At 28.9% G+C, this 71,646-nt stretch overlaps 2 protein-coding genes and 1 pseudogene across 2 annotated transcripts; all 3 read right to left on the reverse strand.

Moving 5' to 3' along the window:
* Positions 1 to 5,830: 5,830 nt before the first annotated feature.
* On the reverse strand, positions 5,831 to 25,025 carry LOC136983370 (QRFP-like peptide receptor). The gene is made up of 7 exons (XM_067280085.1): positions 24,602 to 25,025; positions 19,078 to 19,265; positions 18,404 to 18,661; positions 6,677 to 6,775; positions 6,372 to 6,534; positions 6,193 to 6,298; positions 5,831 to 5,891 (listed from the first exon to the last, which is right to left on the reverse strand). Coding segments are annotated over exons 1-7 (1,155 nt in total). The 5' UTR covers positions 24,942 to 25,025; the 3' UTR covers positions 5,831 to 5,890.
* A 9,011-nt stretch (positions 25,026 to 34,036) lies between these two features.
* Positions 34,037 to 48,610, reverse strand: LOC136983369 (QRFP-like peptide receptor). The gene is made up of 6 exons (XM_067280084.1): positions 48,220 to 48,610; positions 43,281 to 43,468; positions 42,915 to 43,172; positions 35,332 to 35,433; positions 34,462 to 34,624; positions 34,037 to 34,237 (listed from the first exon to the last, which is right to left on the reverse strand). The coding sequence occupies exons 1-6, from the start codon at positions 48,563 to 48,565 to the stop codon at positions 34,077 to 34,079; spliced, it is 1,218 nt and encodes a 405-aa protein (XP_067136185.1). The 5' UTR covers positions 48,566 to 48,610; the 3' UTR covers positions 34,037 to 34,076.
* Positions 48,611 to 70,308: 21,698 nt separating this feature from the next.
* The window catches only part of LOC136983427 (QRFP-like peptide receptor), a 17,616-nt pseudogene continuing 16,278 nt past the window's right edge, over positions 70,309 to 71,646 (reverse strand).

Genomic DNA, 71,646 nt, shown 5'->3' on the forward strand with positions numbered 1-71,646 from the left:
TTAATGTTACCTATGGTTCCAAAATGGCGGCTCGTCTCTGATTCAAGGAAACAGAAGAAAGAAAACAGTGGGGATGCACGTTTTAACCTAACCTAACCTATTCTAATAAATTACCATAATTATTACCAACCAAATTATTAGAATAGGTTAGGTTAGGTTAGAACGTGCATCCCCACTGTTTTCTTTCTTCTGTTTCCTTGAATCAGAGATGAGCCGCCATTTTGTAACCATAGGTAACATTAACCAAATAAACAGTTGAAAATACAAAGATTATTTTATAAGTGAGAACATGGTGCATTCTCCAGAACGTAATTCTATACGAACCCGAGTTAACGACTTCGACTTTACATATTTACTTATTTATTCTAGGTTATAATACATTCCTACGGGAGGTCATACAGCGTAAACAGAATTCTAAACAAATTATATTAACTTTTAACTTTTGTATTATCTTATCACGTAATTTATTTTTTAGGTTTAAACTTTATGACTCTTTTAGTTTTTAATTTAAATAACCAAGAAGATCAATTCTCTGGACAACACACATTTTTTACACTAACGAACACTATAAGATCTCACGTGTCTTGCATTTATATAAATGACTTTTATTTTATCAGGACGTAAAAGTAGCTTAAGTGTTACATATATCTCTCTTATCAGATACACGAGAAACATTTGTTTCTCCTTTACAGCTACGTAATCATTGAATAAGTATGTAAACGACGTTTAGAAGAAACACAAGCTAAAGAGGACGTCATGCATTAGACAAAGAAATCGATTGTGCAGCAGTAAACTATTTTTTATTATATTTCGAGGCTTAATAATGCTCTAAAAATCAGTTATAATTAGTTTTTAAGTTTTCGAATAAGTTTCTTTTATATTTTCAAGCGATTCCGATGTTAATTTAAGAAGAATAATTAATTAAACTAGCTTATTTTCTCGGAAGTTATATTGTTTTCTAGATTTTTACGCACATTTTTGGATTCTATACGACTCACTTAGTAAAATTTATTGGCGAATCTAATGGTTCTCGTAGCAAGTTAATTGAAATACTAAATTAATTACCATTATTCAGTCGAATCTAATAGAAATACAAAAGTTTAACGAGAGATAATTTCTAGGTAATTTTCTTCTTTCAAACAGTAATTAGATACTTAATCTCATTCTCCTTCTCAATTCTCTACAAAATAGATAAAGAAGAGATAAAGTTGTTTCTTTCGCATTAAAAAAACAAGAGATTTATATCGTTTTTATCAATCTTCAACATCAACACTTACCTTAAATCTTATTTTCTTTTACATTTACCTACTTCTTTCGAGACAATTTACCTATAATATAAAAAAAATATATTTGCTTCAAGTATAATATAATTATCATGAGGGACACTCAAATTTTTTTTTTAAAAAAACTAATTAGTTGTAAATTGTCTGCAATACAACCAATTCCTGCAAAAATCTCCAGCCCCACAACTATAAAATTTGAATCTATAAGCAATATAGTTAAAGAAGAAGATATAGAAACTAATTTTAATTAATTAGTTAATTAATTAAGCTTTTAAATGAGTCTAATCTAGAGTCATTTCCCAACTTTCATTAGTATCAGAATATTTGTAGATAAACACATATTTAAATGAAGAAATGAATTTTCTTTTTAATAAAAGATAAATTTAGACTATTTAATACATTAATGAGAAATATTTTTCTTTAATTACAGTAAAAAAAGCAACTAAAACGTTTGTAAGTTATCTGTAAATTAAAATTCTATAACGTTCGAGATAGCTTCTCCTTACATTAAACAGAGAGAGGATATCAAAAGGAATACTTTTTAGAAAATCAAATCAGTGTTTTGGTATTTAAATCATTTTATATAAATAATTCTACACAATTCTTTTCTTTCGTCGTTTCTTAATATAATTCAATTTACTTAAAGATATTTTATATCTTTAAACGTAAGAAAGGAATTTTTCTCTTTGAAGAAATACAAATTTAATGGTAAAATTTATTTAAATTAATAAAAATATTTTACAAAGGTGGCATTTAAGCATTTAGTTAATCGATATATCTGTTATTTATTTACGAATTAAATTCTATAATGGTTAGAGGAAGTGAAAAAATTTCAATATTAAGAAGTTCTGATCATTTAGAAATGGAGAAAATTTAATTCGTAAGTTGTATAAAGTGACATAATTTAAAATCTACGAGACTAATTTGATAATAATGACAATGATATATAAATAAACAATATAATTCCATCGACAGTAAGTTATATAAATCAGTTTTGAGAATTGTCTTCTATCAATAAAAATGAAATGCTTTCTGGTTTCCTTCGTGCTTAAAGAGAAGTTGATAAACTGAATTTGGACAACTTTTGCACTTAACCACGTCTACAAAAAAACGAATAAAATATGAAATTTTATATTAAGAAACTTTTTGAAAGATTTCCAATAAGAAATTCTACATTTTTCATTACATTTTTGCACATCTTGAAAGGTACGTAACATTAGACGATGCTTTTCAAGCAACTAAAATTTGTCGTAACTAAACGAAGAGTCGTATATGAAGTAGAGAAATTCAATATTCATCTTCGACTTCTGTGTCGGGATCAAAAGAAGACGAAATTTTAGTCCAACAATAATTGACAAATTCTGTTCGAATTTCGTAAAAATCAAACACCTTTCGACGTTTGTAGAATAGTAAATTTTTTGCTTGGTAAGCATTAAGTGGTTCCTAAAAATAATTTAAACGTTTTGAAATTTCATCCGGAATAACGATACGATAGAGATATTTCTCTTGGATCATAATCTCGATGTATTGTCCCGTATATATTGTATATCATAAACACTTGATTTATGTTTTTTTATTGAAGGAAGGCAACTCCCAATAGTAATAAAAATATTTTTATGGTTTTAGAGCTTTTTTTCTATATAAAATCTTTGGTAATTCACTTCTAAAGTAAAGATTTCTGTCGAATATTAGGAGAAGGTATGAATCTCGTTTAATTCTTTCAGAATTATTTTAGATATTTATGTAAAAAAAGGCTTTTATCATAATAAAAATGCTATGCTTTTAATACCTTGAATTGTTCATTATAATAACTATTCTAAACGTTAAAATTTGGCAGATTTTGATTTAAAAAATATTAATATATTAAAGACGTTATACACTTTATATTTTTCCCATATTTCCTAGACATTTAGGATTATATCTGTATAATTTACGTTGTTCTTCGACATCGTAAAATTTTCTAATTAACTTATAATTCAGTGAAAAAGCTATGAAACTTTGCAATAAATATATATTGTAAGAGTTTAAAGCTACAGCCTACAAAAAAAGTTATAAGAAAATGTATATTGCTATACCGCTACGAAAAGACATTGTCTTAAAATACTGATGTATGGATAGCAAAACTTGACACAGTTTTTATTTTTCAATCAAGAACAATAGAGATTAATTTTAGAAATCACTAAGCTGATTAAATTCTCGTCACGGTTTGCCTGTTCTATTATCTATAATTAAGAATAACTTGATGCATTTATAAATAGATAAAAATCTATTTATGTAGTCGATGCATCAAAATGTCTTTAGATAATTTAGAATAACACGCTGGTTCTATTCTATTTTACTGCCTTTGTCTGTCTGACTTTATAACATTGTACAGTGTCCATTGGTAGCCTATACTTTGCGGAATAAACTTAATTCCTTACCGAATTTAGCTTGTATAATACTACAAAACTCTTGACTTGAACTATTTAATTATTTCTAGTGTTAAATAATAACAAGTCACGTTTACGTTTTAGAGGATTCAGGATACTTTAGTAATAAAATTAATTAATTAATGTGTTTAAAGATCTGATTCTTTATAAATGATAGAAGATAAATTTGGCTGAACTGGCGACTTTAAAAGTGTTTTGATTGCTTTAAACTTTGAAATAATCAAAATAAAGTTATGTATTCTTTATTCATTCGTGCGACATTGTAGCGGCATAAACTCCTTTAACGAAATCATTTCTTTCCCTCTTATCATCACGGTTCAAGTGAGGAAAACACGAATTATCGTTTCTACTGCCCCTAACACTTAACTCTTTCATAGAAAATTAGCATTGTTTGTTAATTAATGAAGATTTTTGCTTGATTATACAAAATTCTAAATGAAAAAGCTGGGATTTGCAGTAATATTTATTCGAAAAGTAAAGTTTTATTATGAATAATCGCGTTTAAAAATTTATAACTTTTTATTTAAATAAATAATGGAAATAATTTCCCTTCAAGTTCAAACCTCATTGATTAGTGACTGAATTTTCATGCAATTTTATAAATTTCGTTAAACAGTTTTGCATTTATAAATAATTTTTTAATAGTAAATTTATTTTATACAGAAATAAATTGATAAAATTGATTATTTAACAGGTTTAATCGATTTTATACTTATAAAATGACAATTTAATCGATTAACTTAATTAAAATCATAAGATCGATTATGATTAGTCGATTAATTTTTTCCCATTCTATTCGTGTATATATATATATATATATATAATTGGTATTTCTGCTAAATTACTTTTTTTTATATTTGATTGCATATGAGTAAAGAATGAAAACAAACGATTTCCGTTTATTTTAATAAAATTTATTTGTACTAAAAATACAATTGTACAAGGTTTTCATATCGTTAAAAATATGACAATTGAAAAATATACACGGTATAAGTATTAGAACGGTGTTTTTACAAAAATTTATTAATTAATATCGATGATCGACCAGGTGTTACAGATCGATCTAGTGAAAATAAGTTTGATAAAATAAATCTTCAAATTGCTGAAGTATATGCGTCAAAATAATAATTGTTTAGTATATAATCGGCTTGCTATATGGTATTGCAATGTGAATCCGTCTCTGTAAACCATATAATCTGGTAGACGTATCTCACAGCAAATTCTGGTTAGCAAATTGTTTTTATTTACGATAGACTTACATATGCATTTGGGGTTGGTATAATGTGACCAACTTGAAAATAATAAGAATCAATGGAGAAAGAATTGAAGTCATTTAAAGAGATGATAACAGTAGCGTGGATGCCTTGAATTCTCCAAATGAAAGGCCAATGATACTTGATAACTTACATATAAAATAAGATTTCTAAGATAAAAAAAACTAAAATGATCTAATGATAAACAATGCCGGGCTGCAATTTTTAATCATATTTTTTAAAATAATTTAATTTAAAATATATGCTCTCCACCTCAAATTAGTAGTGTCTTGCCCCTGTACATCATACTTTTCCTTTAACAAAACAGTCGTGCAGGTCATCTAGCTAACGCTTTTTAAGGGGAATATTTTGATACAGTTATAAGTTTATCTTATATGTAAAATATATTAGAACATGGCAACGTTTTATACATGTTTTATACGAACTAGCACTGAAGAGGGATTGCGATCACATTATACCAACCCGAAATGCATATGTAAGTCTATCGTAAATAAAAACAATTTGCTAACCAGAATTTGCTGTGAGATACGTCTACCAGATTATATGGTTTACAGAGACGGATTCACATTATTATAATTGTTGTTTAAGAACGAATAAAGAAATGTTTGCTTTACATCAGGTTTAAAATGATATTATATAAACTCTGATTTTGTCTATCGAGATCAACCATACAGACAATTGTATTCATTCGTGACTCACAATGCTGACCCGAACTGATTTTCTGTAATTTTTAATGTAAATTTTATGACAACAAACGATGAGAGAGATGCAGAATTCTAGAAATTTTCACATTCTTAACTAGAAAATATAAGAAATTTTTCTTTTATATAGAAGCCACCACGACGTTTCTTTGAATCCACCAGTCAGTTCGTTTCATTCGTGAGAATTGCAACGTGCCGAATCATCTAGAGGGGAAAAATATGTATTAATTAAATCTTAACCATGTATTTATTCTATACGTTGCCTTCTCACCCAACTAAACCGTCACTAATTGCAAGTTTTCTGGGTGAAGAAAAGCAATATCTTTTACACGATTTCTAATTTATTCTGCGTGCAACTTCGTACTGTTTCATTTAATAAAAAAACATAAATGATAAGCGGTGAGTCTGGTGCGAAAGCAACGTAATAAGAGAGTTTCTGCTCCACCCTTTATTAGTGTTAAATACAAATAATACTAAAAATATAAAATTGAAAAAAGCATAAAACCATTTATTGATGGCGTTTTGAGTCGCTAGAGGAAAAGTTGGCGTAGTTTTCTTCCTGGAAGACCTCCAGAAAAGTAAGTAAGTGGTTGATCTCAGAGCGGATAATCCTATTAAAAAAATAGAAAAAATATTTAAAAAATTCTTATATATCATAAATGATAAGAAGGAGAAGAAACTCACGGCGGCGATTGAATCTGTTTCTACCGTATCCACACTTCAATAATCTGAGGAATGCCTTTCGGAATTTCTTGTTGCAAACTCCGTAGATGATCGGATTGAGAGCGCTATTGGAATAGGCGATGAATGTAGTTATGTGGTTCATCTTGAGGAACCATGCTGGCTGCTGTAAACAAATTAAACAGAATTTAAAAGATCCAAAAAACTAAAATTCTAAACGAATCTTGAAATTTCTGGATTTAAATAATTATTAAAAGCATCTATAAATCACATAAATGTTCTTTTGAAAAGACGAGAAAAAGATTTACCGCATCGTTGTATCCAAATTGCGAATAGAGGACGATGACCTGGAGAGGCATCCAACACAATACAAAGACTAAAAGAACCGCACACACCATCTTGATCACCTGAAACACATTTAAAAATAAAAAATCAAGCTGTCCCACGAGGATTTTAAGTAGTAACATCAGAGTAACAATGCGATTAAAAGTAGTAAAATATACAGAATTATGTATAGAAGGTGATATTTAGATATCATTGATCATCGCTGTTATTACTTAATCTTAATCACAGATTATTAACATTTTATTCTAGATTTGCCTGTTAAACAAAGATAACTCTTATTTTATCTTAAATATTCTATATTATTTCAATAGATATTATTTACTTTAAAAATTTAAGATTACGTTTATTGTTATAATTAAAAACTAAATATTTAATATTTATTAAATTTAAGAACATAATCGCTATACAGTAAAAGAAAAACTACTAAAACTCGTAATAAAGAAATTTGCTGTTGGAATTGTTTTTTAAATTGCCATTAATTGAAAAGAGAAGATTGTAATTGCATTATTTTCTACTTTGAGTTCTCCAAAATTAACTTATCTACAAAAATAGACAAACCTTGTATTGTTTCAACGCAAGTTTAAATGTTAAAGTCATTTAAACTTGAAATCGTTGTTCTTTTTAGAACAACGATTTTTAGTTTAAATACAGCTAAATTATTGTCAATCGTTTAAGTTTTCCTCCTATTCAGGTTGAAGACATTTAGTTACATTTATTCATTAGATAAGTATATATGTGACACGATATTTTTACATTATAATATATTTTCCGAAGTTTTGGTTGTTTTAACACAAAAAAAGAGTAACTGCAAATGGAATAATGTTAATTCATGAAGAGAAACGACGAATTTCAGATAGGACTATTATGAAAGTAATAAGATTCAATGGAGAAAGAATTGAAGTCATTTAAAGAGATGATAACAGTAGCGTGGATGCTGTTAATTATCCAAATAAAAGGCCAATGATACTTGATAACTTACATTTCTGGGATTCGATTCTATATAAGATAAGATTTCTAAGATAAAAAAAAACTAAAATGATCTAATGATAAACAATGCCAAACTGCAATTTTTAATCATATTTTTTAAAATAATTTAATTTAAAATATATGCTCTTCACCTCAAATTAGTAGTGTCTTGCCCCTGTACATCATACTTTTCCTTTAACAAAACAGTCGTGCAGGTCATCTAGTTAACGCTTTTTAAGGGGGATATTTTGATACAGTTATAAGTTTATCTTATATGTAAAATGTTACGTGACTGCATCGACAGATCATGTCTTACTTAACACTAGAAATATCGGAGTGTTAAGTAAAAGTAAGGATAAAAACTAGTTTTTCCATTCGAAATTTTAGTTTATTTATAAAAATTCTCTGATAGAATAGCACTTTTAAGATAAAAATTAAGATTATTAACATATTTTTCGTTTGTTCAATATTAGGAACGTCTTTTTATTATCCTTAAATACAAAGGAAAGAAAACTATAAATCATTCTGAAACTTTCTAAACTTATAATTTTGTCATTTATTTTCATCAATGAAAGTTGCAGACAAATTTATCACGGAGGAATTCAACAAAAACGAATAAAGAAAGTGATAAAATATTAGTTACGAGAGAATTCAGGTTTTATATGGATAAGACAATGCATTAAATACATTATATACAAGCTGTATTCATATTCATAATCGTTTATGTTAAAACAAGAATAGACAGAGTGTATAATTTGAATTTAGATATAAAGAAAGTAAGCAGACCTACAAATTATAGAAAACATCTCAGATAAAACTTTTAACTTTATTCCAGATTTTAAAATTAACAGTTAAGATTCAGAAAGAGAAAAACCAATATTGAAATCTCGTTAAAAATAATCAAATTTTTAAGAATTTTGCCAAGTTTTTTTTAAAAAAAAATTATTTATAAATGTATAAAACAGGGAAAAAGGTTAAAAAAAATTGAAAAGCCAAATTGTCTTTTCTATTGTTGATTGAATAAAGCTACAGTTTTGATGATATTCGTTGCCATTCTGTAAAGATTTATAAGATTTATCGAGCATCTTATATAGAATTTTCAACTTTCTAAATCCGTTTTTCAATGTTTTTATTTTCTGTATCTTTACGTAAATATAAAACTCTATAATCGAATTTAAATCATAAAATTCAGAAAACAAAAAAAAAGTTAGTATTTTATAGAGAAAATTTTCGATTTAAATCTAATTTTAAGATGATTTTATAAACTTGTAAGAAGCTTCATTAAAGTCATTCATATTTTAGACACGTTGGTGATGTTTTAGAAATAACAAGACAATTAAACAGTTTCGCTAACGTGAATACATTTCGTCTTCTTTACACTAGAAGGAACATTTTAACGAACTCTGACATTTCGAGTTGTCAATTTTATGAATAGAACAATGCCTCTGTTTACGCATTTTAAACATTGTTAAGATTAAAACATTTCACGTGGACAATATTTGCTTTAAATCGTAATTAAGGAATTAAGAGTCGAGAGCATTCTATCGTTAGTAATTTAGTTTGAGTTACGAAGCGTACGATTGGACAGATTCGGAAATGTACACATACTTAGTATTTAGAACTATGCGAAGACTTCATATTTTTACTCATTTTTAGAAAATTATAGAGTTAAATTACAGAGATGAAGCTGGTTCAAAGCTTTCATGTCAACATCTGTTGGAATTACCATTAATTATAAGATAACTTTACGATTAAATAGTTGTCGAAGCAAACAATGCTAAAATCACTTACAAGACGAATAGGAAATCAACAAATACAGGTGTTTCAAAAACTGTTAACACATGTGGAGAAGTTGCGAGTCTCTGCAGCAAGTGAGAAATTCACAATTGTATCGTTATTTCGCTTATATAATAGAGAACTAATACCACTAAATATTTGGCATAACAAAGTTACTTCCATATTAGTGTTAAATTCGTCTGTATACAATACGTTTGAGAACTTTGCAAACGAAATGATTTCATCGTAAAAATAATTAATTATTCGAGTTTATAACAATTAATACTTTGTATAATTTTGACCCTGTCGTGTAATTTCGTTTCACCAATAAACAGGCATAAAAATTATTATATTAAAATGAATAATTTTGTGTGAAGTAAAGGATATATTTGAAACGTTTTAAATTTGATCTCATCTACGTGTAAAAATATATATTAAATCTAAGTTATTCCTTATAAGGTTATTTTGAAATTCACTAATTTAGTTTTCTATTTTTGTCAAGTCGTGAATTTATATTGGGAATTGGCAAAAAGGAGAGATTTAGAAAACCATCTGATTTTAATTTCTATGATTAAAATAATACGTTTTTTATTTTACTTAATTTTCTGTATGTCTTAAATTTCTTGGAGGAGTTCCCGTATTTGTCAAAGGTTACTATTTACTTTTATCTTCTTGCTATATCCTAAAGTTTTGTTGATCTTGTTGGGTTTCCAAATTGACTTCTATCAAATATTGCTATCAGTAAAATCTTACTCCCTCTAATTATCTCTAATCGAAAAACTTTGTTCTAAGAGATACTTCATTAGCCTATTTATAAAAGAAAACAACTAAAAGTTGCTACAAAAGAATTTAAATTGTCGTGGTGCCATTATTATATTTTATTTAAAAACATTTTTTATATTATTATTATGAAAAATGGGAAAATGTTTAATTTAGATGGTAGAGATGAGTTTTATGAAAGTTTGTAAATGATGATAATGAGTAAAATATTCATTAAGCCCGATCCTTCTCGAGATATGACACACGACCCACATCTGTCTCCCCATCCTTTCGACCTCCAACCATCGAAATTTAGAAGAATCAACACCCCCAAATTTTCGAAAAAAGTACAGGTGTTATTAAGTTTTAAAGAGGGTGAACAAAACCGTGTCTTCTCCCCACACACACTGACATACGTACACAGAAAAAACCCAGAATTTTTTTGCATTTCTCGACATTTTAAGCTTCTCTGAATATAAAAATATAAAAATCTTGTGGTCATTTCAATCGATCGTCGTACCTTTCCTCTATTATATATATATATATAATAGAAAAAAGGTAAAATTATGTAAATATCTTAAAAGAATAGAAAATGATTCTATGATAATTTTACGTCCTTATTAAATAATTATTCCTGCCAGAACAGCTCAGTCATTTGTATCATATTTCATATCAAATTATGGTTAATTAAATTTAAATGCTTTAATAATCAAGTGAATAATAAATATAACCATATTTAAATCAATTTATATCAAATGGAAACGGTTTCAAATGAATTGTAAGAGAATGAAACGTTTCTAAAATCAGAAATAAATGAATGATTTATCTCGAGTTGATAAACTATCAGAACTTTTGAAATTATTCTTTCTAGCAGAAATTACCAGAAGAGTAAGTTTAAATATATCGAACTGTAGTTCTTAAAACAATTGCATAATTTAAGGAAGAAAAAACATTAAAGAGTAAATTTAAAATGACTTTTTGTGTATAATGAGTTGCATTACATAAAACGGTTATTATTATAAGGAGCATCCATTATCTGAAGATGAAGCTTTCTTTTTATTATCTTTAATGCGAACAATTATTCAAATATTTAAATATTATTCCCTTCGTTATGATTTAAGTTATTAGTATTAAAATGTCTTTTCATTATTGAGAGTGGCATCGACAACTTCCATCTGGGATTTCGAATTTTAAACATTACCTAACTGTTGACACTTCAATTACGAGATAATTACTTTTCGTGTTTTTTTCTATTATACTAATTTTTAAAAGTATTTTATTTATTCATTTGTGTAGACGTTTTGTGTAGAAAAGTCATCCATCTTACTTAACTCGCAGGGTTTTTATTAAAACAATAATTTCTTTCGTGTCTTATTGTTTGTTAAGGAGTCTTATTTTTGGTTGAATTCAAGAATACTTCAGAGAATATTCAAACAATTTTTCTATTCTTCTATCGAAGATTACTCTGGTGAATTTCGAAAATTCTGCATTAATGAATGGAAATCATTATCTACTGAGTACTGGAATTATGTCAGCAATTTGGCTGCTAACAACACAAACGTAAGATTTAGCAAATAAAATTTATTATATATTCTACTTAATGATAAAATGATAACTGTGTTTTCCTATTTCCCACATACATTACACTTCTTTATATTGCTGTACACTTTTTTGAAATTCTGAACACCAGTTTACGTGAACAGACTTTTGCCAAAACGTTGAAATATCAATAAATAACTCAAGTCAACTTGGGTTTAGAATACTTGTTGCGTTGCCAATTGATGATTTAAGTTATCTTTAACGATATGTTTGAAGGTAATTTGTTTACATTAGTGAAACGTTATATTTAAAATTCTCTCTTCTATCATCTTAAATTTACTAATGATATGTAATTTATAGAAAGCTTTATTATCCTGTACTTTACTTCTTTATGTAATATTTTAACTCATCCTTATGAAGAAATTCGCAACATACCCGTAATTTCGCCTATAAAAAGAGATATTTTTTGTGTTATTCTTTAATTCTGTTCAATAAATTTTATAGAAAGAAACTTCAAGGATAATTTTCTTTTGTTAATTCAAGAAACAATTAGGGTTTTCGATAAAAATAAAACTGTAATTAGTTTAGTGTAATAAAACACGAGAAACCCATTTCAATTGTTTTCTTTGGTTAGAAATTTATGGAAGAATGAAAACCACTTTTTTTTAACTCTCTAACAAAGTTATTTGCTATTCATTTGTCATCATTAAATCAAGAATGGTGTCTTATTAATTGTTTTCAGAAACTTTCAACAGAACTTTCTGTACTTGGGAATTTTTATAACAGAGGGAAAGTATGACGATCGGTCAGAAAATGACCTCCCCTCCCAAGATTTTTTACATTTTTGGACTCAGGACACCTTGAAACATCGAGAAATGCAAAAAAATTCGGTAGTTTTTTCATTATGTATGGATAATAATGCGTGAGGGAACACGATTTTGTTCACCCTCTTTGAAAGCTTAATAACTCCTGTACTTTCATTACAAAATACGTCGTCACAATGCCATTTATTTTTATTTTTTGATTATATTCGAAACACGTATTACTTGTTGGTTGTTTATCAATTATCTTTTCTATTATTTTGCTATTATTCTAGAGAAGCAAAATCTATCAGCATTCGGTTGGCTTGATTCTGTATCGAATCTCTTATTTCTGCTCTCGTTAAGAGGATTGATCATATCGAATTTAATTTCTTTGTTAAATCTATTGTCGTTGATTTTCGAACATAACTTTCTTTTTTCTTAACCTATTCAAATATAATATCTCATAATAAATCCGTCCAAATATATAAAGTTCAGTCGAGCAAACTTTCTACATATTTCTGAGTTTTAAACTTCGAAAGGTTCGTTGAAGCATTGCATATAAATGACCGAATTTATGTTATACAATGTAGATTTGTAATTGAAATACAATCCTATAATTTATGGAAAGAAGAAAAACGAAAAATTAAACAAATAGTGCATTTTTTCAAATGGAAAATAGGAAAATGTACTCGAGAAAAGATAAATGCTTAACACGCAAATTGAAAAATAATATATTGTTAAATTAATTATATGAAACGAGTATTCATTCGAATGTAAATCTAGAATTTACATAAGAACAAAGACGAGGGAAATCGTAAAATAATTCATCCGTACTTAATCCTTGTTAAAGCTTCCGTGACAAAATTAATAATTACATATATTTCCAAATTTAAAAAGGGAGAACGTATAGAAGAGGAAATAAACGAGAATTCATTAAAGAAAAATTAATTTTCCTCCTTTAAACTTTAATTGCGAAGCGGAAGAAGAGTAAAATAAATCATCGAAGGTTATCACTTTACAGTAAATATCATTTACAGAACAAGTTTCACTTGACATTTCTGTATCAAAGTTTTATGAAATTTTATCGTTTAATTTCTTTAATAATATCTATCAAAATATTATACAAATTGTTATATGATTTATCTTCCTTTATATTTTTAATCATTTAAAATTTAAAATCCATTGTTTTCACCATAGCGAACAAACACATCCTTGACTACAGTATAAATTAGAAGACGTCATTCCTACAAATTGGAAAAATATGAAAAATAATTATTGAATTATTATCTGCAATGATTATTTCCGTATAAAAATATGTTAATGATTGTAAAATATAAGATAAAATATGCTTTTTATCACAAGTGATGCAGTTTCGACATTTGGGAGGAGGAATTACAAATGGAAGAGTAAATTGGAATATTTTTTACCGTAGAAAAATATTTCCGCAGAATGAATCGAGCAGAAAATGCTCATCCCAAATCTGTATTCATGAAATTTCCGGAGGAACAATTTTTCCTTCTTATCCGTCGATAGCCAATGATCTTTCCGAATTAAAATCGAAAATGCCTCCTCAAAAGGATAAACGTTGCCAAGAAACATCCTTTCCGATAGTTACTCATTCGTTAATAATACTAAAACAGAAGGGTGGCGGATAAACTTCTTTTATTTTTTATACATAATTTCTAAATATGCACAAGTCATGCCCCGAGATACAAAACAGCAATGATTGTTCTTTTTAATTCCTTGATTAAGCTCGGTCCACGTCTGAAAGCTATAACAACTTGTAAGTTTAAGTCATTCTATTGTGATAATTATAAATATCATTGTCATATGATGATAATAATAATAATTAATTATTAAAAGAAAAATACTCCTCTCTCCTATTCTTAATTTTATATATTTTCAGTTGGCAATGATTTAAAATATCTGTATTTATTAATGATAGCTTCTAATTATTTTGCTTCAGGAAATTAAAGTTTAAGTAAATTTACTTTATTCATTTTTTTATTCTCTCGTGTGTTAAAATTTTAATACAATTTCAATTTAGTTATATTTTCTCTATTGAAAATTCAAACAATTTTAATGAAAAATAAACAATGTTATTTAATTAAGATTATTGAAAGAATAGATTATATTCGTTTCTATTATTCTAGAAAGACATAATTGTGTTTATCGAATAAACAGAATTTTGGTTATAATTACATTCGATTTTTCATTTACAAACAGAAAACTTCTTCAAATATTCAATTAAAAATGAATAACTTATTTAAATTCAGTTTTGGAAAGGTAAACATTACAACATAATTAATTATTTTGCGTTACAAGAAAAAAATTATATAATGAACATGCAAATAACGAGTAACCAGATATTTCAATTTAATTTCAATTATGTAAACATTATACGTACAAATCTGTAATTAATCTATGTATCTTAGAAAACAAATGCTTTCGAATTATTCTTCCATTTGATTATAAATAACAAGTCTCCAAAGGAAAATTAATTAATTAAATTCGCACTTTAAGTCTAAATATTTGGCACTTAATTCAAGTAAAACTAAAATAATTATTTTTCGGAACAACAGTAAAATATCTGCTAATGAAACAAAAATTTATCATAAAATTATCCTGCTACAAAATGTCAATGAGATAACTTTGACATTTATCTAGGAATTAACTTTGATTGAAATTTAACATTTAAATCGCATATTTCTAAACTCAACAATAAAGTTAAACAAGCAACTGACAATCTTTTGTTCTTATGCAGCAGATTGAAAACTTCTGATCTAAGAATACATATGAAACTTTATAACTTAATTATTAATCCTATGATATTTTACGCCAGTCCCATTTGGAGCTTGGATTATCTCTATAAATTTGAACTATTTCATATATACTACCTACGCAGGTTATTTCAGTTAGAACGGACAATACCTGGATATGCAATACGCCATGAAACTAATCGTATATGGTCTTTCCCGTTTATATTAAAACGCATTATTAAATTTTATTACAGACTCAAATTCAATAGTGACAGCAAGTTGATTGCTCTATACCATGAAAATATCAAGCAAAGTAAACTTCAAAAAAATGAACAGCTATGGCATAATAAATTAAAAACTATCTTCAACTCTTTTGGAATATCAGAATTACTATTTCAAGATACTATTCGAGATTGGAAAACAGGTTACTCACTTCTTTTAAACTCAGCTATGGCACAATCCATCAATAAAGATCAATTCTCCCTATACAGCAGTAAATATCGTCCGTGGTACTGTACTTAGACATATTTCAAATACCATCAGTTCAATCATATATGTTGTATTCAGTAAATTTGAATGTAAAACGCCTTATAGTACAACTCCGTTTAAATAAATATTCGCTTTATGTTAACAACACTTATATAAGTTTATCAACAAAATGTTTTTTATGTAACGCTGACGACTTAGCACCTTATTATTTAATATTAAAATGTCCAAAATTAAACGATATTCGTGAACACTATGACATGGCTCGAATTTGTAAAAGCAACTCGCTAATAGAATTGTTAAACGACTTCAATAAAATGACTAAAAAGGACTTATATAAAATTTACAACTATTTTAGTAAAATAATCGATATTTATAATAAAAAAAACAAATGAACACTAACGAAGTATTAAAATATGCCATTATTATTGTAATATGACAAAAAAATTGTAAGAATCAAATTAAAAATGTATGGAATGTATCTGTGGAAAATAGGTGTAAATTAATGAAATTACGAAGTGATGTAAAGTAAAAACAAGTAAATAATGTAAATGTTACCCCCCTTGTAATAGGGAAGAAATTCCCAATGGACAATAATAAATGATTATGATTATAAATAACAAGTATATAAAGGTAGTTTTTTATATACTTGAACGGGTCTTTTAAAGAACTACCGATAGACCCAAAAGAAGTTATTTACGTTGAACTCAAGAAACGAATAAATAAGCAAGTTAAATTAAATTAAACAATATAAAGAATAAAGAAAAATAGTATAGTAACAAACCAAAATATCAGAACCCCTAAGTTAAACATACAACTAAAAACACATAAACCAGGCGAACAAATAAGACCCATTGTCCACTTCAAATAGAATTCGTATATAGGAGTAATTATTTTGAAGTTAACAATAAGCCCTACACGCAAAAAACAGGCATAAGCATGGGATCACTCGTACGCCCGAAACTAGCAGAACTTGTTATGGTAGATATAGATCAAACAAGGAAATTACAAGCATAAAGTTTTATAAACGATATGTGAATGAAATAATTATTTTACATGACCAAGAAATAATAAAATTAGAAGAAATAGAGGAAAAAATAAATATTAAATTTAAAGTTGAGAAGGAGACAAACACAGAAATAAATTACCTAGACATTAAATTAACCAGAAAAGCAGAGAGAATTGAATTCGAGTCATATACTAAACCATGCGAGATAAGGAAGGTGATAAGCTACAAACATCCCACAGTACATAAAAGAAAACATATTCAACATGGAGTATAAAAAAATCGTGAACAGAACAAGCTCTAACGAACTATGAACTAAATTTCTATAAACGGCTACCCACAACGAATAATAATTAACTGGGAAAGTAAAATCTATAATATAAGACTAGAAAATAAACAAAACAAAGATAAAAGCAGGTTAAGATACATATCCTTCCCCTACATTCGTGGCTTTTTCGAACATATAAATAAAAGTTTCGATAAAAATAAACAACCAGATAAACACAATACTACTGACGTCGTTTACAAAACACCTCGCACATGTGAACCACCAAAAGCAAACATTGGAGAAACAAGAGGATTGGAAACAAGATTAAAAGAACACATCGCGGATTTAAAATAGAATAAACTCTGTTTTTTACGAACATTACACAACTCATAATTGCAGCTATGCTGCAATTATGAGCTGATGTTAAAATAGTACACAGAGAAAAAACTTGGTACAAAAGAAAATTTAAAGAAAGCTACGAAATTACTACAGACAAAAATAATATTAACAAGAACCTGAGCATAGAAATTTGTAAAAGCTGGTTACAACTATTAAATAGAATAACTTAAAAGGTATATTTATACAGTTGTAGGCGTAGCTGTATGCAGCATTCTGGGAGGGAGAACATACACGCTGTGAGACATGCGGGGAAGCAGTCAAGTTAGCAGGGAGGAAAAAGTAAGTGGGAAGATACTGGACAGATGCCCACCAGATACAGCATATGTATATTACGTAACAGACTGAAGAGAGGCGCTACGTAACAGAACGAAGAAGTCCTACTTAATGTGACGATATTTAACTGCTACGAACAATAATTGTCGTTGTTAAAGAATAAGCTTAAGAAATCGCCCATTAAATGTGTATATTATATTTAAATACACACGTATATAAAAGACACCATTAAACACGATAATTTTAATAGACTAATTTGAATAATAAAGATCGAGTTAATACAATTGGTTTGTCAGCCTAATTTTTAAAACACTTAAAACATACCAGCGAATAGAAGAATCTAAAAGAGAAAGTTAAAAATAATTTCACGTAAATAGTGAGAGAAGTTTTAAAAATGATCAGTCTTCACTTGTACTTTCAGAAATTCAATAGGAGAGAAAAGGACTTCATATGTCACACTATTGTCGTGTAAATATAGTGTAAAACTGTGAATTGCTCTTTCAACTGATTACAAGATTGAATGGAAGAGGTGCCAACTTTAACCTCTTTTTACTTCTTTAATAAATCATTAAGGAAATTATGTTTTCTTTCCTCAACTTTAACTAGAAAGTTCTAACATTTCTATATACTACACGTAAAAATTGGTTAGTTCTTACTTTTTTCTTGGCTCTGTATTGTGCATTGATATTAGCTATATTCTTCTCTCCCGGGAGTTCGTTCATCCATAACTTCCAGATAACGAGAAAATACGAAGTGCACATAATGATGATTGGTAAGAAGAACAGAGCCACCGTAACGAAGCTGTAGTAGATCTTCTTTCCCTTGACTATTTTAACGCATTTTCTCAAATATTCCGAGTAAACATCTTCGTGAGGCCAAACGTCTGTACATTGAATTTCCAAGAAATCTCTCCACTGAAATAAGAGACATTCAATTTTGTAAAAAATCTGATTACACAATAACGATTTCAAACAATCTCGCGATATTGAAGTGTTGAAATACACACACGCGATCCCCTTTATCTCCCCACCCGCTCGACCTTTAGTCACCAAAATTTAATAGCATCAATCCCCTAACCTACAAAATTTCAGTAATTTTGGACAAAAAACACGGGAGTTATTAAGCTTCAAACACCACACACACACATAACGTCCATAAATACAGGAAAACTCTGCGAATTTTTTTGCATTTCTCGAGGTGCCCTGAGTCCAAAAATGTAAAAATCTTAAGGGGGATCATTTCCTGATACTTTCCCTCCGTTATATATAAGTAAAAATGAGTCAAAATTCGAATTTCAGCGTATTCATAAACTCGAACATATTCCTTTCACCTGTCTTTCTGTATGAGTTCTGTAGAGGGGGAAAGGGATGGAAGCCATCATGGAGACGATCCAGATGACTGCGATGACGGCTCCTGTCTTCTGTTTGGTGATCCTGACGTGAAGGGGGAACATGACAGCGACGAATCGATCGCAAGATATAGCAGAAAGAGTCAAGACACTCGCCGTCAGACACGTCACTGCAAACAGAAAAGACTCGTATAGAAAGTTGTTCTAGAATAATTTCCGTTTATTCCGATCAAATATTATCGTAGATAATTATAACTCTCTAGAATATTTTAATTATTAAACAGATAATAGAAAAGTGTACAATTTGATGTAAATTACTCATTTAAATAATCCGTTTATTAAATTTAAAAAGTAAAATTGTTTAAAGCGGAAAATTCCGAATAAACAAACAAAAGTTGAATAGCAATTTTTTAAGAAATTTCGAAAATAGAAAATTTAATCAGAGAAACAATTTCTAACTCGTCTTGCTTAAATTCCAAATCAGCAGATGCGGGTGCAGTTATTAAATTACTTTGGAGAAGTCAAGTTTAGAGAAAAATTTAAAGAACGAAACAACATCACTCGAAAAATTCCTTCTTTTTTTCTTTTTATACGGCCAATTGTGACAGGAAAAGTAGAATTGCCGACATCAAAATTATCCTCACGAGTAGAAAATGCCATTGGGTTCGTCTAAATTTCGTAGAAATTACAATTTTCTCTTCATCCTCTGAGGAATATTTTACTTTTTTTCGGTTGTTGCCTAATTTATTTAGATTCCAATTTATATTGTTAAATTTTTGAGCGTGTAATTGTCCGAAATGGGGGCTAAATGGCGTTAAGACAGATAAACTGTAATTAAAAACTTCGCTTTATCTAATCAAGTTACTCCAACGAGATTCTTAAATTAAACTCGTATACGTTAATCTTGTTTCGTCATAAAATACAGTAATTTACTTCTAAAAAGTCATTTAAACCTTCTTTCTTAAAAAAATGTAGTTAAAATGATAGTTAAAGCACTCTTAACAGTACTTAAGTTACATATTTAAACAAAATATATCATAATACGCTTGGGGTTATCAGAGTTATATACATGTTCGAAGGAATTTATCACCACTTTAAAGACTTTCAGATAATATTTTTGAGAATTTTTTATTATTATTTTGTATTTATTCAGTTATTAAATTAATTTTATCGTTTATTATTTTTGTTTTTTTATGTGTAAAAAGGTAGAAAAGCAGTGTATTCAACGCACAGAAGTGTATTGTTTATTTTATTCATTTGGGTTCGTGGTTTTGAAAATTTCAATTCTACATTCATTTTCTGCTTATATTCATGTTTAAAAAACAAAACAAATACAGAAGCACAAACTAACAATGACGTATTTATTCTGTCTTTGGCATACACGACATATTTCCACTTTACCGGAGAGAGAGGGGAAAAAGGAATAAGAACAACAAAAATAAATAAATAATAAATATTCTACTGCATCTTTTAATGTTTTAAATAATTTAAAATACAATTTACGGTTATTTCAATATCATAAAATAGTACTACAGTTTCGGATAATGTAATAATCCACTATATATTTGCAGGCTTTCAAGTCCAAGATTCGTGTTTATATTGGAATGATCTGAATAATTTTCCATTACATATTTACAGAAAATAAGATTACCATATGCTTATGAACTATTCTTAGCATCTAACGTCACTCTGAACTTTACAATCTGGAAAGAAAAATATTAGAAGTGGAATCGATATACATACAATATATTCGAAAGTATATATTTAGGTTTATAACTCTCCTTCTGATTTTAAAATCTTATAATCTTTAACTTTATATGGGTCACAATTACGTCCATTAAAAGTGGATACGATCCTCAATTGAGTGGGTGACCAGCAATGATAAAGGATGGAATCCAGATCCCTACAATGGTAAGCTTACAATTCATAGTTTATAACTCCTCGAAAATTGTTAAAAGGTTTTGAGATTAGAGAAATCTTCATGAACTTTAATAACGTGTAATGAATTCAGATATAAACTAAATTCCCTATTTAGTTTCTAAGCTTAGTTTCGATTTTATCTTTTGTTTTAGCTATACATTCCGCCATATAGACGATTAACACTACTGTAGTGTTTTGTTTCATCTATTATTATCTGTATACTTGAATATTTTATTACTTCTATGTTATTTCTATGATTCATATGCATTAATTAATTTTACTTTTCTGTTAGAGAAGATTTTGTTGAATCTTTACGTGTAAGTTATTCATTACAAAAAAAAATATCTTTATTTATTAAATTTCAATCGACGAATCATAACAAGATGTTCGATAATGTAATTAAATTCGAATTACGTGCCATAACTAAAAATAATCGTTCTTATCTTCGAATAATACTCTGATTTACTTTGTATTTCTCATTCCAAATGTGTTAATTAACTACCAAATTAATTAGGTATGGAATATGAATTGTAAATTAATTACAGAAAAGTTCTTTCTGTTAAGATCTTAACACGAAGATGTATTTGTCTCTCAAGAAATCCCTTAATTTAAAAAAGAATATCAGTTTAAGGAAGAAGGTAAACGGTTGTAATTTGTTAAAATATCTTGAAAATACAAATAAAAAATAAAACGAATTATAACTGAAGCACTTTACAATAGAAATAAACGACGAAAGAGATAAGAAATAAAAGCAAGATTAAGATCCAATTGCATTTAAGCAAAATGGAAAAGTGATAAAAGTATCGACGACGATAATCCGATAAATCTTTCTATTAATAAACAACAGATTTACGACATTTTTTTTATATAAAAACTTTCAAAACTTGTTTCCCGTTTACAGCATTTAAGATTTCAGCTGTTTGATCTTCAATTATAGACTTAATTCTTGTGTGCTGAGAAAAAGAATTAATACGGTACTTTAGAACTGTCGAGAATAAAAATAACCAAAAACTTTGTTTATTACGTTGAGAGCAATTCTAACAATTACGAAAATTCATAAATTTTATCAGAATCTATGTGTTATATCTCAATTAAAATACAGAAGAAACTCTTTCGGCTTACCTAATGATATAACATTCTATTGGGAATACGAACGTAAGAATTACAGTAAACTATTTGTAAAATTATCATTTTTATACCGATAAAGAAGATTCTCTCGAGATTTTATAAAGATTAATAGAAAAAGTGTAGTATTAATCACTTGTAAGCATAGATTCTAACAAAAGGTAGAGAGACTTCTATTCTTTTTTTGAATTCATTTTAGCATTAAATAGGTAAAGTATTCTTCCTAAGATGGGGGTGAACATATTTATACAGTTCAAAAATTCTTTATTTTCTAGAAATTAAAAAGTATTTATCCAAAAGAACTTTAATTTTAATTAGTTTGTTAATGTTTCAATTGTTGGATTCATCTAATCATCACTCCTGCTACAACACGAGACAATGTAAACTGAAGTATTTCATTGTTAAAAATTCGAATTATAAATAAAAAAAAACTATTCAGTTTCGTACATTATTCACTAACAAGAAAGTTTGATATGGAAAGGGAATATAAGAATAAATTCCACAATAAAAAATAAATATATTCTAGATTTATATAATAGATAATGAATCTAAGATGTTTCGGCATTCTTGGATTTCGAGATTCGAATGAGAAAATATAGAAAGACATTGACCGATATAAACTGGAAAACCAATTTTAAAGCGGGATAGAGAGAAATCGTCGAGGCAGAACTCGATATGAAAAGAAACTTTGGAAATCGCATTACCGAATGGAAAGGTCTTCTTACATGATATTTATATAAGAATAAGATGAAAAAATTGAGTAGTATAAAGTCGGACAATGGCACTTCTATATCCAACAACGTGCGTGATTGGTTGACTTTACCTCAATAAGAAAATATATCCGTTGGGTTATATGCATTGTCGCAACTCTCGTGACAAAGAAAAGAAAATATTCTTATTCCTGCTCATTAATCTGAAAAGTCCCACGAGAAATCCCAACCGAAATGCAGTTTGAGATGGTTCTAGGAACAAAACAAGTACTGTATGTAGTGTTTCATGTAAAAGTACTTTACCAATATATACGTAGAAGAAAACTAAAATCGTCTTCACATATGGAACCAAACAATCTTGCTTCACGGAGACGACCCTTTTATTAGAGATCATGCCTCTGCAATCGTCTGACATTTTTAATTGAAACAATGTGTATATTTATTAATTATTGGGCTTATCGCCGGTGAAAGTTTTTAATTATATTTGCTTAATTTTACAGAGTCGTAGCCTCTAATATAAGGTCGTCTCTGAAGCAACAGGGTTTGGTTCCCGGTTGGATATGTTTTTTTAGTTTCCTTCTACGTATGGTTTCACATAATAATTTTAAGGAATATTGAAAAAGAAAAATCCTTTATCGAGAAAAAGTATAATTTTATTAAGTTGATTTGCGTTTTTCTTTATTAAAATAATGATTTTTACTGACTAAAAAGAAACTTTTATAGCTCTACATTTACATTTTTCATAGTTTATCAAATAGCACATTATAATGTAACCCATTACAATCGAGAGTTTGAGATCCTTTATTTGATTTAATCACGTCTGCAATTATTATAAAAATTAAGTAATGAATATTCGGATAAATGATAAAAGAATATTCGTCACTCACACAGAAGTCGTCATAGGTCAATGCAAAATATAATTGTCGATATCAACTCGCTTATAATTTATATACGTTCAAAATATAATTAAATGTGACAATAAATAAAATTCTTTCTAATGCTAAATTGACTTTCGATATAAATAATTATGTAGTAAACACGCTATTATATTAAACAAAGCAGAGTATCGATCCCTAAATCATTTTCTTGTTATTAACGTAAGAAGACGAACGTTGAAACTGAGAAGTGATTCGACGATTATTCACTTTACTTTTAATTATATTTTGTCAGACACTAATTATTCGAGCGAGGAAAGTTTTAAAACATAATTATATTTTCTTCTCCTCATTAATTAAGAGAGATACCATGACATTTCTGAAGTTCTGAAACGATATATAAACTTATTTTTGAAATAATATAACACATAAATTAGGTGATTTTTCGTATTTTACATATCCAATTTTAACAAATTTTCCAACGTAATAAACATTTGCTTGTTTGTTTGAATTGTATCAATCTTAATATAATTTTATAGAGATTTTTGTGTTTTAAACTAAAAAAAGAATCCTTCTAATACCTATTTAAAAGGAGGCAAACGTTCTATCTTTTCAAATTATCTAGAAAATAATGAATAAGTAATTCAAAATTAACATTTAAGCTAAATAATCTAGGGTCACGATGTGTTTTATACCAGAAAATATATTTTGTTTACACTGCAATGAAATAAAAAGAATTTTAACATTTATTTACTAGACATTTAAATATAGAGATTATTTTGGGTTTTTAAAGTAGTAATCTATTTTTGTACTGTAATAAATAACTGAGATAGACCAGATAAGAACTGATATTACACATTAAACACTAAGACTTACTTTTGCTGAAAATTTCGAACTTGCACATAACTGGACCTAATTGATATTGGTGTTTGTTTTGAAACATGCGAACGACGTGTATTGCCATACAGAAAATGGCGATAAATACGTCGGCAGTTGCCAGATTCATCAAGCATTTTCCCGTTGTGTTCTTAAAACAAGGATCGAAGTAACCGGTTAGAACCACTAAAATATTACTCCCTATCGTCCAAGAGATGAGAACGATGCACAAGACTAGCTTCAGATAATCCGTCCACACAAAAATCACTCCTTTGTCTCCCGGAAAAGTTTGATTAATCCAAAACGGCACTTCGCTAAAATTCTCGCATCTCGAATCCATCTCGACTCAACACTCGAACTACACTTAGAACAGATGAATGAAAATGTCGGCCCGATGCCAACTGGCGAATAGTACTTTAATCCGTACCTATAATAAGTAAGGTGAAGGAAAGAGATATCGGGAACGACACAAACACGTGAATGTAGATGCAAAAATCTCCGCCGAATCTGTTCAAGGACGAGAATTAATGACGCTTATAAAAACAGCGCTTTGTTTTTTAAACTACTTCGGTAGTCACTACCAGATATACGCTATCCTGTAGTACAAAAATCTTTTTGAAAGCTATCGAGTGTTGTAAATACATTCGACAAATTACGTACCAAAAATAACTCCCACCGAACAATTTCGGAATTAAAAAGAGAAAACGTATTCGTTGTATATTAGCCGGAGAGGATGACAAAGTAATAATAATGATAACACGAAACACAAGCAACTTAATGTATTCGGAGGGCGATAGCAGCTGCATATTTTCATCGAGGTTATTCCTGTCCACACTCCAAAATAGATATATAAAAAAAAGAATGCGATTTTTTTAATCATTAAATTCTTAAATGTGTGTAATTTCGTGGAATTTTTTTCCCTATAAAACAGGAGAGAAATTAACGATAAAGTTGACAAAATTTCTAAATTGGAGAACGAAAAAGTAAACGATTCCTCCTCTACACGAACAGTTTTTATATAACTATAAAAACGGAAGTATAGAATTACCCTTACACACTGATGTAGTCGACTAAAGGAGTAAACAAATGTAACATTATTCATCAAACGGAGTTTATAATTGTATGGAGGCTAACAGTATTATTACAATAAATCAATTTTACGTGTTCTTATAATTAAATAGAAGGACACGATAAACTGACTAACAATTAGAAATTCCCTCAGTGTCAATGATACATTCTTCCAGATACATTTCCTATATTTTTCTACAGTATTATTGTACTGTATTCTACATTTACTGTATTCTATTATACTGTATTGTATTATTATACTGCATTCTATTATACTGTATTCTATTATACTGTATTATACTTGTATTATTATACTGCTATTATTTATTTACTGCATTCTATTATACTGTATTCTATTATTATACTGCATTCTATTATACTGTATTCTATTATACTGTATTATACTTGTATTATTATACTGCTATTATTTTCTACAGTTTAAATTATAAAGTTTGGCTCTCGAAAACATCTTTGAAATTCTAATTTGTCTCCTAAAGTTTAAAATTTCTTTAAGTAGAAGTACAAGTGACGACAGGAGACCACATTGCATCGATTAAAATTATGAATTAATTATTTTTAGAGTAATAAAAATTAATTTTTTAATGTATTTATAATATATTAATTAAGAAAGTATGAACATTTTGAAATAATACTTTATGTTACGTGATTATTTTTTAGTATGTTTGGAAAAGATCCTCTCAGTCACACCTCAAAGGGTCTGAGCGATGAGATCGATAGATAATTAAAAAGGAAATTGAACTTCTATATCTGTATATAGAAGTTCAATTTCCTTTTTTTAATAGTGGAGAGTGGTAATATACCTTTCATGAAATACAGTAAATTAACGTAAAAGAAAAACACGAATAAAAGAGATAGGACAGAGTAGTTTCTGTAGAAAAAGTAAAGAATATTTGCCAGTGTGTTTTGAGGATAATATTTTAGTTTAATCGAGAATCTCCGGTGTATTTTAAATACTTTAATTTTATTTACGCAATAAGAATATTGTTTATAATTTATTATTTTTTTCATTTGTAAGTTGTCTTTAATTGACTATTCAGCTAAATATTTACTTTTTATTCTTTGTAAAGAGGTTAAGTTCAACATGACACTTTAATTCTGTCATTAATTTTTGTAAAAAAAAATTAATTAAATAATTAGTCAGAAATATTAAGAATAAAACTCTTCACTTTTATTTATTAATACATTTTGAATATTTTTCTAATTTTATCTCGATTAATCACTTTAAGAAGTTCCGAACGTCAGATTTAGATTTGAAATATCTCAAAAATTTTAATTGAAAAGTTTCTAAACTCTGTTTTAAATGGAGAATATGTGTAATACACTGAGAATAGAAACGAAGGATTTGCTAGCTTTGAACATAGAATGAAATAATTTCTTCGTGTTATATTCAAAAGTAAGAATGTAGCTTTGTGTAATCTGTAGCACTTTAGTCAGTGCCAACACCAATAAATAATAATACCAATAAATAAACTATTCGAAGTAAAAATAAAGGATTATGTTTCAAGTTTTACTCAATTACCCTCGAATAACAAAACTAGAAAATTATTTTATTCTAATTGAAAAGAAAAACTGAAAAAATAAACCAATTTTTCGTAAAAATTTTAATACAAAAGTGGACATTAATACGAAATTTCTTACTAGAAATGTCGAAGATGTTTAGTTTTATGTAACTGTGCAATCATTTATAAATTAAATTAAATAATCTTCTTACGCGAATACTAGAACTTATATAATACAATTGGTAGTACGTAACCCGGCTTTGTAAATTTTAAGTGCCTCCAGGTTTCGAAGGTGTTCCACACGGTCAGCTCTTATGCCGGGGTCCGTGGCATATGTGGATAGCGTGGTGGTGTGCCTTTTATTATCGATACCGTATTTGTGTTCCTGCAATCTTTTATTCAGAGAGCGTTTTGTGGACCCGATATAAACTAACTTCCTTTGAAATTGTTGTCCCAGAGAGGAACCATGTATACACCCGGTGCTTGCTTTTTATTGCATCTCCTTGCCGCTGCGGAGAAGCCCATAAACAGTGCTGGGCCTCTTGTATGCAATCTTAGTGTTGGTACGGGAGGCAATCTCTCTGTAAATGGAGTTGAAATAGTTGTTGAACTCTACCACTACACGACATTGTGTGCCATTTAGGTCGTGAACTTGATACACACAACCTTTTCTATGCCTACTCCACACGAATGGCTGCACACGACACATCTAACACACGTGTAGCGACACGTGTGTTAGATGTGTTTTCTAAGCGAAATTGAATGTTGAAGTGATCGATAATAGAGTATTTATAATTTACATATTTATAACTTCCTCATTTAGAAAGTTTATGGTAAACTAATTAAATCTGTTTTAATTCATAGAGTGAAAGATAATAATTTTAAGAATATAAGAGGAGTGGGAAATTAACAAACGAAAAGGGCGATTAATATTGAGGTCTATTTAATCCTTCACTATATTCACAATCTTATTTTCGAAGATTTTAACGATAGGCTGTTGTTACATAACTATAAACATACCTTATATAATACGTTATATATATATATATATATATATATATATATATATAATTGTCCTTGTCACGCGGAAGAGTCTCTTTATTTTGAGGCTGTTCTTCTCTTCAATACTAAAAACGTGTTTAAAAAAATCTCTCGAAGACACCCTTTTTATTGTGGAGTGTTTCTGTGAATTTCAATTACATATTTAAAGAATAATTAATCATCATTCTCGGGCCACTGATTAAGATTCTAATTAAACACCCGAAAACAAAGTGTTTTTTTTAAATGTATAATTGGAATGTATAGGATGAAATTAATTTAATTTTCTGTTTGTTATTCTTCGAGTGTATAAAGAATAGGGTATGCGATAAGTATAAAAATATTCAATGTCTGAACGACAAAGTTGTTTAATTATATATGAAAAACCATAAAGAACTGTGATTTTTCTGTTAATGAATGACTTTAAAAGAGTTATATTTAAATTGGTTATTTTTCAATTTTATTTTTAATAAATTTCGGCGAGTCTAATCAATCTGACTAAGAAAATTCACTAAATATACAGCAGAATGTGTGCTTAAAGAAGGAAGTTTGTACAGAAGTAGTAATAATTAGTATTATAATTTTCAATGTAAACTCATTCAAAATGGAAAAATAAAAATACGCTTAGATTATAATACAATTTTTATAATTAAAAAAAACCCTGTATGCTTTCCTTGTGTGAAATCTTTATTTTGAAACTAATTAGAAGATATTTCTCTGTTCTTTTATGAATTAAAGTCTCTCTTCTTTCGTTATCTATTAATTAGCCAATATTAAAACGAGAAACAAAACTCCTTCAATCGTTATTATAAAAACTTGATTAAAATTCTTATTAAATTTAGAAATCATTTTGATGAATACCAACGTAAAAATAGTAGAATAAATAGTAAATATTCGCTGTAGAAGAGTCCAAGAAAAATACTTCAAACATTTTAATTTTCTTCCTTTTATCGAATGTAATTTAATTTAATTAGTAAATTTTTTATTATTAAATTTTATGAATTTGTTTTCGTAACATCTTGAATTCTGCATGAATACTCCATGAAGTTGAATGCTGATACGTTCTGCGAATATTTAATTTAATTTAAACGATAACTTTTAAAGGGTTATTTCTATAATTAAATGTTAAATTAAGTAGAAATTTCGCATCGTATTTATTGAAATGGAGATTTTTTAATAGTAGACTTTTATTATTGAATGTTTAATTCCTTACATGAGCACTGATGCTTCGGGATATTTTATAAAAATTTAATAAACTAATCGCGTAAATAATCAATTATCATAGAAATTGTGTCGATTCAACACGGTTCTTTCCTTTTACTAAGTATTTTTTTAAATATGAACTATGTGAAGTTAAGAAGGTAATCGTAATAATTATCATTGAATAATTTACCTTTTTCTCCGTTATTATCAATAATATAGTCTATAACTTCCGTTATTATAAAATGGTTTTGCTAATGCCCAAGTTCTTCTGTAGGAAACTTTGAACTATAGTGAGATATAAAACAATATACGCGTAAGTATAGTGTAAACTTCCGTTCGCACAAGACATACACTATTAGCAAACTAAATCTGTCGTTCTAATGATAACAAATCGGAAAATTAATAAAATATATCGACAATTGAGAAATAAAATCAAACTATTAAAATTGTCATTTGTAACTATACTTCGCATCTTCGCCACAATGCAATCATTCCACCCAATGATCACGTTAAACAATCGATAATTTAACCAAAATGATTAAAGATAATTAAGAGAGATTTCATCCAGCATCTCCATTATCACTAATTATTAGAGTCGATAGAGATGTGGAAGTAAGTTACGCTAATTACGATTTTATTTAATGATACGAAAATTCGTGAAAGATTTTCTGTGATAAATATAGACTTTTAGATAAACGATTAAAAAAACGGTCAAAGCCAGTAAATTTTTTAGACGTCAACCATTGTTCAAAATCACAATTAAATTGCCATTTGCATCAGAATGCAGAGAACGACACTGACTCAATAAACTCAATTTCTGTATAGGAAACGTTTTAGAATTTAATAGGATTATTAGATTAATGAATGATTCCTTATTACTTATTTTATATGACAGATAACAACACCTCTAGCAGGTTTTATTTACAAATAATACATTTACAAATTACTTCTTAAACAGACCTCATTTCCAGTCTTTAGATGATGTGTTCGTTTTCAATGACGTGCCTGTGTTTTACGTCATGACATTCTTTTTTTGTTTGTAAAATACCATGCAAAATTTTTAATATTCATTGTTCTTAAATATTATTACAATAATTAGTCATTTCAAACAAAAAATTTTATATGCCACATTTTTATGTTTTTATTTTAACGACATTCAGGAAATCCTAAAATGATAATAAGGCAAAACAAATGTATCCTTCAATATTTTTTTATTCCCACGAAAGTTTAAATAATATTTTCTGCCAGACTAATATTACTTTACTTATAAAAATATTCAAAAATCAGAAGAAATAATAAAATATCTTCATATGTATAGGAAATGGGACGAATCCAAGCATGGAAAGCAGTCTTTAACTAAGCATAAATCAATAGAGATTTAGTTAAAAGCAAATATTTCGTTAAAGTGCGAAATGGTGAAAAATGTTAAGTGAAGTGGGTAGTAATTTATCTATTCCTTTTGGAAATACTTATTTTTTTTATATAGAAATGAAACAGAAGTTCTTACAGACAATCAAAACAGATATGTGACACAGAAATTCGGTTTCGCCCTTCGGGAAATCAGTTTGGCCGAGGTATTCTTTCGAAAATTTCGGAATAAACTTCAATACGAATTATTACTTTCTGTTATAACAAAATTGAAATTTATTGCTACATTCAAAACTTCTAAATACTTGCCAATGTTATCGTTTATTTCGTATGCACATTACTAAACAATACTAAACACCATGAAAGGAGTTTGTTCACGTGAATGAACGAGGAATACAAGGAACAAGGTGTTGTAACAAGGATGTTCGGTTCCTGCAAGAATTTTTTTAAAAAAAATTCTTTGCAGGAACCGAAGAACAATTTATGTGGGAAAAAGTAGTAAACTGAGATTTTGTGGCATTCTATTCGTTATATAAAACAAATGATATTTTGCCAAACAAATGGTTTTTCTCCATATTTGAAAAATGAAACTCGGTTGAGGAAAGAAGGAATAGGAGAGTCAGAAGATGATAAATGACTTCTTTGTAAATTTTATTAATTGTTTCACATGAAAACAATATCGTTCGAACCTATTGTTACATCGAATAGAGAAGAAAATCATTAGAAATTAGTGACTTAGGTATAATTAGCAACGTTAAAATTAAGTGAAGAACTTCATCATAAAGGAGTTATAATTCTTTCCAGTAGAAAGAAAATTTTCTTTACGAACGGTTTGACCGAATAAAAGGAATAAACTAATTATTACAGACTGATTAATGGACTTCTATTTTGTGAATGAATTTTTAGGCTTTAAATGAATAATATTACTCTTTTTTTAATATAATATATAATGAAATTAACTTTAATAATTAATTTTCCAGCTGCCAGTTACGAACATTATCCTTTAAAAATTTAACAATACATTTAGATCTAATTACTATAATCCCTTGAAATTTATTTATAAGAGTAAACTATGTTGTGTCGTTCCTTCAGATATAATTAACGAGAATGATTAAAAGCATAATTTTGTTTAACATTGTTAACAGTTTAAGAATTGTCTTCAGTTAATTAGAAACTTCATTACTCTCTCTCTCTCTTGATAATTTTTTATTATATTTTAGTTGGTAATTTGAGAATTAATGAGAAATTAGTAATTATGATTAATTATTTTTAAAATGCATTAGAGTTTTTAATTAGCCATGAATCTATCTTCTTTTATCTATTATCTTCTTTTTGTTCTCATATAAAGAAAGAAAAATTGAGATTATGCATTAAGACATGCGAAGGATATAAGAAAGATAAAACAAAGTAAAGTGATAGTATTATAGAACGTCAATTTACTTTAAATTCAGACGTTCCAAATGTTCCAGGCCACCATTGGCCGAGTGGATAAAACCACTGAACAATTGGAAGTTGGTGACCAACGGGCTGGCGAAGTAAAGTTTCCCGGATTTCCTTCACATTTGTAACACTAAAATAGGTGCTAGTTTCCCGTAGAAAGTCCTCCCGGAAGGCATCCCGTTTGGCACATCGCCCACTGAAGGAAACAAATAAACCAATCCAAATGCTCGAACTTTACACTCCTTCAAAATTGTATTGCTAGAAAGAAAGTTAAACTTTACTTTCTAATATTCAGAATAAGAAGAATTTCATCGATGTCAGTAAATTCGGCTGTTGACATTTTTCGTTCTTAATAAATTTCGTGCTCTTTCTGCTTTACGAATTCTTTTTAAACGTCCCGTATTCCAACATCTCTATTGATTCAAAGCACATCTTCTCAGTTAAAGAAATGTTTGCTAATGAAACGAGAAAATGATGTTAAGTTTTTAATCTACTTTAAAAATTTCTCTAACTTTTCAAATAACTCATTTTACTTTATATAAGTCCAGTATAGATAATATTAAATCTAGTGTAAAATGGATGCGAATCCCTATTGCACAGAAGCTATTTTCTCTTGTGTCCCAGGAGTGTACTCAACCCAACGAAACGTTTTCGATACGTTTATTAACGAAATTTTCTAACTAATCTACTCTAAATCTTTTTAAATTTTTACATAATACAATAAAAAGAATGTACTACGGTATTTTATTTTATAATATTGTATCTATATATTAAATAATCAGCAAGAAATTAAAAATTGAAGGAATAGAAGGATCGTTCTTAGATTTAAAAGACGATTCTAATGTGAAATGATTATCATAACACGCATTAATATTTGTCTATCGATAAACATAATTTGATTTTAATTATTTGCAATTTTTCGTAAAATTTGGAACCGAAACGACGTCATTTTTTATTAATAAACTTTTGATTTGTTTAATAATATACAACGCTTTTATGTTACCGTTATTTGTTTCGATGTTTTATATATTCATAATTAAGTAATTTGGCATATATTTATTTAATTACGCTGAATTTATGAGCAAAACAAATGCTTAGAAAAGAAGAAATTTCCTTAAAGAAAATACGTCGAGCGAATAATGAAATTTGATGAAGTTACAAACAGAATATCATTTATCAGATTAGACACATCACGTTCGCATTAATTAATAATTAGATAATAACAAAAAATCTTTTGTGCCTTTTTATAATTCGATATAATTTTTAATTGAATTTTCCTATCCGTTTAATCATCAAAGAAAGCAAAGTTTACATTGTCATATATATTTAGCTTTTTTCCGTCGGTTTGTCTGTCTGTCCATTATCCGTCACGTCTATAATACATCTCTTATATTAATATAAACAAACGTAAAATGATTTCTGTAGAATGGAGTTTTCGTCGATACTTCATTTCCATAATTATCTGTAGAATTTGTTTCCATTAAGGATATTTAATGCCAAGCGCACTTTCGAATATCTCATTTACATACGATACAACCGAAATTCATTTCAACCGCATTATAATAACATTTTCAATTAAAATTATAGAATAAATAATTATTAATTTAATATTCCCATTGAGAATAAAACGAAGGATAATTGAGAAATATGATTTATTCATCCGAATGAGATTACAATATATACAGTAAAATTTTCTATATACAAATTGTTGCAATTTAGTAATTGTTTACCATAATTTACATAACTACAACAGGTGTTAAATATTTCTCGAATGATTCAGAAGATTAAGAAAATCGAAATTCCAAGAATAAAATGACTTTTGAGGAGGGAGGAACTTATTAAAGCGGTGTCGGCTTCGTCTGTTTAGTATAAGGAAAGTGGGGTTTATTCCCGTTGACGGGTGACTTCAGTTCCGTTTCCTTAATCCCATTGGTCAATTTGCCCCTTCCGTGAGAAGGACTCCACGTCACTGCGGTGCTAAAAGTCATCCGAGAACCTTCTATAAAAATAGAAAACGGTAAACACATAGAATTTTGAGTGATCCACGCGGATGGTGTTTCGCAGAAGAAAACTTTTCTATTCTCTGGAAATAATAATACTCAAAAGTTATAGAAATATATAAAATAAACAATAGTTGAGTCGTTATATCCGCGTATTGTTTTCTTTTTTAATTAATTATTACAAGACACTTAATACGTAAATTAAAAGATACATTATACTCACGAGGACGTTTAAGATTCTTTACTCCATAATTACACTTCAATAATTTAAGGAAAGCCTGTCGAAAATTATTGTTGAATCCTCCGTATATAATGGGATTGAGTGCGCTATTGGAGTAGGCGGCAAACGTGGCGAAATAATTCAGATTTACGAACCATTCCGGTAACTAAAATACGAAATCGTCTTTGAAATTATGATAATTATAGGAGTATTATTAATGCAAATCACATATTTGTCTGTGTAAGGTATACGTCCGGCGCATAAAAATATTGGAATAAATAAAATTGATGATAACATTTACAGAAAATTGTTATCTCGGGAGAGCAAGAGAAAAATTGCTTTCAATAAATAAACAGAAATAGCGTAGGAAACACGCGTGATAATACTTTAAAGAAAACAGAAATTGTGTGTGTGTAATTCACGTCACTACAGAGAAATATCGATATATTCGGAATATCCAGCATTTTTATCAAAATATCTAAATGTTTTTCCTTAAAATGATGTAAATTTACAACCTTAAAAAATATATTTTCGATAGGAAAAATAGTTTATTACAAATGTCAATGAGCTTATTTACTATTAAAAACACGATTATGGCCAGAGAGCATATGTTATTGCTATGTTATTTTTTGAATACGTATAGAAACATAATTAATTAAATTGGAAGTAAACTGTTGAAAGTAAATCATCATGGGAAATAGTTTTAATTGAAATTTGCTTGCAGACCACAGGTTAAACATAAAGACTGCTATATACGTGCAATTGTCTATTTGTTTTTCATAAAACGTTAGCATCAAGTAATAATATTATTTTAAGAAGTAAATTATTATCGATATTGTATATTTAATAATTTATCGATAATCATTAACTTACAGGAGCATCTTTATGTCCAAACTGTGAGTAGAGAACGATGATCTGGAAAGGCATCCAACAGAGAACGAACACCACAAGAACCACACAAACCATTTTGATCACCTGAAAACAAATGATTAGAAGTAATTAATATACATTACTAATTAGATTCACGTATTGTATTAGCTGATCTAAACACTAAATTCAGCTTATTACTCAAAATTTCCATTCACGCCGTTAATTAAATATACGATTTTTTGAGAAGTAAACCATTCATAATAGAATTTCAACAAAACTTTTGATATTTTAACGATAAAAATTAATTGTTTTATTTATATTATCTTCATATTTAAATATACTTTTATTTATTTAAAGAAAATATAGTTGGAAGTTTTTACTTCAACAATGGTTTATACAGAAAATATCTTTATATTTTAAATAAAATTAATTAATTAAATAGTTCAATGAATCGAAGAGAATCTTAAAAGCTCTTTTGGCATAAAGACGACGAAATTTCTAAATTGCCAGATCAAAGTATTGATTTTTTTCTTCAGCTAGTTCTTTCGTCTCTTGGCATTCGTTAGATAGACCTACATTAGTAAAATTAAACCTTTAAATGACAGGGGAATTACTCGTAAATTTTAATTAATAAATTATCCGACGGTTTCTTTTTTAAAATCTTTAATGTTTTTTCGTTACAATGCGAGATCGTCGCCATTTTCGAGAAGGAAGATTTAAATAATTTGACGAATTCGATAATAGCAAATGTAGTGAGATTAAAAATTGCTTTGTTAAAATATGAATACAAGACAATTATTTCGTGTCAGACGAGGAAATTTACCGTCTTCATACAGGAAATAACTGAAGCATTAACGTTTTTAACACATAAAGTTTACTACGAAGGAATATCGCAACAAAACTGAGGATTTAGTAAACGAGACACGTTTCGGTAACGGGTCATTTTGCAAATATTTCTAGTTTTATCATTTTGAAAGTAAAGCACGTACTGTTAGACGACGGCCATCTCGATTCTTCTATTGTAAAATCGAATGGCATTACCATTATTCCAGTAACTTATATGTAGCATTAACACGAGATATATAAACGTTTACATAAATTAGTTTCATTTCTATAGATTATAAACGATTTCCCGTTAGAAATACATGATAAATTAACCACTTATAGATAAAAATTCTTTAAATAATGTATTCTTATTATTAAAAAATTCAAGTAAAAACATTAAATATTCGGTTAATTCCTTGTAATCTGGTGTCTATTGACCACAGAATATTGGCGAATAGTGGTTTTATAACAGTAACAAGTTTCATAGAATATTTATTTTATACTTAAAAAGAATAATTACGGGTGGATTCGACATTGAGTCGAAGATTAAAATTTCAAATATAGAATGAAAATAAAGTAAAAGTAATGTGGAGAATAAGGAATGGCTTTTATTTTATTCAATAAGTCGAAAATTATATTTTGTTTGTCGTCTTCCGGAAATAAGATTTCGAAAGCAATTTCTGTATGGAAATTAAGCGAAAATGTTTCATTCAGTAAAGAATATATTTACGGTTAGAATCGAATTTCGTCTTCTGTATTCACTCACGTGTTCCCAGAAAATATGTTACACGGGAAATGATTCTCAGCTGACGTATTTTCTCACGTTTTAGCTGAAAGTTTTTTTTTTTAATCTCAGAAATTTCCTTTGTTTTAACGTAGGTTGAAAGAGTTTCAAACTAGAGACTATTCATGTTTTTGTGTTATAATACATCAAATATAGGAAAAGATCTAGTGCAGTTTGTAAATGAATTTATGTCGAAATATTGATCTATTGCGTTAATTTTTAATGTTATTCTATATACCGAATACGATAACTTAAATGTATAATCACCTTTCTTTTACTTGAGTTTCTTTGTTTCGAAACAAAACGTGTTCACGGAATTTTCTCCGATTATTGTACTCGCTGTTATCTATAATTTGAATTATAAAACACCCTTTCAAATAGTTTGATGTTACTGAAACAACAAGCGAATGTACAGCACGTACTGTACATACATTTTATTTTTGTATTGTTAAGTAATTACTAATTTTTCACACAACTGAAAAAATGCAAAACAAACGAGAGAAAGAACACCATATGCGACATTGAAGGTAAATAATTCGTTCATTTTTTTCTATTTTCAAAATATAAAATCATAAATTTTCTTCGTAATTGAAGAAACTTTAAAAAAATCTATAACAATATGTTGCATTCCAGATGAAAGTTTAAATATCATAGAAATTGTATTCATGAGGATGGTTGGAGGAAAGAAAGAGATGATAGGAAAATCGATTCTGTTAGAACCTATTTACATAAAAAGTGTGCTTAGAATTATCAATTTTTCATATTTGTATGTATTAAAGGTAAATTTGTCGATTTAAATTGCATTTAGAATATCCTCGAAAATATAAAAATTTTCAAACAAATAACTTCAAATGATTCCGATTGTTTCAATTCACCTTTATCTTCAAGCGTAAACCATAATTCTTAATTTAAGTAAAGTTTAAGGAAAAGTTCTAACAATCATAACATTTACAAGTTCTGTAAATTTATATTTTTTAGAATTCATGAATTCATATTGAATCCCTTAGTACTTAAATTAACAGTTGATATTCGAAATAAGATTTAATAAACTAGTAGATGAGAAGACGAAATGAATTTATAATACAATCGGCTTTCGACCAAAAACACAATCTGTTAGAACAAATTTTCGATTAATTCCCTGAAAGGTCTAAATCTATTTAACGATAACCGGCACGACTATTGTTAAAGAAAAAGTATTATGTACTACTACTTTAAGGTGGAGAGCATATATTTTAAATTAAATACATTAAAAATTGCAGCCCGACACTGTGACCATCTCACAATAAGTAATTATTTGTTCGTTAATTTATTCGTACAGTTTTCCTCGTCGACAGCTTTTACGCAATTATAACAACGTTGTAGGTTAAATAATGTTACTCTATTATAAAACTTTGAATATATCTTACAACTATAAACTTACAACAAATTTGACTTCTGAGGTAAAATAAGAAACAAAGTAATTTCTGTTGCAATATCAGTCTCAAAAATACAGCAAAAATAAGCAGTTTTCTGGACATAATCTATTATACAAAGTTCAGGCACTCAATTTTCTCAAACATAGCACTGTATCCCTTCGTCGTTGATGTCATTGTATTCGCTGGAAGGACTTGTATGACGAAACACACAAGATCAAGCAAGTAAAACTTGAACTTTTTTCAAGTAAAACTGATTACTCTGAATGTGCACAATAGTCTCGCCATCTTTAAGCCAAATAGCTCCAAATTCCATTTTCCAATTTATGGCTTTTTCCATGAGCATTATATCATCGGCTTTTTATAAATTATGAATAACTAGATTATTAAAATTAATGCATGATGAGTGTACTTCTTACGTTAGTTTAATGAGAAAAACGATCCAAACGTTCTTTTCTTCGACCGGAATTAACATCACAAAGCATTCAACAGTGTTGAAACTATAATATGTAGTGTCTTAATTTTAAAACAAATTCTAAATTCTAACAATTTTTATTAGGATTTATCTCATAACAAACGAATCATTTCATACGTTTGAAAGGGTTAAATATGATTTAAAAAATGATCACTTATATTGCGCCATTTTAAATATACAGATGCTAAATATAGCTTAAAAAAATAACCGTTCAGAATATAAAACTAGAAATTACATTAGTGCATGTCATTAACGAGTTGTTAAAAGGAGAATGCTGACAGAGTTTAACTTTTATCTACATTTACGAAGCGTTTGAATTATTAATAAGTCGTTATGGTGTGTTTTGATGGAGAACACTTTCGAAATTGCACGATGAAAATTCATTAACTTCTTTAGGCTTTTTGTATAACATTTGAAACTAAATAACTTAATAATTACTACAAAATATCAGCATTATTTACTAACTAAAAACAATTTTTCAATTTAAAGATTTGATGTTACAATTAATGCGATAAACTTAATAATTCAGAATTTTCAATGGAATACATGACCTAATATAGACAAATATTCATATAAATGCTAATAGATCCGTATTTGTTCAATTTATACTATATCAGCTATTATGCAAATGTTTTGATTCATCTTACTGTAAATGTATAAATTTAAAATCGAATTTTAACTATAATCTACGATACATTTGTTGTATTTATAAATACTTTATAAAAATACGGTTATTTTACTTATTTATTAAACGATAATCAATTTAGATTTCAAAAAGTTGTTAAACGTAATGTCGGCTTCTCTGTCGAACTTTAAACGTCGTGCAGGAAATACAACTGTACAGGAGCAACTAAATTTTTGTAACGTTTCAAGGTATATTACGTCAAAATGAAACATTGTAATTGTAAGTTATTAGCATTGAAAATAACAGAATTTTTCATATTTTATCATCTCGTGTGAGGTGATAGAATAATAACACTAGCAGTCTCACGCTCTACACGTCTTTTTTATCGTGGGAGAAAGGCCGTGTGGTGGTTTCTCTCATTTTTTTTATTAGAATAAGTGAACCACTCCTATGGGTGTATAACACTAAGAATACGTATACCAAAATACATGATACAAAGTAAAGATAAAACTAGTATTCGGCTTTTAGTGAAAACTAAAACTAGAAATTAGAAATTATAGTCTTTTCTTCCATGTATTTTGAACATAATTGTAAAAAGCATCAAACAGTGGCTTCTGAACAAGCATGTCGAGTGGACATGCTTGATAGATCATATGGTAGACGGTGTCTAGGTTATCTGTAGAGCAATAGCAAGAGGCAGTTTCTGCCCGGTTATACATCGCCAGGTAGCTTCTAAAATTACCATGCTCAGTAAGAAGTTGAGCAGTAGCAAACGTTAAATCTTTAAATGGCGATGAGAACCTGTATTCAACACTAGGAAAATAAAGTCTTGTTATTTTACCAGTTTTACTGCTCAACCATTGTTGATTTCACTTCTGCGTAGCGTTGTCATGAATGTAATTTTTAAGGCTACTACGCGAGAGAGGGATGTGAGTGTAGTCCAGGTCAGTGTCCTTTTCAGCTGACTTAGCCTCAAAGTCGGCTTTTTCATTTCGTAGTATGCCAGTATGGCCAGAAACAAATATAAAAGTTATCTTATTTACAAGATTTTTAATATGGTGCTAGATATGTGTGATTTTATTGCTATTGCAATTGGGATTTAATAGAGCTTTTAGGACAGACTGAGAATCACTGTAAATGTTGATAGACAGAGTTTTGTTTGGTAATGAAGTGGCCCACCGAACGGCTTGGTAGACAGCATCTTCTTCAGCTTGATATCTGGGGGTATCTATACCTTCTAACATATTTTGGGCGAAATATGTCAGTTTGGAGGAAGATACAGATACTTGAGCCGACATGAAAAGAGCTTTTGGACTCATCTGTGTAGATATTAATGTCTGCATGGTTATCCATGGAGGAAGCAGATGACACCAAATGTATCCTGGGGATAACCTTGATTACAAGATGATAGTAGGGTAATTTCAATGTGTTAGCATATGAACAACCGTAGATAGAAGTAGAGATCGTTGTTGAGCCTTGATGTTTGTAGTTCTGATGTAGCAGTTTCACCTTTTCCACAATACGTAGTGGCAAAGGAAGGAGCTCTGCTAGTATCAGAGAGACATTAATAGAAACAGTTCTGCAGCGCTTTGAAATTCTGATGCACACTCTTGAAAAGAGAGTAATTTACTTGCTACTGAATTTTTACTAGTTACTGATCCCAGCTAAGCCCGCGTAAAGTAGCATTGGTTGTATTGTTCCATTATGTAGAGTTTTACAAGCTTTATGATTTAGTCCCCGGGTGCACCTAGCACATTTTATCAACATGTAGTTTATTTTCTTGGCCTTAGCCAAGATGTAATCAATATGGTAACAGAATGTGGTTTCTCTCTATTCTCTCTTGTTTTATTTTGTATGACGTTTCTGTTTACACGTGCACTAGCTAGTCGATCTGTCAAAGTATTTTGCGTCTTTTTGTGAAAATTAAAATTAATATAAAAATGAATATTACGACGTTGATTAATGACGTTAATAATAAAAAGATTGTTAATAATTAAAAAATAAAGTTTTTGTAATTCGATATATTGTAAACTAAAGTAGTAAAATGTAATAAAATATACATTAAATTTAAAATGCCAAATGATATTCGATCATTCAAATATCAACCACAAAGCTAAATAACTTATACAGTAATATTAATAAATAATAAAATGTTACGTAGATATATTATATGTACTTTGTTCTTTAATGTCTTTCTGTCGACCATAGACCAACTGGAGAAGTCATTACACGAATGAAATTTATTTATATTTCAATTAAAAGTATTTCGATGCTTTTAAATATTTTAAATAAATTAATACAAATTCTCTTATTCTTTAAACATAATTACTAATAAATAATGTCAAATTTTAATTGAAGTTTCCGAATTTTTCTTAATGGCTTTGAAGTCTGTTTTATTTGTGACAATTCCGCTACTAAACTCTTACAAATTTATCTATTTTTGTACAAATAAAGCAACGTTTTTAAATATTTAATTATATTTCTAGTTAATAATATTAAATTTATTACATTTAAAATTGAATTTTTAATGATTAAAAGGATTTGTGTGAAATCAAAAAATAATTTTAAGTGTTAAAAGTATTTAGAAATCTAAAAGAAAATTAGATTTTCCTTGCAACTCGTACCAAAATATTTATAAAAAATTGAGAAAATGGATAAGCATCAACATAATTACACGGAGGAATATGTATTATCATGAAACTAAGGCTTTAAGTTATGGGAATATTAAATAAAATGGAGTGAAAAGAGTTCAGAATTGTTTAAATTTTTTCTTAATTAAAAAAAATTAATTACTATCTTAATAAAACGTCTCATAATCACGTTAAGAAGATAATAAAATTTCAGAGAACACAGATGCTTTTATATTAAAGTCGTTAATGGAAGTTTGCTGAACTCAAGATGGTTGAGTTGAAGCGGGTGCAGCTATTGGATGGGGTCATTATTATCATGAAGTTTTTCGGCACATTCTTAGTGATATTACTATAAAACTCCATTCAAATTTGAGAAGAGTTTGTTTAGAAACTTATCTAGGAATAAACATTTTTATATTTGATAATAGTCGGGTTTCATCGATTTGGAAAACGGAACAGTACTTCCGTAATAGGAAACCATTGACTCGTCTTATTTTATCCAGTTAGAGACTCTCCTAAGACTTCAATAACGAGACATTTAAAGATGAAATTCCTTTCTCGTTAAAAGGTAGATACACATAATGTAGATGACAATACAACTAGTTAAACATAGTTGCATATCAAAGTCTAGTTTAGGCTATAAATTTATTCTAGGAAACTTATGTAAATTACACAATAAGTCATTTATAATATATGCCTTTAACTACTGTCCTATAAGTACTATCTTTATAAGTTTGTTAAACAAATATCAAGACAATATAAAGAATCTATTGATTACGAGGAGACTTTGAAATAATTTATTAATAAGAACTTTGATACTTTATTCCATTCCTACCTTTTTCTTAGCGTTATGTTGAACAGTCATGTTAGCCAAGCTCCTCTCTCCGGGAACTTTGTTCATCCACAGTCTCCAGACGATTAGGGAATAGGAAGTACTCATGATAACAATTGGCAGGAAGAAGAGAGCCACTGTGACGAAAGTATAATAGATCTTCTTTCCTCTGACCACTTTGACGCATCTGCCAAATTCTTCCAAGTAAATGACTTCGTGGGGCCAAACATCCGAGCATTGTATCTCCAAGAAGTCGTACCACTGAAACGAGGATGGAATCCTGTTTTATAAACAAGGCTCGTAGTTATCACGAATTATCTTTAGTTTGGAATCGTCGCAGGGAACAATATCATTGTTCATTACACTGACCTGTCTCTCCACGTGAGTCCTGAAAATGGGAAAGGGAATGGCGGCTATCATAGAGACGATCCAGATGACTGCGATAACGGCTCCCGTCCTCTGTTTGGTGATTCGAACGTGAAATGGAAACATGATGGCGATGAATCGGTCGCAGGAAATGGCGGAAAGAGTCAACACACTGGCAGTCAGACACGTCACTAAAATATATATGTAATTCATTTAGAAATTTAAAGTAAAATCATTGAACATAAAAGTGAAAAGAAATTATCGAATATGTTTCAAAATATCTTATAAGCTTACAATTCTGTGTATATATCGTCTACTTGGGCCTTGTTTATTAATAGGACATATTGTATTGGTTAAGTTTGCCTCTCTCTGCTGATCAGAAACTTAATCAGTATAATATTTCCTATTAATAAACAAGGTCCAAGTAGACAATATATATACACACAAATGTAAAACAGTAAAGACATAGAGGTAAAAAGATTTACAAACAATTATTTCGATTTTTCATTTATTTCACATGAACGAATTACGTCGATAAACAATATTTTAATGTTTACATTAATCTGAAAATTTTCTCCGGCTGTCAGAAAATACACACCAAAACTAACACGTTTATTCTTATTACAAACGATTGTGTATATAATAAAATATTTAATGTTTATCTTATAAAAAATTGTGCAAAAAACATTCGGAGAAATATCCTCTTAAACTACACTCCTCAAAAGTGAAATCGAAACACCACGAAGGAATGCAATTGCAAGGCCGGTAGAGGTGACAGAGATATGCAAAGTCGAATAAGCGTAGAAAATGCCTCGGACACGGCAGCGAGCCGAATACGACCATTTAACGGCTGGGGAACGAGACAGTATCCTGGAGCTACGCGATCTCGATTTGTCGATGCGCTCAGTTGTCACGCGTGTTAGGCACGACCTGAGTACTTTCCAGCGTGCAGTAACATCTGCGAACATGTCGAAGAGTGAATGGATCGACTGGCAGATTCGTCGAACGACCAGTTGGAACCCGTTTGCCACTGTACGTGACATCCGAAGCCGCCTGTCGCTGTCAACGAGTGCATCTGTGTCCATCCAAGTCATTCTCAACAGGCTGCAAGCACGGCAATCAGCAACCGGAATGCAATTAACCGCTTGACACAGGGCTGCACGCTGGTGTGGCATCGTCCTCTCGCAAGTAGACCACTGAATGGTATCGGGTATTGATTACGAACGAATCCCACTTCTGTCTGTGGAGGATGACGGCTGTGGACGGGTGTGACGGTTTCACAAGGAACGCTATGTGCCATCTCTTTCGCCGAGGGCCACACCGGCCCCACACCGGACATCATGGTTTGGGGAGACATCGTGTTCGATCAGTGGATATCCGTGGTGCACATTTTCGATACTCGGACCAATATGTCACATGAATTGTGGGACTTGCGGTTCGTCCACTGGAGCAGGACGCAAGTGACACATGTTCCATCAAGATAAAGCACGACCGCACATCACACAGCGAACTCTTACCCAGCCTGAACGGAATTTACATTCTTCCCTGGCCGGCAGCCTCGTCTGATCTCTCTCCCATCGAACACCTGTGGAACCTCGTCCGACGTGAGGTGCGCCGGAGACCACCGCCAAATATCATAGACCACATCGCCCCTCAGTGGACGAGTGCAATATAGGGCCAACTATTGTACTCGTACCGTATGGAGTACAATAGTTGAAAAAAGTACAGTACATGCAAACCATAGTCAGTAGCATTTGGTACTTCTGTGCATTCGGAATATTAGAAGCCAGAAAAGAAAAATTCTCCAACTTAAGAGTGAGATTCGGTGATACTAGTGGTACTAGGAATGGATGAGCCTCACCATTTACTGCCCACGAAAACACCCATCAGTCCTGCCTGATAGATTCTACTGTATTCTGTTTTCTAAATGGCAGTTTAACTGTGATTAAGTGGGATAAATAAATGTTTAAAAATAATTAAGTGTCCATAATATAACACTTCAAACTTTCTACCATTACTTCATTTATGCATGGACAGAAACCAAAAAATAGAATCGTAGTGAAACGGAATTTTCACGTTTCTCTTTGAACGTACAGAAAGGCTAAGCTTTCGTAAGAAATCAATTTTAATTATATAACCGAATACAACAGCAATGACCATAACTGTCTAAAACCCATTATAGCCACATCTCGTACTCGTATTTTCATATTAAAGAAATTTGGCACTAATGACGTTACTTTATAAAGTTTTCCACACTAGCTATTTTCTTTTATCCCTTAAAGACACAGACAATAAAACAAAAATCCGAAAATATATTTGGTGGAAATTTTTGTAATTTTGAAGAGATAAGAGATTTATTTCGCTGTTATACTACTACAAAGCTTTTTAATGATATTTTAGCATATTTATATTTATATATACAGTATATATTTATTGTTAAACATATTCAATAGCAATTATACTTTATCATTTCAAATGCCTTACTATTAATAAAGAGTTTTTCCAGCTAAATAAAGGTTTGTTACATTAAAAAAATAGAAAGAAAAGACACAAACAACAGATGTAGTTTGTCTTCTCCCTTACTTCTCATCATAAAATACATAGGAATAAATGAACTTTCATCATTTAGATGCGCTTACAGCGAATTTTTAATAAACAACACACAACACCATCTTTTCAATAACAGAACATTCAACTAAATCAGACATTTTCATTAATAATCAAACCTTTATCTTATACAAGGAATTACTAAGTGATAAAGTCACCCCGTTAAATTAGTCGTATTGTAGTAAAATGTAATTGATACGATAAGATATAATGAGATCTTAATTATTTACTTTATTTAATTAATGAAAGTTAAAAATTCTTAATTTAGATTTAACGAAATTTGGTTGGAGAGCATTAAACAAGACTCACCCCCGGCATTTTCTCATTAAAGATCGTCCAAGTTTTTAATAAACGAAAAAAGTCTAATCACTTTTAATACTTTCTCTCGTTTTATTTAAACGAGGAAGAAAACTGACGTTCGTTTTTTCTATAAAATCTATCGATCAAAGCTAAATTATGTAAGACGAAACTATAATTACTTCCATAAAAATCACTTTTTACTCTCCCGACTGTTATATATAGTAGAGGGGAAAGTATGACGATTGGTTTAAAAAATGATCCCCCTCGAGATTTCTATATTTCAGGATTCAGGGGACTCGAAACGTCGAGAAATACAAAAGAAAAAAGAAAGCTAGGGGTTTCTTCTCTATGTATTGATGTTTATGTTTGTGTAGGGGGTCACTCAATTTGAAACTTAATAACCCCTGTTCCTTTTGTCAAATTTTGAGGACAGGTTTGTGTATTAGGAGGAAGTGTTTCCAAAAATTAGGACCATTGGTTTGGGAGATATATCCCTTCAATATCTCTCGAACTAATCTGAAGACGTATAAAGGTAATGGTCGATTAAATATCCCTTTACATTATTTCTCTAATCGTGTAACCTGTATTTTAATCTTTCCAAATTGGAGGGAGTTAAACCCCAAAATCTTCGTGTGCAGGACCTTTTAGAAGAGGAATTAAAAGGTGTTTTATGTAAAGGTAATACTTTTTGACATAATTAAAGAATCTGTTGATTAGTTTATCACTTTTTTGTATGAAAACATGCATTAATATAGAAATAGATTGGATGTTATCGAATGGAAGAAAATCTTATCTTCTTCCAAAACCAAGCGAATAATTTAAGTCTCTTCAAACAGAGGAAAGATTGATTATAATTGAATAAAAAATTGATATGAGATAATACATTTGGAAGTAAGAAAGATAAGAATGAAGAGAAAATAACATTTCTTATTTACTTAAAGTAACTACACTATGATAAGAAGAGATAAACAACTAAAGAGATAAACAAACAAGAATAAATAATAGCCTAATAAAAGGATATAATCTTGTCATAAAGATCATTCTGTTAGGTATAATCGAGCAGAAAATTGAAAAAAATAAATATATAATAATTCAAGGAAAAATTACATGATAATTGTATTATACAGTAAATGATACTATTTATCTTAGATAGGTTTTCAAGTCCATAAGACGATAATATCTGACCAACATGCTTATGCAAGCCTATACGTTCTATACCTTCGCTATTTTACGAGGAGACTTTGAAATAAATTATTTATTACATCATAATTTTATATGGAAAGCATTAATTTAATTAATAATCATCATTAATACCTTGAATTTAGTAAACGTGCGTTTAAATATGATAATGTACACTGTACAGTGTGTATAGTATCAAATGAAATAGTTTAACGTTATACCCATTAGTTTTTATTAGTTTAAACTATTCTAAATAATTATAACATATAATTCTAAGTTGCTATCTAGATAAAGAACAAAACTCTTAAGTCTTATCAATAGTTTTTCATTCACTGTGATTACAAAGCTTATCAATATGGAGTATTTCGTGAATATAGTAGGCGTAATGAAACACCTGTAAAAAGATTAACCATTCCTATAACACATAATGGGGTTTTTTGCATCATAGTACACGAGAAGACTGGTAACTTTTGCAATAACCGAAGTCTTAACCCCATCTCTCCTTTTCATTTATGGACAGTCCCTAAGGGAGATTCTTAAGTATGATTCTTATCGTTCTCACGACAAAATTTTAAATATTACAATGTTTTTGACAGAAAATGCGTCAAAATATAAAGTCAAATTGAGTGATAAAATAAGCTTAAGAAGCTGATTAGATGTATATTGGTACCAAAGTTCAATAGAAACAATTATAAATTATCAACTCGTTGATATATTTGCGAAACTCCTCAAGTGTTTTATTGCTAACAAAACATAAAATTTTCTTAAATATTCCTGTAGATAATTAAATAATTATAATTAGTTTATCGAGAAAGTTTATTTAGAAAGAGAGAGTAAAGTCGATAGAAGAACTTACTCTGGGCGAAAGGATTGAAAATGCACATGAAAGGTCCCAACACGTAAATGGGTTCTGTCAGATCGTTGCACAGATGGACCCACATGCAAGTCAGACAGATCAACAGGTCGGCCACTGCCAAGTTGACCAGATAGACGTTGATGGTGGTGCGCATGGAGTTATTAAGACCCACAGCGAAAACAATGCCTAGGTTGCCCACTACTGTGGCACACATTAACAACAAGTAACTCACGATTTTGGCGTATTCCTTCCACGTCAACTCGCGAAAAGAAGTGTCGCTGGGGAATTCTAGAGTAGAGAAATTCAAGAAGAGCCACTCGGAATCGTTGCACGTTCTATCCTCCATAGTTTACTAGGGATGTGGACTAACCGGGAATTGAACACTCGACTGGCTCGTGGGCCAGCGAATGTAGTGGTCGTTCCGATTATCTGTTTATAAACGAGGTATGTCACGCGCACACCTTTCCACGCGGTTTTTCTATTGGTCGTTCGATCGATGACGTAGTTCAGACTTTCTACAAACCGGTGTATCGATCTCGTTAGATTTGTTCCTTTTCCTATGTTTGTAATTGTCACAATTACTAGGAAGATTTATGAGTTATTTTTTACGTTAAAAGTGACGGTGAGATTGAATTTATTTACTATAATATTAATAAACCCATTCAATATATAAAAAAACTTTAGTTTCTCGTAATTTCAAACGATTTTAATGACTTTTAAAGTCGTTTTATAAATACAATTTTTCGAGAATTTTTGAAAAAAAGTAAATTTTATTTCCTGTTAAAAACGATAAAGAAAAATAGAACAATTCGAGTATGTTGACCTCGATTCTATTAAATAAATTCCTCTCAATTATTAACAGAAGACGTCAAGAGAGTAGAGAACCAAGCACAATCTATTAAAGAATTCAGCTATTAAAGATAAACTTTCCATCTCCTTCGATGATAAATTTAAGAAATAGGATAAAGAGCAAGCAAAATAATATTAGCCTAATATATTACCTCGTTTTGTTGAGAGAGATAAGAAAAGAAAATAAGAGTAAACTTCCTAGAAACATTCATAACATCGTAGCCTACAGCATAACGTTTCGACAGGAAATCACAGTTCTATCGCTCGATACTTCCTACCTTCAGAGACAATCATCGAACTTAGCACTTGTTTCTCCATAAATTTTGAGTTATCTTAAAGTCATTTTTATATAAAAATTTAATTGTGTGTTTTAGGTTAAGATAAGATTGATTAATATAATTCAATGCACTCTTTTGTTTCACTTTCTTGCATGAAGTTCGTAAAAGATATTCTTTTATACACAAAGTTTTTATTCTGTTCTGGATATTGTTCCTCTGTAGAGAACGTAGTAGAGTTTGAATGATCATAGAGAATTTTCTATTCTCTCTAATACACTAGAAGTCGGTTCATTCTGGTTGAGAAGTATGATGTACATGGGCAAGTCACTACTAATTTGAGGTGGTAGGTATATATTTTTAACTAATTTAATTTAAAAATTGCAGCCTGGTATTGTTATCTTTCTTTTTAAAACTCTTCAAAATTGTGGGCTAAACTGTGTCAACATTTATCTTTATTTGTGAATACTAATAGTGAAGACAGTTTAAGACAATCTTAACAGGAATCCAATAGGAATATCATTAATGCAGTGGTTTAAACTACAAACTTCTTTTGGGGTGGCACAAAATATCAAAAAATAATCATAACATTTCTCTATTTTTAACATATTTTGTATAGGCCTATTTATATATAAAAGTAATGTTTTGTACAGTACTTTTTAGCAAAGTTTCGACTGCTTTTTATCTTTTCTATAATGCTTAACGTGCAATTTTCTTGTTGGATTTTCTTTGAAGAGGGAATGGATCGAAGAAGAAGTCATTTTGATTTTTGTAAAATGTTTCACAGCAAACAAAAGTGCGGTTGGAACACTTTCAAAAGGCAAATCTTTAAATGATAAAGTCTTGAAGAATTAACGATTAAAAGAGTCTTCGAAGCTGCACTTTGATTTTCTTCCAATTTTGAATGAACTTCAAACTTGCTCTTTGTAAAATTTACAAGTACTTAATGAGAATTTTTAGATGTAATGTGGCATCCAGTATTTTGGAAAGATTCGTCTCGAAGCTGTCTTCTCCATTTCATAATTATAATAGATGTAAAAAGTCATTTAAACACGTTTCCTATCGATCGTTTTTTCCATTTGAAGCGAAAAATTTAAAATCCAAAGCATAAAATGAGAATTTGCAAGATTGCATTTTCATAGAGTTAAATGAAAAAAAAACAAAATCTAAATTAATGTCGCCACTTTAAGTTCGTGTGTATCTATAAGCATGGCAAGAAAATATAAAGTAAGCTTCGTTCTGAACAATTTATTGATATGTAAGCCTATCTAACATCTTCTCTAGAAATTATTAAGATATATTATTCAAAATGATGGCATTTATGCTTCCAATTTATAAATGAACACATAAGTAAATGGGATTATTTGTTTAATTATTTATATCTTAATTCCATACATCGTTAGAGCTTGTTTCATTCGCTATAAGACATTACTGTGTATCTAAATAGCATTTTTATGATATTTAGATAGAAATATTACGAAAAAAACACACAAAAAATACTCTTACGCTTGTACTTTCGAATAAAACAATTAAATATTATCAAAAGCCAAAAATTTAACGTATAGAAACGTGATATTATACGAAAAAATTGAAGATAAAAAAATGTTAAAAATAAATTTTATAGCCTCATTTTTATTTAAAAGTTTCTAGTATTTTGTTTACTTTAATAAGTATATATTCAGGAAAATAATTGTAAAAGAATAAATTGTAGAATAAATAGAATATAATATCTTCCTTTATAAAGTCGACTGAAGCGAAAAAGAACAAATAAATAATTACGGAAATATTGAATTCAAATTTTTATTTACTTTTACATTTTAAACTCAAATAATTACCGGAAAATACAATTTACACAAAGAAATATCTATTAATTAAGACCGAAAAATGCGAAATAAAATGCTACATGTAATTTTGTCTAACATTCGATATCATATTATTGATGGAATGAATCATCGCTTCACTATAGAGACATTTGCATTCTTATGCCCAAAATAATATATATATATATTGAATATTCTTAATACCATAATTAATGGTAAAAATTATAAAAGAAGGTTAAATTGGATTTTTAAACCTGTGAATTTCGATTTCTCAGTACCAAGGACGAAGAATGATGTTATTGTAAGATTTCTTTGTTTCTATCTATAGAGGGAACAGACGTATTATCCTGCAATAATACGTGAACGTACAGTACTTCAAGTCTCGCTCAGGTTTTTGGTTTGATTTTATTCGTATACGCCAACGAGAATCTGCGAAGGGGGATGCCTGCAGGGAGGCATTTTAGGGGAACTGACCCCTATAGGTTATTAACGTGAAGAAAATCCGGAAAACTCCACGTGGTCAGTCCGTTTGCCAGGCGCGAACCCATTACCATCTACTAGTGTTTAGTGGTTTTGTCCACTCGGCCACTGGTGTGCCTCAGTCCCTCTCAGATTTCTCAGACTCGCGATACCCCAAAACTGTTTATCACTGAGTAAATTTAAATAATCATTTTTTACAGTTAATTTGATTATTACACATTGTACAGTATACATTTAAGCAAAGAAAAATTTATTTTGAATGATTGATTCCCTGTGTAAAATTTCTTAAAAATGGATTCAAAATACATATTTATTATGTTTATTTTCCGCTATTTGGAACTATTAATACAATATTATTTACAAATAGAATTATATGAAATTTGTACGTCATCATTTGGGACAGTAAAAACATCCCCAATGTTATGTAAATAGAAATGAATCGAGTATAGAGAAAGGAGTATTTACCTGCATAATTCCTGTTGTAAGATTAAAATCAGGACATATACGGTTAGCCACGATAGTATAGATATTGTAATTTGTAAATAACACCTTGACAACACGGGAAAATAAATTTCCTTTTCTTTTTTTCTGTTTTTCAAGGAGTTATTTCACCTAACTCGACATAAATACCATACCAAAGGCATTTTCCATGTCGATAAATGCAGTACACAGTCTGTGATGTTCGAGTTTGAAGATCTTATGTAATTCTTGAAAAAGAACTGAATCGTACACAATAGAAAATGGTTTTATATATTAAAAAATTTATATTGTGACGCAGTTTAAAACCATTTACGCAATTTCCATCCCATTTATTCTCTTTATTTTATTAATAAATAATGATTTAGTGTACCATTTACATGTAAATTTGTAAAACGACGATTTATTTTAATTTTTAAATTCTCCTTTCTTGGAGTGTTGTATCGATAAGCAACTCCTCTACATGATGAAAATAATATTTTTTATTTGATCCACAGTAAATATACACCACATTAAATAAACTTTCTACTCTTATATTAACATAATCTCTAGCAAACGTATCTTATTTTACGACTTTTCTCAGCCTCTAAAATCCATTCCCTAGATGATTATCAGCATCTTGATTAGCATCAGAAAATGGAGAAAACGGCTGCTCATCGTAATTAAATTTTTAATTACGATGAATTAATATATATATATATTTTCTGTTTGTATTTCCTCCATTGGAGTATAAGCTATTAATTCTTGTAATGTAATCTTTTACAGTGTAAACAAAAGGGAATTTCTTTAGTAAATAATGAATTTTTGGCAATTTAATGATTTTATTCTGATTAGTTTCTAATCTAAGAAAATAATGGCATTAAATTTACAATGTCTATTGATTTTCTTTTAATATAAATCTTTATTTTATTTTATTGCCAATAGATTTTTATTAATCGAATTAACAGAAATTTTATAATAAAACACTTAATTTTCTCCTAAATTAAATAAATAAAACACGAAGAATTGAAGTAAAAAATGTTATTGACAATAAAACAAATAAAAGACATAAAAAAACTGATTGTAATTCAGGTTTTTTTTAAAAAAAAACACGAAGTTATCAAATAGAAAATCTAAAAAAATTCTTTTCTTCCACTCTTTAGAAAAGATTCATTAGGAGAATTTTCCAATGTGTCAACGACGTTCGAACGAATAAATTAATTTGAAATTAAGTTTTTTCTACTTAAAAAACATTAAAAAAATTAATTTTGAATGTATAAATTATCAATTTGCTTTTAACTTCAATAAAATATGACAATTTCTCTTATGATTTAAACAAATTTTCCTTACTTATTTATATATTTAATTACAAATAATTCTCACGTTATAAGTATTAACGTATTTTTTATTATTATTATTAAATTTGATTAACTTTAAACGGAATAGTAAATTATTATCATTAAATTACTATTTGTCTGCTTCACAAAGAAAGACACGAACGTCTTATTAATGTTAATTAAAATTCAATGTTTTACTTTGTTTAATTTAATTTATTAACATTAGAATTTATCGAAAACAGAAATTCAAGTGTAGTTTTTGTATGGGGAAGATTTTTACTTTTCCGGCTCTTTTATATATAACAGAGGGAAATTATCAAAATATGATCCCCAGAGTTTTATATTTTTGTACTTGAAACGTCAAGAAATGCAAAACAACTCAGAGGCTTTTCTGTATGTATGAATGTTAGTGTGTGGGGGGGAGACACGAGTTTGTTCGCCCTATTTGAAGCATAATAACTTCTGTGCTTTCTGTCGAAAATGTCTGAAATTTTGTAGGGAGGTTTGAGTATTAGGGGGATTTATGCTGTTAAATTTTGGTGGTTTAAAGTCGAGGAGGTAGAGAGATAAATGGGGTCGTGTCATAATCTCGAGAGGGATCGGACTTAATGATGATTTTACTTGTTATTTTTTGCATTTTTTTCTGTAATTCTTTGATGTTAATCTCGATTGCGAGTCTCGGATACTCTCAAAGAACACTGTGATGGGATTTTATCGGAGTAATTTTTCTAATTTTAGTTTGAAAGAAATTTTATACTTTGGTTCGTTTCTATCAACAGGAAAGATTGAAAAGTCCGTTAACAACCGAACAATTTTGATAAATATAATTGTTTTCTGCTAGTCTCCTGGTTCACACAATGATCTTTTGTTCTCGTTTTTGTGTGCTTTCTATTTTCTTTGTAAGTTTTTTAAATTGGCCGTATTATAAATTTTTTCTATCAATTCCAATCACATAATGCTACCTGATTGAGTAATGGAGAAATAAAAACTAGAATGCCTTTACACGTAACATTCGATTAAGGATACAAAATAAGAAATTATGAAGTAAACATAGAAATGCTTATACGGTGATCCTAGATACTAAATAACAGCTAGATCCTAGAAGACGGATAAAAGATATGCTTAATAGAATTAAATATTAGAAGAAGGTTAGTTGGAGAAGGTTAGAATTCCTCGAAAGATATGGCTTCGAGATTGTTTGGACTATGTAAAACGCACAAAGAAGGGTGGTAAATTACACTAATATCGTAAAAGAGATCGTAAAAGGGTGCCTACAACATACTTGGGAAGATATTTATGGAAGTTATTGGAAGATGGTACAGAACACAAAATCTCAGAAGTTACAAACAGTTGTGGAGGATTAAGAAGGTTACCAGTAAAGGAGATTAAAGTGTTCTCAGTTCTAGACTACAAGAGCTTACTCCTTTGGTATTGCAAGATACAGATGTATTAAAAGATAAATTTGAAATGAAGAGTAAACAGATTCAAACAATCACATATTACATTTAGAGACAGATTTTTACCAGCAGAGTTAGATTATCAATTGGTTAACCATTGTCGGGTGTTGCAACAGAAATAATCGTTTAAGAAGTGGAAATGGTGTAATAAGGGAATTTCAATAGTAACGTATACATAAATAGATACGTTATTGATTATTTGATTATGACAGAACGATGGTCCTTACCAAAAACATAAAGAAAAATAATAAGAGACAGGTTTGAACTGAAGAGAAGAGGAGAAACGGCGATAGATTGTTTGGATATCAACATAAGGATTAATTAAAGATGAAGTGATGATTTACACTCGAATTTATGTTATAAAAGATCCATGAAATATGTACTGTACTGTAAGTAAATAACTTAATATTATGTAAATCTTAAAATACAGGTATGTAGAAAAATATCACGATATAGGAGAAACTGAGCAGAACGAAACCCCAAGGCAGAATAGAACTTTCTCTACTTTTTGGCCAGTGGGTAGAGAAAATACCGGGAACTGCAAGAACTTCATAATAGACCTTATAGCGCATCTGCATTGTCGAGGTCACCATGAGTAGGCAACAACATGCTAAAACAGAGTTTATTCTTTTTTTCCAGCAAGATATTGTAATGTTATTCTCCCTGTAAGTCAAACAAGTTAATGTTAATTATACACACTACTATTTCTTTAATATTGTACTTAGAACTGTAAAATCATATATTTATATTGTAATTCATCAGTTTCTAACATAGACTAACAATATTCAAACATAATCTCTGCATCCGGATAAAACATATTAGTGTATTTTTTATCTATGTGTATCCTTTGCTATTTTACAACTTTTAAAACCTTAAGTATTCCGTTCTATCCAGATTTTCCCCTATATTTTAGAAAAATAATGTTTTTTAAATTGGTAATTGGCAGTGATTTATAAACTAGAGTGCCGAAATTTCTCCATGTTCCCAATTCTGCAGCAACTTATAACTCCGTCTCCATTAGTGCCATTCGTAAAGTGAATGGCATCCTGTAAAGCGCTGTGGCTGACCACTGCAACTTAAAATTCCAGTTACTGTCGTGACGATACCTTTACGAAATTTGAATATTATGAGTGACAGGGAAGTGCATTTACAACAAGATCGCTTAAAATCCTTCTTATTTCAAAGGTATACTGATAAGAAATACGTTTAACAGTAGTCTATTTAACAGGCTTCCCTTTCATGTAACTATTATTCGTCATAGAAATTTGTTTTTTTTATATGCAAACAACTATATTATTCTATATTATAATTCTATCAAGTGTTTCCAATATCGCACAGAAACGGACGTATTAAAAACATTAGGAACTTCATTCGAACCGTAAGTAGAGAAGCCAACATAACAGTCTCACTTGCTTCCGAAAAGAAACTGGCATGGCCCTTCAACTTGCCGTGGATCAGTTATTGATCCACGGATGGAATACAATCAAGAAGAATTAAACATATGGCTACAGTGCCTTCTATGTTTGATGTTGGAATGCAGTTTTTATGCTGCAAGGCCGTAGTCCACCAAAGGGTCTAAAAGAAAACCTGAGTGTAGCGAACACCAATAATTGAGTGCTGCCACGAATAGCTAAGTGTAGAAGTTAGTGCCAAGTGGCTGTTAGTAGGAAGATTTATAACTACTTAATACTAATAAAACTGAACGTGATTGCGAATCTTAATACTACTTAACAGCTAGACAGACAGCGCGAAAAGGAAACGAACACAATGACAAACTAGACAAGACAAACGGGCAAGACCCCAATTTTTTTATTTTTTTATTTACATTTTTTAATTTAATTTAATTTTTTTAACATTAACTTACTCACTAACTAAACTAACCTACCATAACCTAGGACGAATCTAACCAGAAGACTAAAGCTAACAAACCCTAATCTAATTTAACCTAACCTATCATATCCTAATTGGAAACCGAGCTAAGAGTCCCTAATCTAACTAACAATTAGAACTAACCGAATTTAGACTGAAAAAGAAGAGAGGAAAAATTATTAAAATGCAAGTTAAAAAGCAGCTAAACGCTGACAGTTAAAAAAAATAAGGAAAAGCTAATTGCCATCCGTGCCCCAGAGTGAGTGTTCTCAAGAGTCCCACTAAGGGATATAAATGTGAATAGATGGAATAGATGATGGAACATTGTACTGTACGTGTTTGAATGAGTTGGTGCGGTCACTTTTATGGTTAAAATTTAAAAAATATTGCTATTATTATTCTTTTGTTTCTTAGTTTCTAGTGTTAAAGTAACTTGAAAACAGTATAGAGTTGGTCTTTGTAATATCGACCAAGGTGTTAAGAACCATTTTCCCCTAATAAAATGCATCTTTTTGATTAATTGTTAATTTACTCCTTGTAGTTTACACCTTATCAAAAAACAAGAGGAAGCGCTTAGGAGACGATATCATCAGAAATTAATGGTTTATCAATAAATTATTTAATTTTAAACTCTCATCCATAGCTAAATTCATACATAAACGATATATTTATTGTAACGTAATCTTGCAAGATTATACAATAAACATATTTCAATTGAAAATGGTGTGTTTCTCTTCCCTCAGTACAACAAGTCCTAGTTCGCCAGAACGTCCAAAGTTGACATAAGTATAAGTAATTAAGTACAAGAAGCACGTATCAACATAAATGATATGTACATACAGTACATACATTCGATGTACTGTACTGAAGGAGCCAGGAGTCTATAATCTCTTGGAAATCACGAGAATCTATTAGATATAAGCTAGCACAGTCTGTAGACTATTTGAAAGAACATATAAATACAGTATTATAGTGAAGAGAAAGTTGAAATACCGCTTGTAAAAGCGATGACACCGGAAGAATAGATGAAAAGATTAGGAGAAAAGTCGAACAGAACATAAGGGGAATAAAGAAAAGAAGAGGGATATGGATAGGGCGATAAAAAGAGAAATTTAGAAAAAGAATGATTGTTCTAGTAAATGATATGAAAGTATATAAAATGTTGAATGAGTAAGTTATGTGAAGGAATATGGAGGAAGACCAGCTTTTCAAGAAGAACAACACGTCTTTGACATGGTGAGAAATGAGAAAGCTTCCTTTCAAAACATACAACAGTCAGGAGTATAGAATACATAATAACAATAGAGAGTGAAAAAGGAGAAGAGACATTTTATGTGAGACGTAACTGTAAGGAATTTGAGAACAAGAATAGAACACATGTAAAATATTACGAAGGTAACTTAAAAACAAGTTAAGCTGGGGAAGTGTGGCAGAAAACAGTAAGAATAACAGAAAACAAAGAAAAGAAATGTACAGTACATCCTCTTTGTATAGTAGAGAATAACTTATAACGAATACAACAGATGAGATATGTATAGAGTGATAAATAAATGTGATCTCGGCACATTATCAGAGGTTACAAGAGGAGAGTTGCCTTCTAATTTTACTGTTTAAAAAATCAGAATACAGCAAAAGAATTAGGGTCGAGTATCAAAGGGGAGGGATGGCTTAAATATTCTAAATATTCTATGCTAAAAAGAGGCTCATCTTATGTGCATTTTATTATGGAGAATAGAAGTAAAAACTCCTTGAGACAGGTTTGAATGATGTGATAAATTTAGTAAATTATATTAAGTCGATTTTTCCGTGTATGCAGTGATGAATGATTCTTATACTACTCCATACAAAACCGTGTTTTGAAAAAGAGAAAATGAGACAGAGCATACAAGAAATGTATGGTCACGCATGAAAAGATGCTTTATCCTTTTCTTCCAATTGATTGAATGACAAGAAGAATAGCAAAAGAATTATAGTAAAAACTTAGTTTAAAAAGAAAATGAGTGGATTCCTTGGAGAGTTTACTCACAAATCAATAATTCGGATAATAAAATGAATTACGTTTAACCGACAAACGAAATTCAGACAACTTTCTAAAATAGTAAAATTTCTTGTAATGAATTCGCCAAATACATAAATAATAATTGCTATCTGTAATTCATCTATATCTATCAATACGAATGTTTGTTTGTCTGTTTGTTCGCTATGCACTCCTAGGTCGTTCGACGAATTGCTACGAAACTCAGCAGTTCCGTTAACATAATAGTAACTTAGATAACGACGTGATAACACCCCCCAAATATTTATTAGATTTCTATAAACCAATTCATTTCTTTCTACATTCGATTTTTGAATGTTTGTTATTCTTATTTTTTGCCTGAGCAAAGTTGGGCTAGTCTTTTATTTAATTACAAACGAATAAAATTATAAGAAGTGTAATTTAAATTTTACTAAAAGTTGATATTTATTTTTTAATTTTATTACTAAAGTATTATCGATATAAAAATAATATGGCGAGAGAGAAGTATTTTGAGAGCGAGACGAATGAACCGATGCCTTCGTGCCATAAATATCGTTTAACTGTTTGGAATTGGAAAACATTTTATGATAATTTAATAACTTTATGGTGTTTTTGACTGTTTTATTGTTAATTAAAGCTACTTCTGTTAAAGTTAAATTTCATCACTAAATGCATACAAATATTCCGTTGTTTGGACATTTACATTACAATTCTCCTCACAATTGCCATTATATAAATCTGTTCAGGTGAATTAGGATTCTGTTTCATTATATTAGTTTATTTTAGCGAATGAAACAATAATAAAAGTTTTGTTAAATTAAAATCAAACAAAAACGTTAATTCTTATTCAATAGATATAAATGAAACGTATTGAATTATTCTCGTAATTCAATACGTTTACTCATAATTGAAAAGTACGTCGAAAAAGTGAAGTAATATGTACTGCTGTATCGATTTCTGTTTTATTTTTATATTATACGCATTGCTTTTCTATCAAATATAAACTTATAATTAAATTTGAAGATAATGACTGAAATTCTTACATATTTTTCTGGAAAGTATCCGTTGTTCGATTCAAAAATAGGAAAAATATAATTTCAGTAACACAAATCCTATTCTAAGTACACACTATTTTAGTACACCGGTTTGTTTGCATGTAACTAAGTGACTAGTAATAAAAGAAATAAAGGTAAACTGTCTTCCTCTTACAAGAAAAGAAAAGAAAATTGAATTAAAGACAATGAAATTGTTAATATAAACAGTATATATTATACACCAAACAGAAATAGCAATGGACGTATAGTACAAGGTATACTTTTAGATAGGAAGTTACTTTTATTAAAACTTTCTGACTAATAAGTAAAATAATACTTCTTCATTTACAATTATATATCTTACATCATAAACCGATCTTCGTGATGGAAATATTTTCGACAATTATCTACGACAATTATGTACTACAACAGTAATTAATAATTGAAAAATAGTAACTGGTGTTTACTCACTTTTCATTTCATTAATTTGCGATTCTTCTTTGTTAGGATTAAAATTCAATTAAGATTAAAATTATTACAAAAGAAGGTCTTCAGTTAATCGTTTCGTCTGATATAAATAAAGGTATTTTCTTCTTTAAACAAATGCGACTAAAAATTGGGATAATCGAAACAAATTACATTATATTTATCAGTTTCTACAACAGTCATCTCCTTATCCAGAAAATACTTTTTACCCTTCTTGGAGAAATTCCTATTGTAACATCCATTCACTACTTAAAATTACATGTTTCGAGTTAATTCTAATTAGTAAATCTAATTAAATAATTTCTTTATGATAATTACACTGTTAAAGTAAATTCTATATTGAACATTCTATAATATAAAGTAGGAGATTAATGGATCAGATGCCACGAAATCTTTATTTTAATGAATGAAAGTATAAATTACTATATTGAATCTACTTTCAGTATTAGAAGTTTCTCAGGAACAGCGAGGTTTCTCTAGTTAATTAGTGATCTATATGATCTAGGAAGTAATTAAACTAAGTTCGATCATAATTCTGTTAGTTACAATAAACATTTGCTTAATTAACATAAAATTTACTTTCTTACACTTAATCTAATTAATATGTATTTTAAACATGATCTAATGGGATAAGTTAAAGAGATATATGTAATTGTTTTTTTTAAATATTTTATCTTTGTATATAATATAACATAAAGTTAATTTTTAAAATTAATTAATTGCTTAAAAGCTTTCCAATTGAAGTGATTATTGATAGAAATGATTATTGATTTGTAGAAATCAATTGTTAAACTTTTTAAGGAAAATATTATAGAACATCCAATATTATATATATATACATAGACCTTCGTTTCAATAATTAAATTTCCATCATTAAAATTATTCCGTAGAGAAATGAGATTTACAGAGAATACGTGTCCACGACAGAGTAAATATGCCAACTATAAATGTTTACCAACGAGACTGAATCGTATAATTTGGTTTCCTCGGGGAGGATCTCGGCAATTATTGTCAAATAAATCTTACTTAGTTATTAGATTTAATCACGAATATTTTGACTCAAAAATATAACATTCAAGTTTAACATTTTTCATTATTTATTCGGAGATTATCCACATTTAAGTAGTTTTGAATCATTATAAATCCAATTTAACGGTACGATTTAGAATGAAAAAAGTACAGAAATATTTTGACGAAGGATAAAGGAAAACAAAACTATGGAAACAGAAATAAAAATCTCAGTTAACAGAAGATTAATGAAGTTTTCCAAATTAAATAACCTGATGCGAATCAATATTAACGATTTCCATGTAAAGTTATATCATTCTTCATCTGTAGCTTCGTTACTTTTACCATTACTGATATTTAATTTTCATTATTTAATAGAGAGTTTATTCTTCAGTATTTCCAGTAATGTATCCTTCAATTACATAATTACATTAACCTCTTTGTCCAATAGGTTTATGTTAATGTAACGTTATAACCTCTTAGCAGCACCTACTGTTTTATAAATCATTTTGATACTTACTAGCCACAAAGGGCGTCTTTGATCACGATGTCCTTCCTGTTGTTAATTTAATTTAATAATTTCCAAGCTATGGAAAAGAAACTACATAGGAACAATAAGCTTTAGTTTATTCAATATAAATTTGTGTAAAGAGAAAACGAGTAGAAACTACAAAATAATAAATAATAATCAAAATTTTCAGATTTAAAATACATTCATTTTACAAGACGTATACATTTAATAAATAAAAATCCCTGGAGACAATTTATGAAAATTTTTACATAATTATTTATATTTATACCAATATAATAGTAAAGAAAACAATATAACATGTCAAGAAGACATTTAATTGTAGCAAATAATAGGTGGTTGGAAATGGAACTCTATAAATTTTTATGAGAATCTTTCTCTTGAATTACAACGTTCTTCGTTTATAATTTATATAAATTGTTTCGTAAGGTACTGTCTTTCAATTATTAATTATATTCTTATTTTACTCTGTGAACGATAGTTTATTGTACTGTACAATAGTAATTAAACGTAATAATTTAAAAAATACAACTTTATATGCAAGTTTTTGCATTATATACAATGTAAATTCAATAGAGTTTTGGAGAATTTTTAATTATTCAGTCGACGACGATCCTTGCAATTCTATAAATAAATATTAAAAAGAATAGAGGATACGTATTTTTCTTTAAAAAATATTCAAAATAAATTCTTGTGCATCGATTAATCGAGGAATATTATTAAAGTGATATTTAACAGAAAATCGATTTCTACAACCAGGAATGAGATTAAGACAAGTATTCGATATATAGATTCTATTTGCGAATTCCAAACATCTGCTCATTTCCCTCTATCATCCTTTCTATATTGACGTAATTCTCATATTCCCAATCGGTGTATTCTATTAATATATTGGCATTTCGTTAGTAATCCTTCCTCACCTTTACACGCTTATCTTATCTCCAAGCATCCTTTTATTCCTTGAATATAAAATTAACTATTGTGCATAATTGCATATATTTATAGCATCGTGGCTTTAAACAGTTAGAAAAAATATTAATATGCATTTTTTTGGTGTGTGTATAGCAATGGCATTTTTCATAAAAACTTCTTTTAATCTGTTAATAAAAATGCCAATATGTAAAATACAAAATAAAAATTAGTCTTTAGGAAGTTGCAATTAGCTGTTAAAAAGCTATTAGTGAATTCCACTAGTTAATCAGCTTGGAACACCGTGTAATATCCGACCGTTATGTTCTACTCTAAAAATAATAACAAAAATGAGAGCTTAATATTATCCGATGACATTCTTTGACGATAGAAAGCAATTTACAACAAATTAAATTTATATACAAAACTTTTATTTTTGTCTTGGCATCAGAGTTTTAAAATTATACATCGAGATATAATCATTTTACTGCTTCCTTAAAGCCAAATTACGTGAACAGGTTAACACGTAGCCTAATTTCTAAGTATAATAAGTGCACTTATTATACATAATAAAGTTAATACTTCTACAATACATAATTGGATGATAATTAAAGTGTTTTTAATGAAATTTTTAATACTCCCGCCGGTACAGTTACACGTGATAAGATTGATGTAACAATGCTCCCAGGAAAAAATTCGAGATTATAACTATATTCGACTAGATAAATTCCGTCTTAGATGTCTACTATGGAAAATAGGCAGATTCGAATAAGAAAATGCATTATAGTAAATGTGAAGAAGTTCTACAATCCGGAATCCTCTTTCATGGGATATATTTCAACATTCTGAAGATGAATATAAAATAACACGTACTTAGAAAACTCTCAGGATGCGAACAATCTAAAAATGTAGAAAATGAGGATGGAGATGATCGTAAATGCCTTATATTCGGATTAGATCGATCATCTGTTGTCAGTTCCTTTTATTTAACGATTTCGCATTCACTTCCACTTATTATCTTTGGTTAACGAGTTCAGAATACCTTCTCTTCACTCCTTTCTCATTGATCTTAAATATAATTCTGTTCTTTACCTTATAAAGTGCTCATTTTATCTATATTTTTTTAAATAAAAGTTTTCCTTTTGGCCTATTGTAGATATTTATATTCGAATAACTTTCTAAGAACGGTGCGATTTCAACTTGTCGATCTCAATTGAGTGATAACAATTAGGATATTGTCATATCACGGATCATCATTAAATAATTTTCTCAGATTTGTTCGACCGATTAAATAATATTCGAGAAAAGAGCCACGCATCAATTCCTGTATATAATTATGAAATATATTCTAATGTTCAGCTTTCATGAAATATTCAGATAAGAATTAATACGCTAATTATTTAGCGTGGATAGATATTGTTAGAAAATTTCGGTAGATTCGAAAGAATCTGTTCAAATATAATAATAAATTCCTTATTCCGTCTTTTTTCGATATGATTAACGAAAAGGAAACTTTTCTGCTGACGGAGGCAGTGCCTTTGATCTAAAAATAGTTTACACTCTGTCAATAATCTCGTTCAATTTTCCGGTTAGAGCACAATTATAAAATATAAATTTTTGCATAAGTGGAAAAAGTTTTACTTCTTGAAAGATGAGAAATTGGTCAATAACAAATAAGATAATGCAACGTTGCTTTATTCTGTACCAATGTAGCGAAAGCTCAATAAAGTTGCTAGTATCTAAAATTTATTTAACATAGAACATTTTATACATAGAATTACATAAATTACGTTACATACGTTGAAGAAATGCCACCTCTACCTAATAATAGATGGAGTGGTATGCATCTTTCGAGACAATCTATGTGTATTGAGTGAAAAATAACGTCAAGTTTATCCAAACAATTTTTTTGTAAATTATTTAAAAAAAACTTTACAGAAATAATTAATTTTTGGCTTGTTTGAACTGCCACAAATGCAGAAAGAAAAACTATAACTATTTATTGAGACTGGAAGAAATAAACAATTATTTTAAATAATTACAACCAATTTGACTGTCCCGAAAATTAACGGCATATAACAACATTAATTGAAACAATTAATGATATGTTCATAAATTATATTTACGTTAATCTAATATCCAATGAAGCCTTAACTAAAATAACTTTACAAAAGCGGTCTGCCATTGATTGTATGAGTAGTTTTTGGAGGACAGATATGCTTATTTCTTTCCATGATAAATTATGGCTTTTTTTAGTTACTCCACATTGCTATATTGCTACCAATTTGCGTATACAGCTTTAGTCAGAATCCCCAAAGATTTACTATCGGATTAAGATCAGGAGATAGAGCTGGCCAATTAATAAAAGGCACCCTATTAGAAAAATTTATTTATATGTAGTTAGTTGTGTGAATAGAAGCATTGCCCTGTTGAAATAACTATAAATTCCCAACAATACGTTCGGGAAAAGTTAAAGAGATTGCTGCCAACATGTATTGATAACCATTTGCTTTTGTATGTTCTTGTAAGAAAGCAAATGTAGTCTTTCCTTGCCAACTAAAAACACCTCACATAATAACTGAGCCATCAACTTGTTGTTCAGAATATAGTTCCTTCTCAAATGATGCCAATAGTGGTTCCAATCATCTCTATCAAGGTTGAATGTTTTTCGTCGCTCCAGATGATTTTTTTCCACGTGTCCGTCTAGCTCACTTTTTCCTTGCCCCATCACAAACGTTTATCCTTTTAAAATGGGACAGGTTTTCCTGTCCTGTATACAAGATGTCAACATGTTTGCACAGCTTTTCTAATAGTTTATTTGCCAACATTACACTCGGGTGTTGCTGATAACTTCAAAAATGACATTTTTTGCTGGCAATCTTGCAAAAAGTGGCTCATTTAATCCTGTTTGTAAGCTTTGAAGGGTGTCGTATTGATTTCTTTTGACCATATTGTTCTCCAAGTTTAACAACGTTGTCGATTACAGTAGATGACTAATATAATTTTTTTTAGAAATTGCTCTTCCACAGTTAATTTTCACCTCTAAGAGCAAGAATTTCACCTTTTTCTAAGCCTGTTAAGGCTGTTCCTCAACCCATTGTTAAACTAGTGATTCTAACAAAATACAGACATTTCTAGTAGTTTCTGTTTACCTCTGATATCTTAATATTAACCTGCTTTTATATTTTCGGGAGAGTCAGTTTTAAGCTAATTGTTATAAAAGCATTCTGTCTTAATAAGTTGTTATTATTTTTAATATATATCTTTAAAGGTTTAAATAAACTAAAAATAAATGGAATATGGGAATGATTTCGTTATGAAAAACTATTAGACCCATCTTACATCTTTGTGTATCAAATAAGACTAAATTTTTATCTTGATTTGTCTCAAATATCTCCATGATTCGTTGTTATTTGAGTCATAAAAGTCGAGTCATAAAAGTTTTTCTTTATTTCGAGGAAATTAAATAACTTTTGTTCTATAAGAGCTAAAGAAATACGATCCAATAATAAAAATAAAAAGTATTGTCGTTGAATTTTTGTTACTTTTAGAATCAAAGCTTAATTCAATATGATTAAAAATTAATTTTTTATCAAAACAACCTTCGTAATTTGTATTTGAAACACAAAATTTCATATAGCAAATTAAATGTTTATTAAATATTAAATTTTAATTTCTGTTTGAATTGTTAAAACTATACTTGTGCATAGTCTAAAGAAATTCTATATATACAATCTAATTCTATCCTCAGATTATATCGTGTGCTTTCTAATACAGTATTTAAGTTTAATTATTTACTGAAATACATAAGTATGATATTTTAAGTGGAATGGTGAATAGACAATCTGTTTAATTTTAAACTCTTCTTTCAAAATTTTAACACTATAGAATTCCATTATAAGTATTTATAAACTTACGTTCCAAATAATAAAAGAAAATGTGAAGGTACAGACGATAAACAAGATTTTATTGCAGAGTTTGCTAAAAGTAATCACAAATAATACATTTTTGCAGATCCAATTCTTATACAGGGTTGTATATAATCGATTGTAATAAAAACCAAGAGGGATAAATTTTAGTATCACATTTTAATAAAATTTCACAAATAATGTATTACATTGTTTATTATTGTATGTTGCTTCTCACTTTGTAATTAATTCGTTATACTGAAAAAAAGAAGAAAAAATAAAAGTCATTTAAGATTATTTTAAAACTAATTCTTTATTTTAATTAGAGATTTATTCGTTCGTATTTCTAGCGTTAGCTTCTGTCACCTATAAATAACTTAATGCAACTTGAATTACTTATTAGGCAGAAACTTAATTTAAATTTGGTTTAATAAAAGCTTTTGAAACGACGTTTAGTAAGTTCACCTTTGATATTTCGTTTGAATCCTTATTTTATTGCAGATAATTCCGGCTCTTAATCAAGTAAATGTTAGTAATGTTTCACTATTGAAACTTGCATCTACTCTTTCGGATTTATCTATAAAACAAGGCAAGAAGTTATACTAAAAATTTAAATTTCGGTTTTGAAAAATTGTTTACACTTTCTACTAATTAATAAAAATTGCAATGTTTCTTGTAAATTCTTCAATTTGGTTGCTCTAAATACAATATTACCTTACGAATTGAATAGAAGTATATGGAAAAGACTGTATTACTCTTTAAGTAATACGTAGAGATTACACGAGATTATAATAGTGATTCTCGAAATCAAAATTGCCATTTATATCGTCTAATATCTGAATTCAAAATAACACTCAACAATTTAACAATTGTTTTCATTAAATATTTCATGTCATATGTATTTGGAAAGTAACATAAAATACGAATAATAGAGTAAAATAAAATTCAATAGCTAAACGATGTCGTTGTTCTATTCAATAATTCAAATAAAGAAAACGTTTTAATAAAATCAATAAAATAATAAAAAAATGAATATTTTAGTGCTGTTATTCAGATATAATTATATATTTAGTGTATAGTAGAAAATTGTAATAATTTTACAGAATTATAAAATAGAAAACGGTTTTGCACGCATAGTTTTAAGAGAAAATCGTTTCCTGTAAATCGGTCTTACCTGCATGAACGAAAGTTATGCTGGAAAGCATAAAGAGATACGCCGGCGCTAATCTTCTTTTCTAAATAAAAGAATAAATCAAAAATTCAATATGCTAAAAACTGTTGAAATAAAATAAATTTTTTGCATAAAAATGCATAAATATTGTCTTTTGTACGAGAAGAAAAACAGAAAAGAGAAATAGAGGTTTAACACGAAGATACAATAAATTGGATAAAATTTAAATAAATCGGTGTGAAAGAGAATATAAATCAAAAACCATTTTAAGACAAGAAAACATAAACGATCTGATAAAATATATATCAAAACATTACATTAAATATCCGATTTTTTGTAAAGAATTATTAGATATAACTCTCTCCGGCAGTTAAACAAGAATTCCGAACGAGGAACGTTTTATTTAATTTTTCAAGAAAGCAATAAAAATAAACTTCATTATAAATAAGTCAATAAATATTACTAATTTATTTATTTGCCATTAATAAGAAAAATAAATTCAATATCAAAACATAAAATCATCTTTCAGAAGAACGTTTAAGTTTTCTAACGTTAACGAAAGTTAATGTTAAATTTCTTATTATTACATTCCTGTTCTCATGAACAATATGTTTATCGAAAGCTTTATAATCATGTGATAGATGCATAAAGAATTAAAAAGCATCTCTTCGCTTTCAGGAATATTAAATACAGGAAATTATAATACTTTACGCTCTTTGAATGAGATTGAATAGAACATTAGATGGCATTCCTTATATATTTCAAATAGTTGTGTAGAAAACAAACTTAATAATTTGTAAACTTTCCAGAGAATTTTATTAAAATTTATACGTCGAAAGAAATTAAATTATTACTCAATCTGTTCTGATTTTCTTCTTCACTTCACTCCAGAAAATACGAATCGTTTTTTTTTTTCGTTATTAATATTCAATTCTGTTTTAAAATAAAATATTTATAATAGAATATGAAGGAAACAGTTTAAATTATACTAAACTATAATAATACTAAAAATTTAATTAAAAAAATAATAATAATTAAAATAACTCGAGACCTATCTTCATTCCCATTCGCCTTTCTACCTACTAAATAATGAATTATTGCAAAAGACTATGCTTTTTTAATATTTGTATTATGTTAATTCGAACGTTTCATATACCAAACACTTAAATATATTAAATTATATCTCAATTAAACCGTTAATTACACTATTGTATTGTTTTTTAATCTTATTTACATATTAGATTATATAACCGTAGTGTATTTCTTTAGCAGTAGATATTCCAGCTTGACGTCATCTTTATTATCTGCAATAAATTGAATAGATACTAATTTTTATTTCCAATTAATAAAATTTGGTTTATGTTAGAGGCACAAAAATTATCTTGGGCTATATTGTCATCAACAGAGGTACAGTTTATTTGTTTTTGGTAATGTAACTCGAGATTTTCAATTAGACGACGTCGAGACGACTTAAAATTCTATATTTAGGAGTAGATAGGCAAGAGAAATGTTTATTTTATTGCGATTTTCACTACGTATCAATCATAAAAAATAAACTGGATAGAACTGGTGGCTTATTTTACATATATCTTCAGTTTTCTGTAAATAAATATAACAAAACTTACCAAAAATTCATTGCTATCATTGCTAACATTTCTGAAAAATGAGAAGAAAGCTTTCGGAACGTCCTTCAAACCATCCTTTAAACATCACAGAAAATTGATAAAAATTGTAGGAAAATTACTCAAGAAATTAAAATATCTTCGTTTATTTATAAATAATCAAATCACAATGATTAAACCAAATGAATATTTTTTATAAATGACTCGAAGTATATTTTTCTATGTATTTTTCTTTCTAATAATTTCACTATAACGTTGGAATGAAAGAAAGAATTCACCGCTCCAAAGTCTAATATAATATTTTAGAAAAACAATATTCTGTAAAGATTATCTGTGTTAATTCTTTAATAAAACATTCAGATATGTATAGATATTGTTTAAATTAGTACAGACTTTTATAAGGAAGTTCTTACAGAAATATTATTTAAAAAATATTTTGTTTGCAGTAGAAGAAAACATTTTCTTTCCAGTAAGATTAAAGAAAAACATATATATAAGATGAATATTTTTCAGTTTTTATATTGTTTATGAATCACTTCAGTTTCAACCAAAAACTAATAAAATTTTAGTTTATTGGATTGTAAATAACGAAAATTCGACCTATGTTACAGTCGATTTTCAGTCTTTTTTCTCAAAAAATTCCTTGTTTACAATTATTTTATATTTTTATTCGACGAATGTTCCTTCAACAGATGATTTTAAATTACATTAGTCCTGTAACTGAAAACGGTTCGTTAGTTCATGCGTCGTAAAGTATCACAGTGACGGTTATATCGCAATTTATATGCATTCAGAGGATGAACTGCTAAAGATAGAGTGAGTATGTTCTGAGCAAGTGTGACTTATCGAACAAATTCTGACGAATGCTCTAAATATGGAGGAAAGAATCAAATTGCAGCGGGTTTCGGTTCTTTCTTAAGAGGTAATAATTCTTTACGCCCTTTAAAGGATGTCTCTAGTTCCTTCTCCTTGATTCCATTGTTTGGTTTCCTTCTTCCTTGAGAGAAACTCCACATCACGACCGTGCTGAACGTCATTCTCGAGCCCTCTAGAAAAACAAACGTAGTAACTCATCTTTCTTACCAAATTAACTTATCCTATTTTTCTCTTATTATCCGATTATTCTATTAGAGCAAATTAATGCATTGGAGCCTAAAGAATGACTACTTTAAGAGATAATATATATATATTGATTTTATAATTGTTTGACCCTGTTCTAAAAACCACTTACAAATGTAAGATTTTATATATTAAAAAATCCAAATTGAGTTTTACTTTATGTGTCACATACGAAAGGAAAAAAATCACTTACTTGGATCCCGAAAAGTTCTTTTATTATAGCTACATTTTAGAAGTTTAAGAAAAGATTGTCGAAAATTATTGTTGAAACCTCCATAAATAACGGGATTGAGCGCACTGTTGGAGTGAGCCGCGAATGTGGCCAAGTAGTTCATTTTCAGGAACCATTCTGGCAACTGAAACATAAAAAATCGTCAATACTTTAAAAAGGATATTAGGAAATAATTTATAATAAACGATAAAATAGGAAAAAAGTTATTTATTTGGCATCGCTTTCTAATATCAGTGGTGCTAGAAAACCGTACGAAATAAATAAATCAATAGAAAGGGAAATTCAATTTTATCGCGTGTTCACAGTTAAATAACAACCTTACTTGTAAACTATAATAAATTTTTCAGTTTTTACTACATTTTTAAATGTTATTTCAATCTTTACATAATAAAAAAAAATTCCAGCAACGAGTTGTTTAACTTTCCCTGAAGCATTTAAAACTTCCTCTAGCGCCGTATGAAAGTCTTTTACCGGGAAAGTTATGCAACTCGTTGCTGGATTATTATTATTATTATTATTATTTTGTTAATTTTAAAAATATAACAACAAATATTCAATAAATAATTATTAAAATAAGATATTTTTGAGGTCAATATTCAACAGACTAGAAAGTATTTCCAACAATAAGTTTATCGATTCAATAATTTTATCGCTCAGAAAATAATGGAAAATATTATTGATTGTTCGGGAGACGTAACTTCGTTTATTATCAACCACCTTTCAAATAAAACTAAATCATTTTTCTTATAGACGTTGGAATATTCTAATACGTTTTCTGTAGCTCTTTGAAACACCCCACTCCTCGATTTACGCAAAATGGAGAAACTTCGACGAATAACTTTTTTTTTT

The sequence above is a fragment of the Centruroides vittatus genome, unplaced genomic scaffold, assembly GCF_030686945.1.
Source record: "Centruroides vittatus isolate TY-2023 unplaced genomic scaffold, ASM3068694v2 contig_882, whole genome shotgun sequence".
NCBI classification, from domain to species: Eukaryota; Metazoa; Arthropoda; class Arachnida; order Scorpiones; family Buthidae; genus Centruroides; species Centruroides vittatus.

Excerpts from the sequence above, each read along its gene's own strand:
- LOC136983370 (XM_067280085.1), bottom strand. The coding sequence starts at position 24,941 with ATGGATTCGAGATGCGAGAATTTTAGCGAAGTGCCGTTTTGGATTAAT. Across the intron at positions 19,266-24,601 it reads GTTCGAAATTTTCAGCAAAA|TGACGTGTCTGACGGCGAGT; the intron begins GTAAGTCTTAGT and ends TTCTGTTTGCAG. Across the intron at positions 6,535-6,676 it reads AATTTGGATACAACGATGCG|CAGCCAGCATGGTTCCTCAA; the intron begins GTAAATCTTTTT and ends ATTTGTTTACAG.
- LOC136983369 (XM_067280084.1), bottom strand. The coding sequence starts at position 48,565 with ATGGAGGATAGAACGTGCAACGATTCCGAGTGGCTCTTCTTGAATTTC. Across the intron at positions 35,434-42,914 it reads AACATAACGCTAAGAAAAAG|GTGATCAAAATGGTTTGTGT; the intron begins GTAGGAATGGAA and ends ATTTGTTTTCAG. Across the intron at positions 34,238-34,461 it reads AAAGAATCTTAAACGTCCTC|AAGGTTCTCGGATGACTTTT; the intron begins GTGAGTATAATG and ends CTATTTTTATAG.